Source organism: Kogia breviceps, chromosome 16 (assembly GCF_026419965.1).
Source record: "Kogia breviceps isolate mKogBre1 chromosome 16, mKogBre1 haplotype 1, whole genome shotgun sequence".
Lineage (NCBI taxonomy): Eukaryota > Metazoa > Chordata > Mammalia > Artiodactyla > Physeteridae > Kogia > Kogia breviceps.
In genome coordinates this window covers 59,765,929-59,838,017 of record NC_081325.1, presented here as the reverse complement: position 1 = coordinate 59,838,017, position 72,089 = coordinate 59,765,929, and positions in this window count along the sequence as shown.

Genomic DNA, 72,089 nt, shown 5'->3' with positions numbered 1-72,089 from the left:
AATATAGGGGTAGTGAGTTCATTGACACAGCAGAGCAGTATTATTTGGCCATGGAATTAGAAAATATATAAAATGAGAAAATGGGAGACATTTCATTTAATGTGTATAAATTGTGGACTCTGTAAATACTGGGGGTGGGGTTTCTTTTTAATACATGTAAACAATCCCAAATTTCTCTATTTTATAAAAGCAATAACAGCAAAAAAAAAAAAAAAAAAAAAAAATCCCTTCAACCTGAGTCCCAATCTCTCTTTGTCATTATACTCAAGGTCCTCAAAAACAGTAGTTGCAAAATCTATCTGCACATGCTTCATGCTTCTTAATCCCTCCCCAACCTCCTGCAGTCTGATTTCTATTCTCTACTCCACCAAAACTTCTCTGGCAAGGGTAACTGACAATCTTCTAATTGGTAAACTGCAATGGATTGAGTATCATCTTACTCCTCCCAAGTTTGTTATTTGGTATGCTTGGCCAATTCCTTATTCCTTGTTTCAAGTCCCTGCTGCGACAATGGATGTGATTCTTTTTCATAATTTATTGTCTCTTCTTCCACTTCTATTTATGGGCTAAAATCTGGTTCTACCTGAGCCCCTTTGCTTCTCAGGTTATTCATTGTTGATATGTCACTTAATCTATTTATATGGAATGTATTAGTCTCTCTATACATCTTCCAAATCTGTATTTCCAAACTAGCTAGCTCTTTTTTTTTTTTTTTTTTGGTACGCGGGTCTCTCCCGTTGCGGAGCACAGGCTCCAGACACGCAGGCTCAGCGGCCATGGCTCACGGGCCCCACCGCTCCGCGGCATGTGGGATCCTCCCGGACCGGGGCACGAACCCGTGGTCCCCTGCATCGGCAGGCGGACTCTCAACCACTGCGCCACCAGGGAAGCCCTAGCTGGCTCTTTTGAGCTGAGCATTTACATGTTTATGGAACCACACACTCTGAAAGCAAAACAATTCAACATTGAATTCCTCTTCTCCCAAACCTGCCACGTCTCTCTAAGCTACAGCAGTAGTTATAACTCTACCATCCTCCCAGTCTTTAAAGCCAGACACTGGTTTTCCCTCATTCTGAAAGCAAGTCCAACTTACTTTATTGTCCCCTCAGCCGACCACATCCATCTCCCTTTCTCCAGCTGCACTGCACCAGACTCAGCACTGCTGACTTCAATGATTGCGATAGCATCGAATATTTTTTTCTGCTTTGGACTCAAACTCAAATTGCTCTTTTTTTTTCTAAAATACAATTATTTGTATACATGTTCCTTTAAAAATTATTTGGTAGCAAAACTTGAATATAGAATCATGTCCAAACTTCTCTGTGGCACAAAATTCATGTCATGACTTTACTTTTACCTACCTCCCTTACTTGGCTTCTCACCGTACCATTTTTTTTCTCACTCTAGTCATACAGAATTACTTGCAGTTTCCCAATACTGTATCTCTTTTTTTAACATACAATACCTCATTTAGTTCTTTAACATCTGTATTGGAGTATAATTGCTTTACCAAGGTGTGTTAGTTTCTGCTGTATCACAAAGTGAATCAGCTATATGTATACATATATCCCCATATCTCTTCCCTCTTGTATCTCCCATCCACCCTCCCTATCCCACCCCTCTAGGTGGTCACAAAGCACCGAACTGATCACCCTGTGCTATGTGGCTGCTTCCCACTAGCTACCAATTTTACATTTGGTAGTGTATATATGTCAATGTCACTCTCTCACTTCGTCCCAGCTTACCCTTCCCCCCTACCCCATGTCCTCCAGTTTATTCTCTATGTCTGCGTCTTTATTCCTGTCAAACACATGAAAGGATGCTCAACATCACTAATCACTAGAGAAATGCAAATCAAAACCACAATGAGGTATCACCTCACACCGGTCAGAACGTGTATTGTGTCTTAACTCTGCTTAGCTACATCTTTTCTTGGCATACAGGACCACATCATCTCATAGTTGTAAATTCCTCTATGTTACTTTGCAAGGAATATGAATTAGAAAATTTTGATAGATCCAGGCACTGTGTTTGTTTTACTCACTATGCTTAGTGACAGCTCACTGCCAAACTCATAAGTAATGATGGGATTAATAAGTACATGAATCAAATGCCCTGTTTAAGCCCTAGCACCATAGCTTAGTCCACCACTGGGGAAATTATTTAAATCTAATTCTGATATCTATACCTTCTTTATTTCTATCTCCATCTCTATGTATCTATAAATTTTAAAAAAGATATCTGGCATTTTCATTACCAGCTAACTTTAGGAAAGTTGACCTAAAACTTCATAAATGTAAGTCAATTACTAAGAACGCACAGCAACTCATCATCCATGTATCAATATAATCATGAATTTACACTGCAGTGGGAGCTAAAGGAAGTCACAAATACTAAACAAAGAACATCTTGCTAGAACATGTATGACTAGATTAATTTTTCATTCATTAGGATATCCAGTCACTTCGATACTTTTTTTTCTAATTTTTTCAACATCTTTATTAGAGTATAATTGCTTTACAATGTTGTGTTAGTTTCTGCTGTATCACAAAGTAAATCAGCTATACATATACATGTATCCCCATATCTCCTCCCTCTTGCGTCTCCCTCCAACCCTCCCTATCCCACCCCTCTAGGTGGTCACAAAACACCGAGCTGATCTCCCTGTGCTATGCAGTTGCTTCCCACTAGCTATATTTTTTACATTGGGTAGTGTATATATGTCCATGTCACTCTCTCACTTCGTCCCAACTTACCCTTCCCCGTCCCCATGTCCTCAAGTCCATTCTCTAGTAGGTCTGCATCTTTATTCCCGTCCTGCCCCAAGGTTCTTTTTTTTTTTTTTTAGATTCCATATATAATCCACCTCACTACAAATAACTCAATATTGTTTCTTTTTATGGTTGAGTAATATTCCATTGTATATATGTGCCAGATCTTTATCCATTCATCTGTCGATGGACACTTCGGTTGCTTCCATGTCCTGGCCATTGTAAACAGAGCTGCAATGAACATTGTGGTACATGACTCTTTTTGAATTATGTTGTTTTCTCAGGGTATAGGCCCAGTAATGTTTTCTGGGTCCTATGGTGGTTCTATTTGTAGTTTTTTAAGGAACCTCCATACTGTTCTCCATAGTGGCTGTATCAATTCACATCCCCACCAACAGTGCAAGATGGCTCCCTTTTCTCCACACCCTCTCCAGCATTTGTTGTTTATAGAACTTTGGCACTCTTAAATCCTAATTGATAAATAGCACCATAACTAGAGAGAAACAGTAACATTTAGAAGCCACATTTTAGACAGAAATGATCATAACTGAATATTTATAAGCAGGTGAGAATCAAAAACTGAAACAGAACCAAAAGTTCACCTCACTATGAATGTTTATTCAGGAAAAGTCAGAAAAGTTTTCTTTAGCTCTTCATACCTATAAGTAAGAAGCTTATGCAATAATTGCAAGTATGGAATAATCTGTACATGAACTCTCATTTGGTAAGAAAACACTGAAAACTCAATAACTTAAATGTTGTTGTTTAATTATTTTAAAGTAATTTCATTTATTTTGCCACAAAGGAAGTAAAAATAAGTGAAATAGAAAAAAGGGATAAGACACTTTTTAAAGTTTTTAAAAGTTTCCCATGTATTAACTATTTTAGCCAGTGTATATATCATACATGTATCATATGTCTATACCATATACAACATTAAAGACATATTCTAATTCACAAAATGTGGGAGCATATTTTACTTTTTTTTTCTAACAACACTTCATTTCTGAAAAGTATTTTCAGCTACTTAAAATATACATAAGAGGAGTATTTCAGAATACATTATCAAGGCAGCTGGAAAAATGTGAAGATACACACACACACACACACACACACACTAAAGTCTCAGTTGCTACCACTACAAAAGATATATGTTGAGATATTAAACTCTTGATAGGAAACAGCCACATTTTTGGCTCTGAGGTTTTCCTTATTGTTTTTATTTTTATTTCTAATCAGTCACAAAAAGAATGTAATAGTTTAAAATAGCTTACATAAATTAAAGTGCATATAAGATAAAAACAAATTAATTACCAAAGCCCTGTAATTTCTTCTACTGAGACATGAGTTGTTTTCTTCCTGAGTTCACTTGAAAAAACTTTTTTTTCTCATAGTAATAATAAGAGTAAGTGTTATAGACCGTTAAGTATGATTAACAGCTGGGAGCCCACTGAGAGCCAGCGTCATAATGTCTAACAAGGAAAATGTTGTTAGGACAAGTCCATGTGTAACTGTAAACAATAAGCCTGGATTCCTTTTTTCATTTTCACCAACAAAAGAAATGTCATATAAGTGAATTATTTAAATATGTTAAAAAGTCATACATATGCTAGGAGAAAACAGACATTTACAAATGATGCAATCATTGCTTTACAAAGTATACAAATTTAGTATGATATAATTTAAAAATACAATAAAAACAAAAAGCCATAGATATACAAAACCAAAACTACAGATGCAAAAAAACTGTATTTGTAACAAACACATAATATCATACTGCATAACAGTTCATCTAATATTTACAAATCAGCAAAGATATAATAATTAAATAAATGATTGTAGGACATGACATAAGAGACAAGGTTTATAAGCACAAGGCAAATGCTCAATTTCATAAATAACAAACATCAGTGTAATGTTTATCATATTAGCAGTTTCCAACGAGGTTGAGAGAATAAATGTGAGCAACATCTTAGATGGGGTTTTTATACTATCTTTTAAAATGCAATATGAATATAGGTTTGAAATTTAAAAAAAAATCCAATCTCAGTGAAATTAAACCAGATAATAGATATTGTCATACTGAGTGAAGTCAGACAGAGAAAGACAAATATCATAGGATATCACTTATATGTGGAATCTAAAAAAAATGGTACAAATGAACATATTTGTTTGTTCATTCAGAAACAGAGTCAGATGTAGAAAACAAACGTATGGTTACCAAGGGGGAAGGGGAGGAGGGATAAATTGGGAGATTGGGATTGACACATACACACTACTATATATAAAACAGATAACTAATAAGGACCTACTGTACAGCACAGGGAACTCTACTCAATACTCTGTAATGACCTATATGGGAAAAGAATCTAAAAAAGAGTGGATATATGTACATATATAACTGATTCACTTTGCTGTACAGCAGAAACTAACACAACATTGTAAATCAACTACTCTCCAATAAAAATTACTTATAAATAAACCCCTGATGAAATACATGGATTTTTATATTCTGTTTTACTTATTTGGCAGTTCTATTTCAGTGTTGCATGCCATTTTATTTTCATTTTGAAATGTCTTATTTTTGCTTTGACCTCCAGTAATATGTGAAGTTATGGAGGCAGGATTATTGACTGCATGGGGGGAGGGGCGGATGGCCTTCTACTGGAGTAATTCTCTTTTGTTTTTGTTGGACTCTTAATTTCTACTGTTTGCTTTGTTAATTCTTTTCACCAGCACACTTTCAGAGAATGTCAGTGCCATGTTACTTCTTTTCCTAGAAATGTGGTGCCTTTCCAAGACTGCCAACCCTTGTCCTTCAAAGTTTGGAGGTGCTACATTTTTGTTCATATAGTAACTAGTGCTGATTTACCTTGTCTTTGACCTGTTTTCAGTATTTCCCCACACAACGGAAATTCATTTTCTGTAGGCTATTTTATCTGTGTTCTGCAACCACTAGTTTCCTACTAAAAATTATTATAATATCTCTGCTCTTCCAAAGATGGCTTCCCTGGTGGCGCAGTGGTTGAGAGTCCGCCTGCCGATGCGGGGGACACGGGTTCGTGCCCCGGTCCGGGAAGATCCCACATGCCGCGGAGCGGCAGGGCCCGTGAGCCATGGCCGCTGAGCCTGCGCGTCTGGAGCCTGTGCTCCGCAATGGGAGAGGCCCGCGTACCGCAAAAAAAAAAAAAAAAAGAAAAAGAAAAAAAACTAGAAAATAAAAAGACATTCCTCATTGTAGGGGGAAAAAAAAAAGCAAAACTCTTACAACCCAATACTTAAAAGAAAAATAAACCCCAAATGGATAATAAGTGGAATAGTACTGCACAAAACAAGATATACAAATGGGTAAATCAGCATTCCTTCTTGGAGGGTAAATAGCACAACCCCTTTGGAAAACAGTCTGTAGTTTTCTTATAAAGTTGAACTATCATATACTTTATGACCCACTAATTCTATTCCTAGGTATTTACCCAAGAAAAATGAGAACATATTTGCACAAAACCTCACACATAAATGTTCATACAGTTTTATCCGTCATAGCCTAAAACTGAAAACAAGCCAAATGTCCATTAACAGAGGAATTAATTTTTTTTAAATGTTGTTATCTTCAACACGATTCAAAATAAAGGAAAGAACTGGTGACTCAAAGGTGACATGCTGTGCCTAAGCAAGTAAACAGAGAGAGCTCAGCACGTGCTATCTTGCTGCTGATTTTAAGAGTGCTCTTTTCTCCATATTTATTAGTAAGGACTGAGGAGCAGTTTGCCTTTACCTGGCAGGGACAGAATCAGAGTTCAGTGTCTCGTATCAGGGCTATGTCAACTCTTTAGCTCTCTGTCAAGTCTAGGTAAGGAATTCGGCTTGTCCACTCTGTTGACAAAACCATTCTGATTGGACTTGCTGAACTGGTGTTAGCAAATGGAATAGATCCCTTGGAATACTTGGAAGAAATGTTTGCCAGAGTCTCCGAAATATATAATTATTAAGGAACATTTGAAGACTATGGGTTCAGTGGTATGAGGAATATTAATGTATCATCTTTAAGATGAACACCTTATTTATATAGTCACAGAAAAGACACATACCTAGTGAGCCTCTGAATTTTAGCAGCAACCCAGTACTTTATTTGGACTTACTACTCTTGACTCATTTGTCAATAAACTGTAAGCCTGGAACAGGTCTAAGCTTCCATGTGAGTGACTCTGCTCTAGCTCTGTATGACCAACACATCCAACTGTGTTGAATTTTCTGTGGCAAATAGGTATTTTGGAACAAAGCCGTATTCTCTTCTGCAGATAGCTACCTACCTACTACTGACAGAAAAAGCCTGGTGCCGGGCCCTTGCAGGGATTGAATACTTGTCCATAACCCTTAAGGCATCGTGGCACTTAGATGAACACTTAATTCATCCTGCCATGAACTGATGATGTTATCTGACACATCCAACCATGAATTTGGGTGTGTGCAGCCCTACTCCACAATCAAGTTCAAGTGGTTTGTATAGAGGGACTTGAGCAGAGGCAATTGCAGCCACATGTGAGATTCACGGAAAATTCTCACCGAGTGCTTGTTTACCACATATTTCACAGCAGCACTCTGCAACAGTTCGTGTGAACTTTTTCAGAGATTCTGGAGAACTGCAGCAGTTTCTGGGTGTGATTTTGAGAAACCACTTCCTTTTCTGTTAGGTACTCAATATCTACTGCTGTCTTTCCAGCTGCAGCTCTCCTGACATTGGTGGCGCTTTCCCTTTTTTCTCCTGAGCATTCTGGTATTCTGTAAACCATAATGCCTATAGTAAGATGTTGTTTTTCTTCCCAGAATTCCTGCATTGACTCTAGTTTTGTGACTGAACCCAGACTGCTGAAAACAGACCACTGCATCACCTGATAAAGTCACTATGAGATGATGCATATCAAGTATGTGTTCTAGTATAAAGCATGCAGTAAGGCTGCATAAATCTTTGCTGATCTTCTTCACTACTTGGTTATATTACACTATTGCACTGTAGTCTATGGAAAATTGTAACAGGCATCTTGAAATTAATAGACAGCAAAGCATGATCTTGAAACTTACTAGAGTCAGCTTTTTTGTTTTGTTCTTAGAAAATATATGTCCAATAACATTTTGGATATATTTTTAACAGACTGGAAAGTGGATGGATAGCCATGTTTACAGTTAGGAGAAATCAAGTCTAGGTAAGTTTCTTTTCCTAATTATGTCAAGGATTTACTTATAAATACATTTATCATATGATTACAATCCAGTAATGTCAAACAATCTAACAAAAGATTTTTTTTTTTTTTTTTTTTGGCCACATCATGCGCCATGCGAGATCTTCCCCTACCAGGGATAGAACTCATGCCCTCTGCACTGGAAGCACAGAGTCTTAACCACTGGACCTCCAGGGAAGTCCCCAAAAGATGCTACTTTTAATGAATAGCTAACGTTTAGTTGATTTTGTTAATTTTTTTCCCTTTTCCTCTTATATTGCACAAGAGTTATGTTGGTTTTCTGGGTGACATTCCATTTTATAAATCCTTCCTTCTGAGTATTTAATGTTTCTAATTTACTAAATTCTTGTTAATCTACAATCCCTTCCCTTTACTTTTTCATAGGTATGCTGTTTCTGAATCTTAAATATTTACTTTAGTCCTGGGAGTCTTTAACTATGGATAGGAGCTTTGTAGATACAAAGAGAATCTGATTAAGATTATAAACACAATACTCAGAATATTGTATGTATTTCCTTCAAAGCAAGTTTTTGCATAACATTTCAGATATTTTACAAGCTTTATGAAATTTTTTCATGAAGTACTGATGGGTTTGGGTATACTATATTATGAAACTCTATAATATACCTACTTGTATAAGAAAAACTAGGTTTTAGCCTGGATATCTATGGCAAAAGATAACTGATTACAATGAATGTTCATAATTCTCTGTACACACAGTACATGACTCTCTATAACATATCTCTATGCTTAATAATACATATTCAGTGTTTCAGGTCTGGAAATTAAGTATTAAAGTCATCTCTGATTATTGGTACAGAATATTCTAGCCTTTTCTTTTGATTTGGAAACAATATATTTTAGCTCTAAAGTCCTTAATGCAACTGATCAGTTCAAACTGAGTTTTTACTGGTATATCTATTTTTTTAAATTTTATTTCATTTATTTTTTATACAGCAGGTTCTTATTAGTTTTCCATTTTATACATATCAGTGTATATATGTCAATCCCAATCTCCCAATTCATCCCAATACCACCACCACCTCCCACCACTTTCCCTGCCTGGTGTCCATATATTTGTTCCTTACATCTGTGTCTCTATTTCTGCCCTGCAAACCAGTTCATCTGTACCATTTTTCTAGGTTCCACATATATGCATTAATATACAATATTTGGTTTTCTCTTTCTGACTTACTTTACTCTGTATGACAGTCTCTAGATCCATCCACGTCTCTAGAATTGACACAATTTCATTTCCTTTTATGGCTGAGTAATATTCCATTGTAAGTATGTACCACATTATATCCATTAGTCTGTTGATGGGCATTTAGGTTGCTTCCATGTCCTGGCTATTGTAAATAGTGCTACGATGAACACTGGGGTGCCTGTGTCTTTTTGAATTATGGTTTTCTCTGGGTATACACCCAATAGTGGGATTACTGGGTCATATTGTAATGTTATTTTTAGTTTTTTAAGGAACCTCCATACTGTTCTCCATAGTGGCTGTATCAATTTACATTACCACTAGCAGTTCAAGAGGGTTTCCTTTTCTACACACTCTGTCCAGCACTTGTTTGTAGATTTTCTGATGATGCCCATTCTAACTGGTGTGAGGCGATACCTCATTATAGTTTTGACTTGCAGTTCTCTAATAATTAGTGATGTTGAGCAGCTTTTCGTGTGCTTCTTGGCCATCAGTATGTCTTTAGAGAAATGTCCACTTAGGTCTTCTGTCCGTTGTTTGATCGGGTTGTGTATTTTTTTAAGATTGAGCTGCATGAGCTGTTTATATATTTTGGAGATTAAACCTCTGTCCGTTTATTCGTTTGCAAATATTTTCTCCCATTCTGAGGATTGTCTTTTCATCTTGTTTGTAGTTTCCTGAGCTGTGCAAAAGCCTTTAGGTTTCATTAGGTCCCATTTGTTTATTTTTGTTTTTATTTCCATTACTCTAGGAGGTGGATCAAAAAAGATCTTGTTGTGATTTATATCAAACAGTGTTCTTCCAATGTTTACCTCTAAGAGTTTTATAGTGTCCAGTCTTACATTTAGGTGTCTAATCCATTTTGAGCTTATTTTTGTGTATGGTGTTAGGAAGTGTTCTTATTTCATTCTTTTACACATGTAGCTGTCCAGTTTTCCCAGCACCACTTATTGAAGAGACTGTCATTTCTCCATTGTATAGTCTTGCCTCCTTTGTCACAGATTAGTTGACCATTGGTGCATGGGTTTATCTCTGGGCTTTCTATACTGTTCCATTGATCTATATTTCTGTTTTTGTGCCAGTACCATATTGTCTTGATTACTGTAGCTTTGTAGTATAGTCTGAAGTCAGGGAGTCTAATTCCTCCAGCTCCGTTTTTGTCCCTCAAGACTGCTTTGGCTATTTGGGGTCTTTTGTGTCTCCATACAAATTTTAAGATTTTTTGTTCTGGTTCTGTAAAAAAATGCCACTGGTAATTTGATAGGGATTGCATTGAATCTGTAGATTGCTTAGGGTAGTATAGTCATTTTCACAATCTTGATTCTTCCAACCAAGAACATGGTATATCTCTCCATCTGTTTGTGTCATCTTTGATTTCTTTCATCAGTCTTACAGTTTTCTGAGTACAGGTCTTTTACCTCCTTAGGTAGGTTTATTCCCACGTATTTTATTCTTTTTATTCCAATGGTGAATGGCATTGTTTCCTTAATTTCTCTTTCTGATCTTTTGTTGTGAGTGTATAGGAATGCAAGAGATTTCTGTGCACTAATTTTGTATCCTGCAACGTTACCAAATTCACTGATTAGCTCTAGTAGTTTTCTGATGGCATCTTTAGGATTCTCTATGTGTAGTATCATATCATCTGCAAACAGTGACAGTTTTACTACTTTTTTCCAATTTGTATTATTTTATTTCTATTTCTTCTCTCATTGCCAAGGCTAGGACTTCCAAAACTATGTTGAATAATACTGGTGAGGGTGGACATCCTTGTCTTGTTCCTTATCTTAGAGGAAATGCTTTCACTTTTATACCATTGAGAATGATGTTTGCTGTGGGTTTGTCATATATGGCCTTTATTATGTTGAGGTAGGTTCCCTCTATGCCCACTTTCTGGAGAGTTTTTATCATAAATTGGTGTTGAAGTTTGTCAAAAGTTTTTTCTGCATCTATTGTGATGATAATATGGTTTTATTCTTCAATTTGTTAATAGAGTATATCACTTTGATTGATTTGTGTATATTGAAGAATCCTTGCATCCCTGGGATAAATCCCACTTGATCATGGTGTATGATCCTTTTAATGTGTTTTTGGATTCTGTTTGCTAGTATTTTGTTGAGGATTTTTGTGTCTATATTCAAATATATATGCACCCAACAGAGGAGCACCTCAATACATAAGGTAACTGCTAACAGCTATAAAAGAGGAAATCGACAGTAACACAGTAATAGTGGGGGACTTTAACACCTCACTTACACCAATGGACAGATCATCCAGACAGAAAATTAATAAGGAAACACAAGCTCTAAATGACACAATAGACCAGATAGATTTAATTGATATTTATAGGACACTCCACCCCAAAACAGCAGATTACATTTTCTTCTCAAGTGCACATGGAACATTCTCCAAGGTAGATCACATCTTGGGTCACAAATCAAGCCTTGGTAAATTTAAGAAAACTGAAATCATATCAAGCATCTTTTCTAACTGCAACACTATGAGATTAGAAATCAATGACAGGGAAAAAACATAAAAAACACAAACACATGGAGGCTAAACAATACATTACTAAATAACCAAGAGATCACTGAGGACATCAAAGAAGAAATAAAAAAATACCTAGAGACAAATGACAATGAAAATACGACGATCCAAAACCTATGCAATGTATCAAAAGCAGTTTTAAGAGGGAAGTTTATAGCAATACAATCCTACTTCACGAAACAAGAAAAATCTCAAATAAACAATCTAACTTTACACCTAATGGAACTAGAGAAAGAAGAACAAACAAAACCCAAAGTTAGTAGAAGGAAGAAATCATAAAGATCAGAGCAGAAACAAATGAAATAGAAACAAACAAAGAAAGCAATAACATAGATGAATAAAACTAAAAGCTAGTTCTTTGAGAAGATAAAGAAAATTGATAAACCTTTGGCAAGATTCATCAAGGAAAAGAGGGAGAGGACTCAAATCAATAAAATGAAAAATGAAAAAGGAGAAGTCACAACAGACACCACAGAAATAGAAAGCATCATAAAAACTACTACAAGCAACTCTATGCCAATAAAATGGACAACCTGGAAGAAATGGACCAATTCTTAGAAAGGTATAACCTTCCAAGATTGAACCAGGAAGAAATAGAAAATATGAACAGACCAATCACAAGTAATGAAATTGAAACTGTGATTAAAAATCTTCCAACAAACAAAAGTCCAGGACCAGATGGCTTCACAGGTGAATTCTATCAAACATTTAAAGAAGAGCTAACACTCATCTTTCTCAAACTCTTCCAAAAACTGCAGAGGAAGGAACACTCCCAAACTCATTCTATGAGTCCACCATCACACTGACACCAAAACCAGACAAAGATACTACAAAAAGTTAACGATCAATATCGATGATAAATATAGATGTAAAAATCCTCAACATAATACTAGCAAACAGAATCCAACAACACATTACTGGTATATCTTGTTTAAATATGTCTCTAAGATGAATCAGACTTCCCCATGAATTTCTCTCAAGGCTACTGCTAATTGTAGTTAAGCTAATTTGTAAGTTGAGCAAGGTTTTATAAAAGATCAACATGTATGTATTTCTGTGTACAAGTAGTGTAATTCTACTATAATTGCAGATGTAAGAAATATTAGCATTGAGCAGAAGTCTCTAAACAAATACTAAATCCACTTCAGATGCTTCTCAGAAGTCACGCTGGGAGGCTCCACAGGGATTCAAGGAAACAGGCATTTTTACAGGAATGAATTTTATAATCAGATTAACAGTGGGGGACTGCTGGTATCTTTATTTATAAGAACAAATAACTGTTGCATCTGTCTAACTGGAGTTGTGACAGATAAGGGATCTTGCTGACACATTTTCTCTCCCACTGCTCCAGCATGAGAATTCTGAAAATGTGGCTTCTCCATTGTCACCAGTAGCTTCTATCACAGTGGCAGTAGCAACAAAGGGGGAAAAAATTCCTTTTTCTGACATTGTTCCAATTTGTGCAGGTAAAAAAGCTCTCTGATTGAATCATTCTTACAAGACAGGGAAGATGACGCATATACTCAAATCTAGAAAATCTAGTTTTAGCTACTATAGGTTAACAACACGAAAAGTAAGCTCTTTTGGAAAATGCGTAAATGGTGTTTAAGGTGTTTTATAGTAATTGATACCAAAATCATACAAACATATGACGGATGATAAATTATCTCCCTGTATATCCCAATAGAGGAATGAAGCTACTTCCTATGGCTATTTCACATAATTAAAAATCATACAGAAACATTCCTGTTGCTTGAAGAGTTTGACCAAATTGTTCTCATAAGTGCATATAAATTCATTGTGTGAGAGTAGCTTAGGACTACTGTGACTCAGTTAGTACTAGGGAATGAGGTATTTTATGTTGTTATGTAAGTCCACAGGTGCCTCTTGCAATGACATCCATGTTAACTAATTAAGAATGTTTTTGAGGATTTTTATGTACCTAAATGATTCTGTTACTTACATGTGCAAGCAAAATCTACTAACTGTCATTCACATCCATCACTTTCAGTTTTTAAATTAAATTTTATTTTAGAAAGTTTATAGAGTATAAAATAGTATATCTATTAGGAGACAAACCATGTATATATCTTTATACTATTATTGGTAGTAAATGTTAATTCAATTAATGAATGTTTCCTTGGCGCCAGGCATTGTGTTTAGCACTGAGAATACAGACACAAATGATAAAAGCATGATTCCTGCACTCAAGGAGCTTACTTTAAAATGGAAAAGAGAAAAAATACATCCTTAATACATGCATGTAAATTACTGAAGATTATGACAAATCCTATGAAGGGAATGATTAGGCATGAGTGAGAGAAAGTATGGAGAGTATTTATTATATAGGTCAGAAATGTCCTTTCTGAAGAAGTGAGGTCTCTGTTAAGATCTGAAGAGCAGGTAATGCAATGGACTGAATGTGTCCCCCCCCCCCAAATTCATATGTAATTCCCAACGTATGTCCCCCCCCAATTCATATGTAATCCCCAATGTGATGGTATTAGGAGGTAGGGACTTTGAAAGGTAATTAAGTCATGAAGGTGGAACCCTGGATAGGATTAATGCCTTATTAAGGGGACCCCAGAGAGCCCTCTTACTCTTTTCTGCCATGTGTGATTCACAAGAAGGATAGCAATTCTAAAGGTACATGTACCAAAAAAAACAGAACTGCAAAATGTGTGAATGAAAAACCATATAACAAAAGAGAAATGGTCTAATCCACAATTATGGTTGAAAACATTAACTCCTCTCCCTCAACAATTGAGAGAACAACTACCAAGAAAATCAGAAATTATACAGGAAACGATCAACAATATCAGCCAACACGATCTAACTGACATTTATAGAATATTCTACGCAACAAGAGCAAAATACACTTTTGTTTTCAATATTCAAGTAACATTCACCAAGATGGGCCAAATAGTGGGCCATGAATAAAACTCCAGAAATTCATAAAATTTGAAATCATATGGAATGTGTTCTCCAGCCACAATAAAATCAAACTAGAAATAAATAACAGAAACATAACAGGAAAATCTCCAAACACTTGGAAACAAAACAACACATTTCTAATCTAGGGAAAAAAAGGAAGTTTCAAGAGAAAGTTTTAAAAATATATTGAATTGAATGAAAATGGCATACATACTTCAAAATTTGTGGGACACAGGTAATGCAGTGCTGACAGAGAAACTTATAACACTAATACATGCTTAAGGAAAAGTCTCAAATTAATAATCTAAATTTCCACCTCAAAAACCTAGAAAAATAAGTACAAAATAAAAGCATTGTAGATACAAGACTTTTGTCATACATGTTACCTTTAAATATATATTTCCCAGTTCACTTAGTGTACTATTTTAAAGAGTTTTTAATTTTGATAATCTCTATTAGCAATGAATGTAAAATTCTGGCACTAATCTCATTTACCAAAAAAAAAAAAAAAAAAAAAAAAAAAAGATGCTGGAATTCCACCCTAGGTGGAATTTACAGGAGCAGTGAATGATCCAAGAAGAAGAGTATCAATTCATTCATTTCAGTGCCACCAGTACACATTGAGATGAAGTCAAAAGAAGAAAAATGAAAGCAATCAATAGTCTTTCTGATGATTAAGATTGAATCGAAAAGGTCTGCTTATGAGTGAGCTTCTCATGGCATACAGACTGACATCTAATAGACTGTCACCTGTAAGCTCATTACCATTTAGAAAGCTAAGACAGTTTGGGACTTGGGGAGCAAAATGGAAGTAAATATGATGCATTCCTAGTAATTAATCGGACTGCTATGAAAAATGATCACAGATACAATGCTATGTTGTTATTCAGCTCAATGTAGTGTTTGTTTTTTGCTACCTATACCTTCAGTGCACAAGAGGTTTCAAATGTCTGTAGTATTAACTTGTGTTTAGAGTAGAACTGGTTTGCAAAAACTCTTCTATCTGCTCTCCCTTCAGCTTTAGGTCTTCTCTTTGCATGACTGTCAGTGAACATCTCTCCCACACTTTGGTATGACTCACAGCTGCTTCCACTCTGATGGGTGTTAGTTAATTCTCTAATTAAGCTTCAGTCTTAGGCTCACAGTTTTCCCTAGAATTTAGAATGTGACCTCTCAGTGCTCTTGAGGATCCTCCAATTGTAATTCTGGGCTCACATGGTGATCTGCCCCTTCCTCAGGAATAGAGGGTGTTTTTCCAGCTCCCTTTCCCAGGTATGATGTGTTAAACTTATGACATTGTAAGGGTTAAAAATCTCATCTTCTTAGTGCCCAAAGTAATTAAATATTTTAAACACTATACTTTATGTCCATTAACAGCTGACATTTTATTATAACACTCCTTCTCTCTATATTTAGTCCTAAAGTTGTACTTTATTATAAAAACACATTTTTACACCCAGTTTATATTTTCAAGTTTTGTTGTATTTAATGTTTTAGAGGACTTTTATTTATTTTTTTTTAAATTGGCATGTAGTATAATAATCATGAGGTTATTGTTAGAATAAAAATCTCATAATTGTTCTACATAAGATTACTAATGTTATATTCTTGAGAAACCATCTATCCTAAAAAATAAATGAATCTGACATTTTTGTGTTTGTTGGACAGGGTCCAATGAGATTCTTAAATAGACAAAGATACAAAATTAACAGGGAAATGCTTAACTTACATACATGATGTAGAAGTAAACAACTGCCGAAGAGAAATATTCAAATGGGCAAAACTGTAGCATATATATATATATATATATATATATATATATATTTTCTCATTCAAAAATTCTTTGGAAAAATTAATCAATTTACCATTAAGAATTTACCCCTTTTTTATAATGAAATATTGCTATTTGCAGCAACATGGATGGACCTAGAGATTATCATACAAGGTAAAGTAGGTCAGACAAAGACATATACAATATGATATCACTTATATGTGGAATCTGAAAATATAATACAAATGAACTTATTTACAAAGCAGAAACGGATTTACAGACAAAGAAAACAAACTTATGGTTACCATTAGGGAAAGGGGGGAGGGATAAATTAGCAGTATGGGATTAACAGATACACACTACTGTATATAAAATAAACAAGGATTTACTGTACAGCACAGGGAACTATATACCATATCTTGTAATAACCTATAATGGAAAAGAATCTGAAAAATAATATATAAATACATATAGTTGAATCACTTTGCTGTACACATGAAACTAACACAATATTGAAAATCAACTATACTTCAATTAAAAAAAAAAAAGGAGAACATTTATATGCAGCCCCAGAGCCTAACACAGCACATGCTAAGAATTCAATGAAAGCTGTGAAACTGAAAAAAAAAATAAAAGAATTTATACTTTTTTGAGATGGATCACTTAAAATCCTAAATAGAAATAAAGAAAAGATACACATTTTTCCTGAGGTATGAATATATTTGTAATCATTACAGTATTACAGTGAATGAAATTGCTAATGGATAATATCTCAATTTCCAACAACTTACGTTTATCACAAATAGCCTTTTCTAGCCTTTTCATCTCCAGAGTGTGTTTACACACACACACACACACACACACACACACACACACACACACAGAGTGTGGGGGAGGAGAGAGAGAGGAGAGAGAGATGGGGTGTGGGAGGAAGAGAGAGAAAAATAATTTAATTAACAGGGTAATTGAGTAATTAGCTCATTTTTAATTTAAGATCTCTTAAAGTATTGGAGGCTTTGTGATTTCAAACTTTTGCTTTAAGCCAAGCACTATATTCTTAAGGGAAAAATTAGGATGAACTATTACGTGGATAACTGTATAATATCATTAACAGCCATCATTATCACATGATATATGAATCAAAAGTATAATACTCTTTATGGGGCCGCTAATAGTTGCCTTTGGAAAAATGATGATCATATTTATAAGAATGCATCACATTTACCTATTTCTGTTTTGCTCACCAAATCCCAAACTGTCTCAGCTTCCTACATGGTAATGTGCTGCATTAGACAGTCTGTTAGAGGTCAGTCTACATGCCATCATAGCTCACTCTTTGGCTGGCTTTGTAGATTCAATCTATAATGATCAGGATGAGCTTTTTACCATCTTCATTTTCCTTACATTTTTAAAAATTTCTTTTTTCCCCCATATCCTTTGTGTGTACTGGTTGCACGGAAAGGAACTGGTTAAGCTTCTTCTTGCATCACTGCTCATTCTGTAAATTCTACCTGGTGTGGAAGTCCAGAACATTTTCTGTAAATGGAACTGCTTTCAGGATTTTGCATTAGATGAATAGGACTTGACATACTGTGCTCTAAGAAGGAATACTACCAAGTATTTTTAAATTTTTACAAGACATATTTAACACTATTAATTGTTGGGAGTTACAATCTCATGAAAAAAATGCAATTCTTGATTTTATTAACACTTATTTTTATATTAGGGTGATGCTGTGTGTGTTTCTGCGTGTATGTATCTGTAACTTCTTATTTTTTTCCTGAAATGAATGTGAGGAGAACAATTTAATAGCAGCAATATGAATGTAACCTCTAGGTTTGTAGAGGAACTAATTTAGAAGAAAAGTTTAACATATTATTGGCATTTTCTCCAGTAGCATATTGGTATTAGGATACATTTCAGATTCTTTATCAGGGCATTCAACTGTAGCTATTCAAGTGATGTTCTCTTGCATCTCCTTAGAACATACTCTCCCTTCTGCCTAAAGAAAGCACTTATGTCTATCTCTACGTGGCATGGTATAATGCAGAGTTCCTCACCTTTGGCTTTATTGGCATTTTGGTATGGATAATTCTTTGCTGTGGGGACTGGCCTGTCCATTGTAGAATGTTTAGTAGCATTCCTGGCCACTATTCACTAGATGCCGGTAGCATCTGTTTCCCAGTTGTGACAACCAAATGTTTCCAGACATTGCCAAATGTACTCTGAGGGATAAAATCAACCAGTTAAGAATCCCTAGTGTAATGAAAAGAAGTCAGCCCTTGGTGTAAGTTAAAAGTAGATTTAAATCTCTATTTTGCTATGGATGCATCTTGGGAAAATTACTTAACTTCTCCAGGCATCAGTTAACAAATATGTCACATATTTGCTGCAAGGGTTAAAGGACAACATACAATAGACACATATTAGCTTGTCCACTGCCTGCAACATAGTGGCACTCCCTAATCCTTTCAACAGTTGGCTGTCGGCCACTTTTCTTAAGGGATCAATTCAAGGACACTTATGTTTAGTAGCCTTATTTTTACTCCAGACCTTTTAGCATAGTATGTCACATTCTTTATATATTCTTCAGTTGTTCTTTGTCTGGGCTGCCACAGTTCCTAAGTCCTAATCTATCATATCATTTCCCTCACTGACTACATGTGAATTGTTGGTTTACTTTCCTGTATATGGATCTACGGGATGACTTCCTCAATGGTAGTAAAAATTCTTATTCATTTCTATTTCTGCTTTCTGGCTCAGAGCTTGATTGGCAATACATGAAAGTGTATTACATGAAGAGAGGGAAGCAGTATTCTCAGGATGTGTTTCACAGAAGCCCGCTGAGCAACCTCTGTGAGGGCTGGTATTCACCAGCACCTCGACATCAGACATTCTGCTGTTATTTTTTGTATTTACACTTTCAGAAAACAATAGGTTCCAAAGCAAAATAAAATAAGAGCAATGGCAACAGAAACAAGATCAGACGCGTATTTTTGTTTACAAGTGTGTTGAAGCTACACTTTTGTCACTTACACTCCATGATTATGTTTAGAAGTCTTGCTTTTTCTGAATTGTTTAATCCCAGCCATACTCTTTGAAACAATTCCATCACTATTAACAGTTACACTATGTTTGTTTATTGCTTTGTTTTGAATTTATATCAGTGTTGCCAGGATTGTTAGAATTTCTAAGTATTGAAATGAATGTGATGGAAAGTGTGGAGAAAAAAAACCTAAGTCAGAAAATGGTGAAAGGCACAGAAAGTATTGAGAGAAACAAGTCAAAGATGAAAAAGAACTGAAAAAGTAAGTATCCATTGTTCCAGCACCATTTGTTGAAAATACTTTCTTTCTGCCATCGAATTTCTATTTTGTCTTTTTCTCCAATCAATTTTTCATATGTGTGGATCTATTTCTGAATTCTCCAATTTGTTTTATTTTATCCATATCTATCCTAACTCCATTACCATATTGCCCTATTACATTGTTAAAGTATACATCAAAATCAGTTAGTGTATGTCCTCCAAATATGCATTTTATTTGCAAAATTGTTTTGGCTACTCTGGGTCCTTTGTATTTCCATTAAACTTGTAAAAATGCTTGTTAATTCTAGGAAAAAAATCCTTTTGTGATTATAATTCATATTATATTGAATTAATAAATTATAGTGGACCCTTGAACAACATGGATTTGAACTTTGTAGATCCACTTATATGCAGATTTTTTTCAATCAACATGTACTACACGATCTAAGGTTGGTTGAATTTGTGAACGTGGAACCACGAATACAAAGAGCTGACTGTAAAATTATATGCAGATTTTTTACCATGGGGGGGCTGGCGTCCCAAACCTCCACGTTGTTCACAAGTCAACTATAACTTATGAGAAATAATATTTTAAATTAATAAGTCTTCCAATCCATGAGCACAGTTGATCTCTCCACTTATTTAAATTTTGCTTAAATTTTGGTTCTGGATCTAGATGGTGGAGTAGAAGGATCCTGATCTCACCTCCCAGGGACACACCAAAACTACAACTATACATAGGACAACCATTTTTGAGAATGACCTGAAGACTAACAGATTTTCTATAACTAAGGAATAAAGAAAGGCCACGTTGAGATGGGTAGGAGGGGCACAGATGTGGTCTCGACAGAACCCACATCTCTGGTGCGACAAACAACAAGTGGTAAGAAAATCCCAACCTGTGGGGCTTACAAACCAGGAGAGCTGAGAGCTGTGGGAAACCAAGACTCTGCTCTTAAAGGGTTCATGCACAAACTCACTCATGAGCTACCATGTAACTTGGCATATTTCAGGTACACTATGATTGATTTTTCAAATATATGAAGGGTTGTGTTCATACATACCAAGGTCTCTACAAGATAGGGAAGCAGACCGGTGAGGTCTAATATGGAAAACTAGGCAGAAATACAGAATGATTCTTAAAGTGGACATAGAGCTCATCTCTGTTGCAACTAAGGATGGATCTTTGAATATCCCAGCACTGGACCACTGTAAACCAGGTCCAAAAGAACTTAATGTTTAGACTGATTTAGTAAGTTAAAGCAAGAGCAGGCACATTATATTAATTTATTCTTTTGCTTTTTTTTTTTTTTTTTTTAAAGAATTGACATTCTGGTGCAGTGTAAGGGACATAGAGTGAGGGAGGTTAAGCAATTTCATGGGATTGGTTAAAAAAAAAAGGCATTCTCAGTTAATTTAATATCACTAACTCCCATTTCTTTTACAGTAAAACTCCTTTTAATTTTGCATCAACTAGCTAAAATGCAAATGTATTTGCCACTATTACCCAGTTGACTTCAGCATTTTATACATTTTTTTTATGACTATAAAGATATTTCAGGATTTTAGCTTTGCTTAGCTTTTTGAACGGAACTCTTCCCAGTCCCCTAGGGACAGTGCAGCTTTTAAGCGCACAATTTATCTCCTCCTCTTAAGGCAGCATATGCTTGTTAAGCTTTCTCCCACTTACTTATTATGTTTTCAGTGTAGTCTGGTTTCTGTGCTCCTTCATTCTATATTTTACCATAGCATTTTACAAGGTAATCACCCAGAAAATAATGGAGAACATTTTTCTATCTGCCACTCAATATGAGTCCTTGAAATGGTGGACTCTACTTTCATTTTTGTGTGCAGTAGAATGCCAGTTATCACAATCAACCATGCATATACACGCATACACATACAAAAAGAAAATGAATGAATACATGAATCTAGGATGGTATTTTTTCTTTAATTTTTAAGGTTCTCGATATTTTTGGAAAATCCTGCTACGTTACTATTAAGAATGTACACCAATATTTATTTTTAAAATACAAAGTAAGATTATAGTGGAGAGAAAAGTAATTAATCAAGCTCAAAACTTATTCATATGATGCTTCTTCAGAAATGTATGCTTCATTAGACCAAACACCATATTGAATTCACTTCTTTATCTTTTCACTAATAAAAAATTAAAAGTAATTGTGATAGCAATTTGGTTACAAAGAGAAATAATTTGAAACAAAGTAGTAAAAAAATAAAATTGACCTCATTTAATTACTTCAGTTATAATTTATAATTATAATACAAGACTAATGCTCTCCACTTAAATGGAAAAAAATCCTGCTTTTTCCACGTTACTACTGATTGGAATTCATCAACACTACAATTCTATAACAACAAATTTTTTCAATTGTCTCAGCTTTGAAGCTTATTATTTGTAAGTCAAGAAAACGTAACCATTTACATACCTACATATACTAGATATATAAATCAAATATAAATTAAATATATATACATGCTATCTCATAACTACACCTATTATTTTTATATAACCTATTATAATAATAACAACCTATGACTTAAAAATGAGTAATTAGGCTTATTTAACATATTTCTGTGGTTGATAAAATTTTAGACTGATTTTCAATATTTTCAATAATTTAATGTAAGTTGTTAAAAAATTTAGGAAAGGCTTTTAAAATAGTATTTAACAATGACTTAGGTATTCAACTTAATTATGATAAGCACAATGATACAACTACGAAAAACACAGTTGTATTCATTTTTAGTTAGAGGGCCCATTGAAAGCAAAGTGTGTATTTTCTCCCTCCATTGGTTAGAACCATTCAGAATACCTAAGGGGATATTCAGCCCTTTAATTAAATTTCAAAGTTTCCTGGTGTGCAGAAGTGCTTTGAAGCCAGTTTTTTCACGTGAAAATATCCACGCTTTATCACAATTTTCTGCTATTTTCTGCCTCAATCAGAATCTAAATACCTAGTTGAATAAATTATTGATATGAAAAATGAGTATGGCCTTTCTTATATTTAAGAAAAATATATAGATGCTTTCAGACATATCCTTTTTGACTTAAATTTTCAACTAAAGACCACGAGGATATTAGCAATACTCTCAATAATAATGGGTCTTAAAAATGGAAATACTTTAAAAAAAATGGAAATACTTTCAATATTTTGTTTGTTATGTTTCTTTTTAAAATAGTACAGCAGGCTTCCCCAGAAAACATTCAAAATATATTTATATGATTGCTTTGTTTCACTGAATATGAACATTTTCTCCAACTGAGAAAGGTTTAGACAAGATGTTCTAACATTATCAAATTGGTGCTCATGAACACAATGAAAGGATGACTGGTTCAAGAAAAAAATCTGTGCCATATGGAAGATCTTTATTATCCAAACCTATAACAAAAAATACAAATAAAATTTCACACATCTTGGCTTTCCATAAATGAAGTGGTTTGATTTTGCTTATGTTTCCCAGCTTCAGGTAAGATACAGTAATTAGAAATCAAGGTTAAAAATAACAACAACAACCAGGCTTGTATCCCCAAAACCTGACGTCCGGTACATTAGAAGATGGTACTTTCTATGATGAAAAATAAGGTAGGAAAAAGGATAGGAAATATTGAAGTGTCACTAAGATATTTAGAGTACAGAAACTATCACTGAGAAGCTGACACTGCAGCAAAAATTGAAAGTATAAGAGGGAGTAAACCATGAAGAAATTGGAAAAAAAAAAAAAAAAGTATTCCAGGCAGAGGGAAGAAACAGTGCAAATTCCCTGAGTGGGGAGTTTACTAGGAATTTTTAAGGAGAAATTGCAAGGAACAAAGGATGGCTAGAACTAAATACTAGGTAGGTTCAAGGAGTTATGGGAAGCCAAATAGTGTAACATCTTATAGTCCTTTACAAGAAGAAATTAGATGGGAAGTTATGGCAGGATTTGATAAGAAAGAGTAACATGATCTGGATTAAAGTATTAATATAAGAACACTCAGGATGTTGTGTTAAAAAGAGAAAGAAATGAGGTCACGGTAGAGGCAGAGAGATCAACAATAACAATTTACATTTATATGTTTTCCTTAAATTTAGACAGTATATTGGAAAATATGATGACAGTTGACCTTTAATTTTAACTTTGTTAATTTTCATTTGATTACTAGAAATGCATCAGACCTACATGTGTAATGGTTGTATGCAACATATTTCTTGCTTTCATAGTCCTAAAATTTAAATTCACACAACTATTAAAAGGAGATGAGAATCTATGGAATTGATTCAAAATTAAGACAAAACTTCAAAGGATGGCAGAAGAAGCCTGTCGACCATCAAACTACACTTAATAATGTCTGTATATATGGATATACCAAAAATAAATAAATAAATAAATAACAAGAAGAAAATTACAAGCCTGTGCATCTAAACTTGATACCAGTGTATGTTAAAGGCTCAAACCCTTTTCAAATTTAGTAGAGTTATACAAAGTAACTGTTAAATGTTAACCTGTATCGGAATTGTAGAGCTGAAAGGGCCTTACTTAAAATATAAGGGACAAAGTATGATAATAATTTTAACTTGGAAAAAGTTCAGTGAATGTCAATATTTAACTGAAAAGATAGGAGCAAATATTGTTTAATTGAATGGTTATCTGATATTAAAGAAAGCTAACCCTTACAATCAACCTGGTCTCACGAAACAACTGATAAATGGATCTGCACCCTAAAATCAAACATGACATGATGGATGCTAATTGAGAACACAATGAAACCACAAAGATTTATTAAGGCCTCTGTCAGTGATATCTGTCTACTCATAATGAATTATGAAAACATGATCTGTGTGTAGGAGGATGTGCATGGTGTGTGTGAGTGATTAATAAATTTGGGGAAAATAGGTGTTCCCAATAATTTGTGGAATTGATAATCAAACATTTTATTCAGTGCTTAAAAATCTCAGGCCTGAATTGCATATGTGAAGGAAGCAAGACTCAAATATGCTAAATAACTTATCAAATGCCAAATGATTAATAACAAATAGGGTTTAGCATCTCAGTAAATATTAATAGGTATTATGTTCATTCCAGTTCACTAGGCTATTGTTCCTGGATAAAGATGATTTAGGGTAAGTTTAATTAAATAGTTGTTTACAATAAGCTGAGTAAAAATGCATAATTGATATAATAATTAAGAGATAATTTCTTATCAATTATTTAAGAACAAAGACATGGCTCAAAACTTGATCTTCATTTGAAGAAAAAATGATACCTCGGTTTTGGATTAAGCCATTCATTGCTAAATAGGAAACTCAAGTGTTTAATATGCACATCCAGCAATTATATACATTCTTTTTTGATAACCTACATATGAAGTAATGTCAAAGACAATATTTTACTTTTTCAACATCAATTTTATTTAAAACTGCGTCTTAATTCCTAAGCTGTTCAAGACAGTAAAGAGTTTCTGGCTGAGCATTAATTATCATCTCATTTCTAATACTGCCGTCCTTCTTGGCAATCTCATCATTTTCTGTGTTCCCTTATCTATTGAAAAAATTCATTTACTTGATAAAGCACCTATTCATTTAAGATAAGTAAAATTATAGTTCACACACAAAAACAACAAAAATTAATTATTTGCATTGTTTTTTTTTAATCCATCTGATTATAAACAGGTTCCTACTGAAAAAATAATATCAAACTTTCAGAACAAAAGCACAACCAGGAAAAAGGTCAGAACAACTTTTTTTTATTACCACCTCATTATGCTGACTTTGGCCAGAGTCCCATACACCTAGTTTAATGAAGGGATAATCATAGCTCATCCTTTCCCATTTTTTACCCAGTCAACTCAGTATTGTTCAAAAATGCCTCTAACTCTCTTTTGGAAATTCACATTGCAAAGAGCTCCTTTTTTACACACAGCATGCAATTTACTGCGATTTTGTTAACTATATGACTTCAGCATGTTACAAAACACCCTTAGTATGGTAAGACTGATAACAGTACCTTCTTAATAAAGTTGCTATGAATTTTAAATTAATTAAAGCATGCAAAACATGTGTCTGGCACATTGTAGAGCTCAATAAATCTCCTTTATTTGCTTTATTAATGCTAATAATGACAGTTCTTAGAATACTGGTTTAAATGATTTATAGGTTAACATGTTTGATATTAGAGTGGATAAGGAGATGAATTAGAATGGGTTCCCACCCGAAAGAAGTTTATATTCTAAGAGTAAATATTCCCATACAAATAAATGACTTAGACCTGAAAAAAATCAGTCAAGTTATTTTGAGGGATTTTTTGGTCCATTTAGTAAAATGTGTCACTATTTCAATTAGTGTATCCACAGTGCTCTGAATATGTTGATTCAGCTTCCTTAAGACTATTCCATGTAACAACTCTATTTAACCCTTTTAGTGTCAGTAATGTGTTACATAAAAATAATAGCCTCATTTGCCAAGGAAAATACCCCATATGCTTTTTTACATGTTCATGTTTCTGTTTCTTTTCTTACCTGTGCCCTTCATTCATGAGGTTATTTGCAAGTGTGAACCCCAATAAATGCCAAGCTACATAGAAATAAGATTTTTAGTGAACTTCCAATAATACATAAAACACAAAGAAATCATTAAAGACATAGGAATAAAAGTCAAGTCATAAATTATAGATGATGGGAATAGATGAATGAGTTAGGCAGGATATATTACAATAATGCACAGTCAAATAAAAATAGAAAGAGAGATATAGATAACCGATCACCGTGATTGTGCAGCGTTGGTCTGCAAATGCCAAATGAGTCAGGCCAGGCCAGGCCAGGAATACTCAGACTTGCTAATAAAGATGTTGACACTAGCTCCAAATTTAAACCCCAGAATCTATTACCATAACCTACATAAATCATATCGCAATGAAAAGACCTGAAGGTAGGAGAAATGAGGCATTAGTAAACATAAAAACAAAACATGTACAAACACAATAAATGAAGAATGACTTTTAAAAATTATTTTCAGTCAAACAGCATTTCGATGTGTTTGTCAAGATGAAAAACCATAAAATGTTACCTTGTTATCATGAAAGGAATTAATCTGATGGATAGGCTGGTTTAGTATTATCCATCTGGATACAAAATAGACTCTGCCAATATCAACAATTCTGATTTTAACATTGTTATTGAGCTGTTCATTTTGACAGTAACTGGCCAACATGCTCCACTGTTTCTAAAAACCACCCTTATTATGAGACAAAGACCACGTCATTGTGACTGAGAGCTTGCTAATTCTTTGGCTTACTGTAGAAACAGGACATATTTCAATTTATCTAAAAAAATATGTATAAATTGAAATGAAAAGTGTTTAGGGAACACTCATGTTTTCCTCCATTCATTTGCTCTGTCAAATTCCCATAACTTCCAAATTATTTTTTGTTGTTTATTTACATTGTATCCAATTCCTTTGTTTACAAACGTAATGCTCATAATATATGAATAACCCATAAAGGTGCAGATCTTCTGAGTTCTTTCTTCTTCCCCACTCTTCCTGCTCATTCCACTTTCCCTCTTCTCCTTCCTCTTCTGTACTTTCTCTCTCCTCTTTCTCCCCGTCTTTCTTTTATTCTCTCTCTTTCTCTCTCTCTCTCTCTCTCTCTCTCTCTCTGGAGCAAGAAATCATGTATGGTATTTTTTAGGCAATAATAAGAATTTAAAAATTATTTTTGCAATAGGTAACATATTAGTTTATTAGCAGTGGTTATAGGACTTGATGTATTGTTTCAAAGATAATTCAAACAGATGAGTAGAGAAAGGACTATGAGAAGTGCAAGAAGAGGGGCAGAGAGACCAATTTAAAGGCTTTAGCAAGTAGTCCAGGCCAAAAACCATGGGATGTATGGATGAGTTTGCAAAGTCTAATTTTTTTAGAAAAGTAATACTGTCAAGTTCCTCCCAGCAAATGAAGACATCTGACTTCTATAACAATCCTGTTTCTAAGAAAGAAAATTTTGATTCCTTCTAAATTTTATCCAACAACTAGATCTGCCATCTGTAGCAGTACAAAATAAATCCCCATCATCTTCTATCTATTTGACAATGACATTTCCCCACATTCTTCACCTTTTAATCTTATTTTCAAATAATACTTCAATCATATTTAAGAAGATGTAAAACATGAGTGCCTTATCAAAGAGAGCACCCCTTGGGAGTTCCCTGGTGGTCTAGTGATTAGGATTCTGGGCTTTCACTGCTGTGGCCCTGATTCAATCCCTGATTAGAGAACTGAGATCCCGCAAGCCGCGTGGCATGGCCAAAAAAACAAAAAAAATAGTACCACTTTAGAAACTCCCAGTGTAACCTTTTCCATCAAGACATACTTTTGTCCTCCCAAGTTTACTACCATCCTGACATTAGTGATAATTATATCTTTGCTTTTCTTTTTAGAGCTTGACATCATATCCATTACATGCATGCCTAATCAATATATCAATATAGTGTTCACTTTGGCCGGTTTTTAAAACTTACATAGAATCATATTGTGCCTTGGATATTTAACTTAAGATTTTATTTCTAAGAATCGTGCATCTGATTGCATATGGTTGTACTTCATCTATTTCCACTACTTTGTAGTAATCCACTGCATGTTGCTACCACAATTCAGTTTTATATTTATCATTTAGTCTTTATGAATAATGCTGTTCTAAACATTTTTGAATGCATCTGGTGCATAATTTAAGATACATTCCACAGAGTAGAATTGCTGGAGTTTAGGGGATTAGCATCTTGAAATTTATGACGGCAAACTGTTAACCAAAATGATTACACCATTAACAATTCATAGCAGTACAGGAATAATCCCATTGCATAGTATGTGTGCCATAATTTGGTCATGTTAGATTTTATAATTTTTGGTAAATCTGGAGGGAATAAAATTATAATTTATTTGTCTTCAACTTGAATTTCTGCCATTATTTTATAAAAATTGAAAATTTGGATAAATATTAGAAAAATTCCTCTTCAAAAAAGGCTGCCAATTCGTATTCAACCAGACTACATATGACAGCACCAATTTGTCAGCCTTCAAATACAAACATATTGATTGTATATTTTGGTAATATGAAAGGATAAAAATTATATCTGATTCTTGCTTTCCTATGCATTAACATGACAGTAAAGGTGACAATTTTTTTATGTCTAATGAACATTAATGTATATTATACAAAATGTTTTATTTTTACCAACATCTATGGTATTATTTATTTTTCATTAATCTGGAGTACTAAGTAGATATTAATTCCATCAGGGTTTTTTTTGTTTGTTTTTTGAAGGTCTTTATCAAATATTTTTCTCAAATTATTGCTTATCTTTGGACTTTTGGTAGAGTGGCTAGACAGAAGGGACAATTTTAACTTAGAGGTAATAAAAAGATCCAGTACCTATTAAATGTAGATTATAATATTTTGGATTGGTTTTAAAAACATAAAGATATTTTATTAACAAACATTCTTCTATGTTTTCTTTGGATACTTTTATGACCCTAAAACATTGAGAAGATAAAGCTACAACTGTATTTTTCCATTTCCTTGTGAACTGTAAATGGAGCTCCATCACCAAAAATATGCAGATGGCATTTTCATTTTTATTAAATATTTTTTCCTACCAGTTTTATTAAGATATAATTGCTACATAGCACTGCATAAGTTTAAGGTTTCCAGCATAATGATCTTACATTTATCATGAAATGATGACCACAATAAGTTTAGTGACCATCTCTCATCTCAAACAGACACAAAATAAAAGAAAAAGAAAAATTTTTTTTCCTTGTGAGGAGAACTCTTAGGATTTACTATCTTAACAGCTTTCATATATAAAATACAGCAGTGTTAATCATAATTATGTTGTACATTACATCCCTAGTACTTATTTATCTTATAACAGGAAGTTTGTGTCTCTTAACTATCTTCATTCAATTCCTCCTACCACAACCCCTACCTCCGGTAATCACAAATCTGATCTAGGAGTTTGTTTGTTTTTGAAGTAGAATTGACCTACAACACTGCATTAGTTCCTGGCATACAACATTGTGATTCAATATTTCTATACCTTTCTAATGATCACCATGATAAGTCTAGTTACCATCTGTCATCATACAAAGATATTACATTATTATTGACTATATTCCTCCAGTGACTCACTAATTTTGTAACTAGAAGTTTGTACCTTTGAATATTTCTCACTTGTTTCTTTCCTCTCCCCACCACACTCTCCTCTGGCATTTGTTTGATCTCTTTATCTGTAAATCTGTTTCTGTTTTGTTATGTTTGCTCATTGTTTTGTTTTCTAGATTCCACATATAATTGAAATTATACAGTATTTGTCTTTCTCTGACTTATTTCACTTAGCATAATACCTTCTAGGTCCATCCATGTTGCTCTGAATGACATTTCATTCTTTGTTATGACTGAGTAGTATTCCATTGTGTGTCTGTATTTATATCTATATCTATATCCATATCTATATCTATATACCATCTTCTTTATCCATTCATGGGCACTTAGGTTGCGTCCGTATCTTGGCTACTGTGAATAATGCTTCAGTGAACACAGAGGTACATATATCTTTTTGAATTAGTGGTTTTGTTTTCTTCAGGTAAATACTCAGGAGTGGATTTGCTGGACTGTATGGAACTTCTCTTTATAATTTTTTCAGGAACATACATACGGTTTTTCATTGTGGTTGCACCAATTTACACTCCTACCAACAGTGCACACAGGTTCCATTTTCTCCACCTCCTCGCAAGCACTTGTTATTTATTGTCTTTTTGATAACAACCATTCTGATAGGTGTGAGGTGATATCTCACTGCAGTTTTGATTTGCATTACCCTGATGATTAGTGATGTTGAGCATCTTTTCATGTGCCTGTTGGCTAGCTGTATGTCTTCTTTGGAAAAATGTCTATTTGGTTCCCCTGCTCATTTTAAATTATGTTGTTCGATGTTGAGTTGTATGAGTTCTTTGTATGTTTTGGATATTAACCCCTTATCAGGTATATGGCTTGCAAACATCTTCTCCCATTCAGTTAGCTAAATGTTCATATTGTTGATGGTTTCCATCACTATGCAAAACTTTTTAGTTTGATGTAGTTCCATTCATTTCTTTTACTTTTGTTGCCTTTGCTTGAGGAGACATATCCAAAAAAATATTGCTAAGACCAATGTCAAGGAGCTTACTGCTTATGTTTTCTTCTGGGAGTTTTATGGTTTTGAGTCTTACATTTAACTTTTTAATACACTTTGAATTTGTTTTTTACATGGTATAAGAAAATGGTCCAGTTTGATTCTTTTGCATGTAGTGGTCCAGTTTTCCCAACATCACTTACTGAAGAGGTTTTCTTTTAACCACTGTATATCCTTGCCTCCTTTGTCATAGATTAATTGCTCATATAAGCATGCGTTCATTTCAGGGCTCTCTATTCTGTTCCATTGATTTATGTGTCTGTTTTTGTGCCAACATCATACTGTTTTGATGACTGTAGCTTGGTAGTATAGTTTGAAATCAGAGAGCTTGATACCTCCAGCTTTGTTCTTCTTTCTTAAGACTTGTTTTGGCTACTGGGGGTCTTCTGTGTTTCTATACAAATTTTAGAATGATTTGTTCCAGTTCAATGAAGACTACCATTGATATAATTGACTCTGTAGATTGCCTTGGGTAGTATGGTCATTTTAACATATTAATTTTTCCAGTCCATAAATACAGTATATCTTTCCATTTGTTAGTGTCATCTTCAATTTTTTTCATCAGTGTCTCATAGTTTTTTGAGTACAGGCCTTTCATTTCCTTAGTTAGATTTATTCATAAGTATTTTATTCTTTTTGATGCAGTTGTAAATGGGACTGTTTTCTTAATTATCCTTTCTGATAGTTTGTTGTTAGTGTATAGAAATGCAACAGATTTCTGTATACTTATTTGGTATCCTGCAAATTTACTGAATTCATTGATGAATTCTAATTGTCTTTTGGTGGTATCCTAAGGATTTTCTATATATAGTATCATGCCATCTGTAAAAAGAAGTTTTACTCTTTCCTTTTCAACTTGGGATCTCTTTATTTCTTTTTCTTGTACAATTGCTGTGGCCAGGATTTCCAATACCTATGTTGAATAAAACTGAAGAGAGTTGGAATCCTTGTCTTGTTCCTAGTCTTAGAGGAAATGCTTTCAGCTGTCACTGCTGAGTATGATGTTAGCTGTGGGCTTGTCATATATGGCCTTTATAATGTTGAGATATGTTACCCCATATCCATTTTGTTTAGTTTTTATTTTAAATGGATCTGAATTTTGCCAAACGCTTTTTCTGCATCTATTAAGATAATCATATAATATTTATTTTTAATTTGTTAATGTGATGGATCATATTGATTGATTTGTGAATACTGAACCACCATTGCATTCCTGGGATAAATCCCACTTGATGGTGTATGATACTTTTAAAGTATTCTTGAATTTGGCTTGCTAATATTTTTTGAGAATGTTTGCATATATGTTGATCAACAATACTGGCCTGCAATTTTCTATTTTTGTGGTGTCTTTGGTTTATTACCAGGGTAATGCTGGCCTTGTAGAATGAGTTTGGAAGCTTTCCTTTCCCTGCAATTTTTGAAATAGTTTGAGAAGGATAGGTAGTAGGTGTTAACTCTTCTTTAAATGTTTGGTAGAATTCACCTGTAAACCATCTGATCCTGAACTTCTGTTTGCTGGGAGCTTTTTGATTACTGATTCAATTTTATTACTGGTAATTTGTCTGTTCACATTTTTTATTTCTTCCTTATTCAGTCTTGGGAGATTCTACATTTCTAGCAATTTTTCCATTTCTTCTAGGTTGTCCATTTCATTTATTTTTAAAATTTTTAAAATTCATTTATTTTTTATTTATTTATTTTTGGCTGCATTGGGTCCTCATTGCTGTGCACAGGCTTTCTCTAGTTGTGGCAAGCAGGGGCTACTCTTCATTGAGGTGTGCAGGCTTCTCATTTTGGTGGCTTCTCTTGTTGCAGAGCATGGGCTCTAAGCATGCGGGCTTCAGTAGTTGTGGCAGGTGGACTCATTAGTTGTGGTGCACAGGCTTAGTTGCTCCGCAGCATGTGAAATCTTCCTGGACCAGGACTCAAAACCATGTCTCCTGCATTGGCAGGCAGATTCTTAACCACTGTGCTACCAGGGAAGCCCTAGGCTATCCATTTTTTTTTTTTTTTTTTTTTTTTTTTTTTTTTTTTTGCGGTACGCAGGCCTCTCACTGTTGTGGCCTCTCCCGCTGCAGAGCACAGGCTCCGGACGCGCAGGCCCAGCGGCCATGGCTCACGGGCCTAGTTGCTCCGCGGCATGTGGGATCTTCCCGGACCGGGGCACGAACCCGTGTCCCCTGCATCGGCAGGCGGACTCCCAACCACTGCGCCACCAGGGAAGCCCAAGGCTATCCATTTTAATAGTGTAATCTCTTATGATTCTTTGCATTTATGGTGGTAACCTCTCTTTTATTTTTCATTTTATTTTGGGCCTTCTCTCTCTTTTTTTGATGAGTCTGGCTAAAGGTTTATCATTTTTTTATCTTTTCAAAGAACCATCTTTTAGTTTCATTGCTCTTTTTCATTTTTTTTTTAAAGTCTCTGTTTCATTTATTTTTGGGCTTATCTTTTTTTTTTTCCTTCTACTAATTTGGGATTTTGTTTGTTATTCCTTCTCTAGTTATTTAAGGTATAAGGTTAGGTTGTTTATTTTTATTAGGATAACGTACTTGAACATTAAGGGAGTTTTTATATTTACATTATTTATTTTGTAATTTCTGTGCTTCAAAATCTTAAAATACATATACACACCTAAATATACATGTATATAAATGTATAATCAGTATGCACATATAAATACACATATAAGTGGAAGTACATGTTGTGGTGACATACACACCTCCTGGAAAGGCTATACTTAAAAAGTCTGATAGCAATGTTCTCTTTCACCCTAGGATGTAGAAAGCTACAAGAAATATAATTCCCATTCTAGGAATGAGGTAAAAAACACAATCTAGAAAATCATAACTTTTCTTTAGCTCAACAGAGAGTTGAGTTGCATGGCAAACAGCTGAACAGAATTCCAAAGTCAATTCCAAATTGACTATTAATAATCAATTCTCTATGTGTCTCTCACAGTTTTTTATGTTTAGGCATTAAGCCAATTTGCTCAGATGATAAAGACTTCTCTGTTCCCACACCAGAGACCATTTGCTCACTTTCCAGAGTAAAAAAAGAAGGTCCTTCTGCAGAAAGGAAGAATGGGAAGACTTGCCAGCAGCTCACTTGTAAGTTTGGAGGTTTCTTAAACTCACTGGTCCTCAAATGCCACACAAATCCACTGTATGCACAGCATCCACCTGGTCTAGCTCTAAATCACTACCAATGAACTTAGGGAGGGGAGTCAGGGGAACCAACACAAACTTGAAGCTCATACTGCCTGCTATGTCACAAGTAATAAAACCTATTTCTCTGACCCAAATATCTTATGTCTTCTGTAAGCATCTATAAAAACATGGAAGGCTAACTAGGTGGCTTTCAAGCATGATACAATCTCAGACCATTCTAAGTTCTTGACAGTGACAAGCTCCTCTGAAGAGAAAAGGGAAACATGGTACAGTTTAACTTTCGGCACAGAACAAGTGTAAAAGGTGGCTGGAACAATAGAAAAAGAAGCAGGTAAGAAACAAAGAATGGGTAAACAAACAAAAGGTACCCCAGCAGATCACAGCTCACCTCTGCAAATTTCTTCTCTATAGTAACTTATCCACTCTAGTCCTTGATACTTTAGCTATTGGATGCCTTTAATCACATGACATTGATATTTTGTCTCACTTTTCCATTTCCTATAGGGAATGTTGTTCTGCCACAACCTTCTCCATCCTACTCGACATCACACATCTGTAGGAATTAGCTTATAGTAAATTAGTAATAAAAGTGAAATTCCTTAACCTTATAAAAACATGAATTCAAATCCAAATATACATTACCCTAAATGTTAAATAAAGGGCAAAAAGAATTCAGATTCCTTCTGAAAAGGAAGACCATAGAGAAGAGAGATTATCACATCAGATATAAGGTTTTATCATAAAGATGTAGTAATTAAGACAGGATAGTGCTTATAAAGCATTAATATATTGACCGGGCTTCCCTGGTGGCGCAGTGGTTGAGAATCCACCTGCTGATGCAGGGGACACGGGTTCGTGCCCTGGTCCGGGAAGATCCCACATGCCGCGGAGCGGCTGGGCCCATGAGCCACAGGTGCTGAGCCTGTGCATCCAGAGCCTGTGCTCTGCAATGGGAGAGGCCACAACAGTGAGAGGCCCGTGTACCACAAAAAATATATATATATATATTGACCAATGAACAGAAAGAAGCCCTGAGAAAACCTAGATATATACGGAAAATTAAAGCTGCAAAGGTAACTTACAGATCAATTGAAGAAAGAGGTATTCTTACATAATTAGAGTCTGAAATAAAAAAATACTCATATAAGAAAAATGCAATTAAATCCATAAATCACTAATAAACCCAAAATATAGTTTACACGTGTTTTGATTTTTAACATAAAACAAAATATTTAAATATTTTGTTAAGAAATATTAATCAGACCTTGTGGTATTCAAGTGTTCAAGTGTTCCTTCAAAAAACGAAAAGCTATTTTAAAAATTGTCCAAATTTGACTTTATAAAAATTACGACCTAGTTCTTTTGGTATTGGTTTGTATTAACAATATATGAAGAACGTCTACAAACAAATAAGAAAGTCATAATCACCCAATATAAAAAGAGGTAAGAACATGAACAGGATTTCAAAGAGGAAGAAAAACATTTAGTGAACAATATTATGAAAAGATACGAAGCTTTATTACTAATGTGGGAAATACTAATCAAGACCAATGTTTTCAGCACTAAATATATAAATTCATTTAATTTTCACAATAACCCTACCAAACAGTGGTAGTATAATCAAAAACATAGGCAAAGGAGAGCACTATTCAAGGTCAGAGAGCTAACAAGTGACAAATGACATACTATTTCAGACATTTCCTTTGTCAAAAATGAAAAAATTTGACAATACTAAGTTTTGTAAAGAAAGTGAATTTAGTGAAGTTTTAATATAAAAATAATATTTTCTTGTTTATGTATTTATTTTCTATATCTCTCCATTGCAAAAACACATCATGAAATTATAGATTTTTCTTATCTTGTTCAATACTGTATTTTCAAATACTTACAGGCTTTGTCACATGGATATGAATTCAATAAATATTTACTGAATGAACAGCTATGAAGTAACTGTTGAGTCCTATATATGAAAGATGATGAAATAGACATATTTCCATTTCCACTTCTTTATTTTTGATAGTTTTAACCCTTCTGCATGATAAAGATTTATCATTTTAACATTTTTCTGTGAGGATAGTATCTACAGTTGTCTTCATTTAGTTCAGTATTCAATTAACTTTGATGTATATCCCATAGTCCTTTGCTACTATGCTTTTTCTGTCCTATGGATACTAGTTTGATTAATTTGAAAGGCTGTATTTTGTGCTCATAAAATTCAATTTCTTTTTTTTTTTAACTTTTTTTGGGTTTTTTGGCTGTGTTGGGACTTTGTTGCTGTGTGTGGGCTTTCTCTGGTTGCGGCGAGTGGGGACTACTCTTCATTGCGATGCGTGGGTTTCTCATTGCGGTGGCTTCTCTTGTTGCAGAGCATGGGCTCTAGGCATGCGGGCTTCAGTAGTTGTGGCTCACAGGCTCTAGAGCACAGGCTCAGTAGTTGTGGCACACGGGCTTAGCTGCTCTGTGGCATGTGGGATCTTCCCAGACCAGGGCTCGAACCTGTGTCCCCTGCATTGGCTGGAGGATTCTTAACCACTGCACCACCAAGGAAGCCCCTCATTTTACTTTTTAAAGAAGAGTTCATAAGTTCCATATTTCCCAAGCTCTATTTTTTCCTCTGGTATCTTCATCTGAAGCATATGTGGCAGTGTCCATCTGGCTATGATATATGTAATGAAGTATAAATATCACATATAATTTTACCATGTTCCAGACAATGTTTTAAGCACTGAAATATATTAATTCATTGAATTTTTACACCAACCATATCAAGTAGTACTATTATAATCAGAAAATGCAGGCACAATGAGAACAAGTAACTTGCTCAAGGTCAGAAAGCTAACAAGTGGTAAACTCAGTATTTCATTCAAGTGTGACTTCAGATTCCATGGTCTTACCTCTTAACTGTATTGCTTCTCTATTGTTCTATTTTATGTTTCTTACTCTTTTTTTTCCCTCTGAACTCTACCAGCTTATACATTAACTCAAATGTTACCCATTTCACCTTTTTGATCTGCTGTACCAAAGCCTTGAGCTTTTATTTGAAGGAAACATAGTAGTCTTACATGATTTGAACACATGAAGATACATTTATTGGACATTTTACATTACGGCAAAATTCTTCTGTCATATATCCACAACTATCTTTTCTTATTTGTGCTTTTCCTTCTTATTATTTTTTGAAACGTCATGATTCTTGCAATAGTCCTTTTTTGATTTATCATTCATTTCTGAATGGTACTAATCACTGTTCTGTTGTGGAGTAGAGTGTGGGCTGTGGCAGCAGAAGAAAGTAAACTGGGGAAACGACAGTCTCTAGTCTGGGCTGCTTTCATATCAAATCTGCTGAGTCCTCTACTATAGGCATCCCCTTGGTGTTGAACAAGAAGAGCTAACTGCTCAGCTACAAGGTAGATGTCCCAACTATAGAGGCAATCATCTAACTGCAAAGAAGATGCAGCCATAGTTTTCCTATTTACCCCATTGCTTGCTGCTACAATGTATTGACTTGGATCCACGAATGTGCTAACGAACTGCTTATGATTCCAGGCTTCACTATTAGGATTATTACAACAATGTCATAATTGTGACTTTAAAAAGTAACTTTTCCGTAGCTTTGGTATTACATTTACAGATTTCATTGTGTTGGCAGCTATTTGAATTACTTGTTTTGCCATGTGAGATGCCTCCAAATGTGATATAACAATTTTTTCTTTTTATTAAAATTTTTTTTCATTATTCCTACCTAAAGATAGAAAAGCATAGGAGTACAAATTATTTTTCCAAATTCAGTCAGAATTCCTCTGAATTACAATTTTTCAATAGATAATGGGAAATATGTTTAGGTTTTCCATATATTATATTGTATTTTTTCCCAGCAAAAATTAGAATTATTTGATTTCTAATTTTGCTTGTTTTTTGTTTGTTTTTTAATATCTGGCATTTATTTGTTGGAATAATTTGTCCTAAGCAACCAGAGAGAACCAGAAAGCACAACCTTTTTTTTTTTTTTTTTTTTTTTCCAAGAAGCCTTACTAACTGAATTTCTTGCAGGATAATGAATCAGATTAGACAGTCCATGTCTAGTTGCCATAAAGGCAAAACAGATGTGTACAACAGTGGATCTGTATCCTGTATGAAGCAGTAACGTTCATAGCATAACCACTAATTTCTACCTGTGTTTGACTTTTGAAATTTGAAAAGTGAAAAAGAATATAAGCATTAGAAGATGTGATACATACATACAATGGAATATGACTCAGCCATAAAAAGGAATGAAACTGGGTCATTTGTAGAGACGTGGATAGATCTAGAGACTGTCATACAGAGTTAGGTAAGTCAGAAGAGAAAAACAAATATTGTATATTAACGCATATATGTGGAATGTAGAAAATGGTACAGATGGACCGGTTTGCAGGACAGAAATAGAGACACAGATGTAGAGAACAAACGTATGGACACCAAGGGGGGAAAGTGGGGGTGGTGGTGGTGGGATGAATGGGAGATTGGGATTGACATGTATACACTAATATGTATAAAACAGATAACTAATAAGAACCTGCTGTATAAAAAATAATAAAATTCTGAAATTCAAAAAAAAGACTATAAGAATTTTGAAAGTAATAAAGTGATGCCAGGTTGAGTTGGAATATTCTCCATTTATCCCAAATCCTCTCTCTATCCTATTCTTCTCCACAGTATACTCTGCTCCAAGATCTTTAGGGATTACATAAAGAGTCTCCCTTGCTCTCTGATTTTCAATTAGGTTCAGCCATAAAGCCAAAATTGGGTATTTACCAACAGAAGCTGAGAGTGAAGCAATATGGCCTTCATTAGGAGTATATTCATTCACAGCCCTCAACTTCCTCTTTATTCTGAGCTATGGGGTGGTGATGATCATATTCCTCCAACAGCAAACACAGCACACTAGGCAGATTAACTGCAAATCATTCCAGGTTCTGGTAATGCTCCCTTCAGGTCTAGGGATAGTACTAACTTTCCTGTAGAAGACTCATCCTGGGAGATATTCCTTGTTGGTTTATCTTAACCCAGCCCACTATTATGTAAAAAGCCTCTTCATTAAATTCTCCTTAGTAATTCCATTTGAGTATGCCATTTATTTCCTGCCAGGATCATGTCTCCACAAATTACCCTCAAAGTTGATTATATTTATGCTTATATCACAGAAAGAGCTGAGTTTTAATATTATTGTTGGTTTATAATCAATTATTTTCCTTCAAATATTGGACATATTTGGAAGAAAGTAATCAGTGTTTCTTAATCATAACATGTCACATTAAATTATTTACTTATAAAATTAGACTTTCTATTTTTTGATAAATTCAGCCACTTCAAAGGTATGCAAGTACATTATTTTTTATTCTACATAAAATTTATGCAGTGCTTTAAAAATATTATAATAGTATATATAGCAGGTAATATATACGATATATGATTATGTTTTCATTGTGGGAAAACATGGTTCATATAATCCAGATTCAACTTACTGCAACTTCACATACTATAACTTTAAAAGGGCCTATATTCCTTATTCATTAAAAGTCTATTCTCACCTTTATCAATCTGGGAATCTTAACACTGGCAATGGTCTTGAATAATTACAGAAATAAAAACATTTCCGTCAGCACAACAAAATTAAAACTTTAAAATTACATCGTTGCGAGAAAAAGAACATTTACTTTTGAAGCACTTTCTTTTAGTTTTCCAACTATTCTTTGTTATAATTTGGATATGTATGGACCCTGAGCGGCCTCTTAAAGATATAAAGTATAAAATATGCATCTATCCACAAACATAGATTTGAGTTCTTGGGGGATCAGTAATGGGTTGTTCATATTGTTTTGTTGGAGCATTTTTGAGGTATTGGGAAGGAAAGTGTTAATTAAATTCCCTGAGCTTCATAAGTAATGTTCTTCATTCAAATATAATCATGATGGTTTTAGCTCTAAATTTTCATCTACTCTAAGATTGTGTCCAAATTGTTTAATAAAACCAACAAAATGTAGCATAAGACAAAGTACCTTTTATTCTTCCTTCATGGAATTATGCAACCAAAGAGCAGATGATAGATAGATAGATGTTAATATTATATATATATATGTATAATATATATAGGTTAAATGCATATTATATGGATATGGATATATTCCTGGTGAGGCTGTTTTAAAAGGCATTTTTAATGTTTTCATAATTAAAAATACATTAATGAGATTGGTTCTGTGTGCCAGGTATTTCTTTATAGTCTTGAATAATTTTTGAAAAGCAGATGGCTGATTAAGACTAGACGTCACCTATGAACATGTGAAGTTTATATTTACTAACTACAACTGCCACATCCTATAAAAGAGAGACAGTGGAATTTCAGGCATTGTGAAATATGATGCATACTTGATTTGATGGAATTTTAAATTATTTCCTTTCATATTGGATGTTTAATTATAGTATATCAAAATGAGGTTTCTACTTAAAATATAATTTTAGAATTTTCTATCTTTAATTTTAAGTGGGATTTAACATGATGTACTAGAATTTGTTTATTTAGCAGATTTACATAATTTAATGAAAACACATTTTACAGTCTACATTAACTTTTTTCAGTATATTTACATATGCTAAATTTTGCAAGTACTAAAATATTTACAGTTAGTGAGAATATATGTTATTGATTAAAGAAGACAGTTGGGTTTTTAAGGAAATGCCCTTGTATTTTGTAAACTGGGAAATTTGCATTTTTATTTTTTTCAGAATGTTTTAAAATGATGTTGAATTTTTAAATTGGGCCTTTCAAGTTCTCAAAATTGTACAGTTCATGACTTATCCTTTCAGGTCAAATTCAAAGAAGTTAATTCTATTTAGCCCTCTGGAATAATACTACATTAATTAGCAGTGTCCTAATTAAGGCTGCTGCTGTGAAGGGCAAGATAATTAAGTTACAGCAGCTGCTCTCTTTTTACCATAAGTGAAGATATATCATTTAGATCTGCCCTGGTTTAGATGTGAAATAAAACAGTGATAATGCTTCATATATTCTTTCAACTATTTTTACTTTGACTTTAGCTTTCTTATTTTATATTACAACTAGATATGGAAAAAATGAACATGCTCAAAAAGAATAAAAGAGCAAAAAATGGGATTAACTTTCTAATAAATTCAGTAGCACTCAAAATGGAACCATTTTCTATTTTTTTTCTGATTTAAGGTACACATGTATATATACACTTGGTGAATTTGCACTATAAACATTATGATAATGTTTATAAACTACCTAGTTTCAGAAGACAAACTTTCATATCGTTTCAGGAAAATTTAAGTTTCTTCCTCAGAAAGTTCTTACTGTTTGGTGAACTATTTTTAACATGTTAAAGTTTGATTTAAGTTTACCTCAAGTTGTACGCAGTAAATCCCCAAGACTTGTAAACTATTTTCCTTTTTGCAATACCACCATTTGTTTTCACGCAAATCTCTTGTCAACTTATATTAGCTTCCTGTCCCTGCCAATAAGCTTTCAAAGCTATGCGGTTTTCTTATGGTTCCTGAAAAATCCTGCCTGCCTATCATAAAATTTCCAAATGCATATTTTTGGGGGGATGAAACTATTTTTTAAAATCTAGAACTCTGCAAACTAAGGTCACATTCATAAACAAACAACAAATAAACAAACATAAAAATTAATTCAAAGGAGAAATATTGAAAACTAGAGAGGCAGATCATAGGTTAGCTGTTCTACTGTGAAATAATAATTTATTTCTTCTTGGTAATTGAACATTATCATTGCTCTGGGACAGATAAATCAGAATTTTCCCCTTAAAACAATTTTGGATATGCTTTAATACAGGGGTCCCCAATCCCCAGGCCTCGGAATGGTATGGGTCCACGGCCTGTAATGAACCGGGCCACCCAGCAGGAGGTGAGCGGCGGGCGACCTAGCGAAGCTTCATCTGCCGCTCCTCACTGCTCCCCATCGCTCGCACTACTGCCTGAAACATCCCTGCCTCCCACCTGTGGAAAAACTGTCTTCCACGAAACTGGTGCCTAGTGCCAAAAAGGTCGGGGACTACTGCTTTAATATTCAAGCAGATCATTGCAGTACAAGTATTAGCTTGATATCTATATATTTGAAAAGGTTAGATAAACCTAAGTAACATAACCAGGTAAAGTAAGATTGAAAGCTACATATATTCATAAAGTACCTGCCAAAGTGAATTAGCCAAAAATACAGCAATGATAAATTATACATGTGTTCTCCATTTCTTGTAATATGACAGGCAAGCTGTCAGGATAGCATATAAAAGTGCTGAGAAAATGTGATAAAACGTATTTCTAAAAGCCTGAAAAATTGTATGAACAAATTCTAACTGAAGATGTAAACACAATTGATAAAATAAGTAATAAAGTAATAAAGCTTCTGCTTGAGAATGATTGGTTACCTTGGTAATGTTTTGTGTGATAAAATTAAATTACTATAAATTATTTCAAAACAACTAGAATTATAAAGATCTACACTTTCAGAAAATATGAATGAAATAGTGATAAAAGGGGAAGAGAAGGCTTAATACACTTTGAATCAATAATTCTGATAGAGGGGGAAAGGAGAAAGATAAATCTAAAGAAAAAGAGGTAAAAATTTTTACAAAAGATAAAATGCACTAATCACAGGGGAAAAAGCAAACAAAGTTTAAAAGCCACACCTAAACATAATTTAAAATTAAAGAATATAGTACGAAGAGAAAATATTAGCGTCAGGGTAAAAAAAAATTTAAGTATCACAAGAGCATATCAAATGTAATATAGGAAGATATATATTTAATGTAGTGAGAATAAAACCCATTGATACTTTATCATAAGTTAATGTATCTGGTATTCCTACCTGATGGTGGGTATACAGATTGATATGACTTTGAGAAAAACATACATATACCTTTTTACTACATCAAACAGATTATATGTAAATTTTGAGAGCCATTAAAGAATATATAAATAAATAGAAAGTATACCATGTTATCAGATTGAAATAAGCAATAATGTAATAATTTCAGTGATTTACTAATCCATTTTTAGATTCCACTAACACCAGCTAAAATCCCCAATCCTTGTGCATTGTGAAACATGACAAACTGTTTTTTAGGATATACAACAAAACTGTAATTTGTTGATTGTGATATTTGAATAAAGATAAATATATATACACATATATATACCACATGATCCAACATAATCACTTTGCTGTCTTATTTGCAATAGAATTTTTGCCTAATCCTAAATAACAAAATTGTATCTTATGTTTTCTTGTGGAAGTTTGGTTTCACATTTATGTCCATGGTCTACTTTGATTTAATTTTGTGTATAGCTCACAGTATGAAACAGGTGCACTTCTTTTTTATTTATTATTTTTTTAAAATTTATTTATTCTTTCTTTCTTTATATTTTTTGGCTGCATTGGGTCTTCGTTTCTGTGCGAGGGCTTCCTCTAGTTGTGGCGAGTGGGGGCCACTCTTCATCGCAGTGCGCGGTCCTCTTACTATTGCGGCCTCTCTTGTTGCAGAGCACAGGCTCCAGACGCGCAGGCCCAGGAGTTGTGGCTCATGGGCCTAGTTGCTCCGCGGCATGTGGGATCTTCCCAGACCAGGGCTCGAATCCGTGTCCCCTGCATTGGCAGGCAGATTCTCAACCACTGTGTCACCAGGGAAGCCCCACTTCTTTGATATAGATGTTCAACAGTTCCAGCATTGTACTGAAATTTAATCTTTCTCCATTAAATTCCTTTCACTTGCTGGAAATCAATTAACTATATCTGCGCCAATCTATTGATTGGTCTTTTCTTCTGTACCATCGATCTATTTATCACCATTGATGCCACTACTCTCACTCCCTTGATTACGATAGCTTTATAAAACATTTCGAAAGTAAGTCACTTGTTACTTTTTGTTAGTGCTATTTTGTTTCTGTTTCTTTGAATTGTCCCAAATTTCAGCACGATCTCGTCAAATTCTACAAAAAAATCCTGTGAAAATTTGGCTAGTTAATTCTTTGACTCTTAAAAAAAGATTGAAGAGAATTTTATTTTTTAACAGTATGGAGTCTTTCAGTCCATGAAGAGAAAATATCTTTTCATTTATTTGGTTCTTTAAAATTTTAACCACAATGCTTTATAAGGTTTCAGTCTGCTTGCATATATTTTGTCATATTCATCCCTAAATATTTCATATTTACATCTATTTAAAATGGCATTTTTACAATTTCATTTTACTGTATAGTTTTAGTATATAGCAATATATTTGATATTTACATATTGATCAAAACATAGAAAAATTGGACTTTCAACAAAATTGAAATTTCTGTCCTTCAAAGGCACTATCAAGAAACTGAAAAGACAACCTACAGAATGAGACAAAATATTTGCAAATCATATATCTGACAAAGGAATTGTATACGTACTATATAAAGGCATCCTATGACTGAATCATAAAAAGACAAATAACCTAACTAAAAGTAGCAATATGTGAATAGATTTTTCTCTGAAAATCTATATATAGAAGATATACAAATGGCCAACAAGCTCATGTCAAGAAGTTCAACATCATTAGTCATCAGGGTAACACAATTCAAAGGCACAATGAGGTACAACTTCACACCTATTACGATGGTCATCATAAAAAAGTGTCACTGAAGATGTGGAAAAATCAGAATCTTCATACACTGATGGTGGGAATATAAAATGCAACAGTAACTTTTGGAACAGAGGCTGGCAGTTCCTCAAAATGTCAAACATAGAGTTAACTTTTGACCCAGCAATTCCACTCCTGGGAACATACTCAAGAGAAATAAAAACATTATTTCCACGCAAAAACTTGTACACAAATGATCACAGCTGCATAATTCATAATATTCAAAAGCTGGAAACAACCTAAATGCCCATTAACTGATAAATGGATGAACAAAGTTTAGTATATCTATACACTAGAATATTATTCATCCATAAAAATGAAGGAAGTACTGATACATGCTAAGACATGGATGAGCCTTCATAACATTATGCTAAGGGAAAGAAAACAAAAGACCAGATATTATATAATCGTATTCAAAGGAAATGTACAGGATAGGCAAATCTATAGAGACAGAAAGTAGACTGGTGATTATTTACGTCTGGGGTGGGAACTGTGGTTAAGTGGTGATAGCTAAAGGGTCCAGGGTTTCTTTTTGAGGTGATGAAAGCATTTTCAATCAACTGTGGTGATGGCTGCACCAATCTGTAAGTATACTAAAAAACTTGTATTGTAGACTTTAAATGGGAGAATTGTACAACATGTGAACTGTATTTCAACAAAGCAGTTACCAAAAAAAAAAAAAAAAAAAAAAAAATCACATCTTAAGAAAAGCCAGAAAATACTCTCCTTTACTTTCCATTATTTTGTTATGTACAGACATATTTTTTTCAGGAATGTGCCTTTAAAAGTTTTGCAAAATAATCTTCTTTCAAATTCTTAGAGCAAGGCATATGAATCACTTACTCTTTCAAAGTTATTTGTTACAGGGTTTTTTTTAGGTTAAATATCACGTATAATGCTTAAACAAGGTATTTCAAAGTTCTTTTTATAACAAGAGGCTCTTAATTAAACACTGCACATACTACTGTCAATAAAAGTACATATGCAAAATATTTTTTGTTTTTCTTACAATACAAAGAAAGAAGACAGCTATTGTTTTAGGCTAAGTAAACCCTAACCAGTAATTTTTTTAAAAATTTTTGATTAAAATAAATCAAAGATATTTAAATTGTAGATATGTTCACCAATGTAAATGAATTTTTTAAAAATATTAAAATGTGCTATAAATCAATGTTTATGTTTCCAGGCTTTGAATTCAGTCAAATGTTGATTTGTAATATGGCACTGCCAGGTACCAGCAATGTGATTTCATCACTTAGGTGCTCCATCTTCCAGTTTCTTCAGGGAAAATGGACTAACAATATCTCCTCATTACAGAAACACATTTAGGATAATCCATATTACATACTGGATCCTCAACTTCATTTTCTATTGTTATTATTATTAAGTATGCATTAAAACACAGAGTATGACTGCCTCCAAATCTGTACATTTTGATAAAAACTTAGCCTTCCTGAGGGTTAATGCCACTTTTGGAAATCAAACAACTAAAATTCATTCATTAATATTTTTGTTCCCTATAGAGGTTCCTTTTCAAAAGACTTAATCTCAGCTAATCTGGACTTAATCTGGGTAATTATTAGTTTGAATAATAACATATGAAATAACTTATTTATAAATATAATTTAAGAAATATATTTTACATTTCCACTTGGTGCTTTTAATTATAAGTGACTTTCAAAATGTACAAGTGTCACAAAGCACTTGACATGTTTGGTTCCTTAATATGTTTGTGTTGTAGGGCCAGTCAGCATCAAGAGAGAATTGACAGTTAATATATCACAGGACTTCTCTCTCCAAATACTCCTTGGGAAAACACTTTGCTATGCATATACTGAAGAGAAACAATTATTCACACACTCTGCTTCATTATTTTTCTTCCTGGAGGCTGAAAGCTCTGTGTTTGTGCCTTTTTTGGTGGTACAATAATTTCCTTGTTATTAAAACACTTCATCCTCATTAGTATTTTCGCCTTGAAGGAGAAAATACCTGTTCAAACCAGGTAATTTCGCTTTAATGTTGAATAGAGTTTTGATGGAGGGAGAGCTCCAACTATTTCCTAAAATTAGATTTGGAGTCGGATGTGTTTAGTTTTTGCAATGTTTTCCCTTAGACCCAGTGCAACAAGTAATACTTGGCTGGACAGACATTACAAGTAACAAGAAGTCAATTCATTGATTTTAATGATGATACTCCGCAGTGTCTTATGCTGCACAACAGTCTCTACACCAGCAAAACATATAGTCATATTTATAATTGAGCTGAAACCTAAGTGTACAGGCAGGATTTTACAGTGCCAAACTCAGTATCAGACCTCAATGGGGCTGGTCAGAATGAAGGACAAGCTACAATTACAGTGAAAAGTTTGTATGTTTATAAAGTGGAGCACTAGGTAGATATATGATAGATAGATAGATAGATAGATAGATAGATAGATAGACAGACACTAATTAATAAGCTGTCTTATACATTTTCACTTTCAAGAACATCACAGGCAGAGGAATTTAACTCAGGAAGGAAACCAATTATCTGGCTGGAAACTTGTCCAAACAGGAATATCCAAGGGTGACAAGAATGACTACATTACTTGTGATATCACTACTGTATCAGATAAATAACAATTATAACCATTCAAGAATATGATGATCTAATCTTCCACATGTGAATATCCTTAATCCCTGAGAGATAATAAAAGTAAATAATACTTAAAAATAACCAAAATAAATCTATACAATATTAGCTATAGATGGAGAAGTGCGAAAAAGTATATATTTATATATAGTACACATATATCACATGTATCAGTACCCCCAGGGGGGTTTGTTACAGGACCCATGCAGATACCAAAATCCACAGATGCTCAAGTCCCTTATATAAAATGGCATACTATTTGCATACAACCTATGCACATCCTCCCATATACTTTAAATCATCTCTAGATTACTTACAATACCTAATGCAATGTTAATACTTGCAAATAGTTGTAAATAAATGAAAATACTATGTAAATAGTTGCTAGAGTGCAGCAAATTCAAGTTTTGCTTTTTGGAACTTTCTGGAATTAAAAATTTTTCTTTTTCCATTACAGCTTGCTTGAATCTAAAGATGCAGAACCTATGGATACAGAGCTAACTGTATATATATTTTGCTAATAACAAGAAGGAACAAAACAAACACTTTTGAGTAGCTAAGAGAAAGATATGCTAATTTTACTAAAAGAAAAAACAAAAAGCATAGGCATATTAAGTGATTTATATTGTATTATTAATAAATCCAAAGATATAAATGCATAGTCAAAATCTGGCTTCAAGTTCTGCCAGGCTTTGTGATGGAAACATACTGATATTGGTACAAGTGTAAGTGTAAAGGTATTGGCCAGAGAATGGTTAAGAATTGAGGAGGATGACATATAGGCAGCCCTATAGACTTGAATTTTCAATGTATAAGAGTAATTAACTATAGTAATTCAGGGCACAAATCCTAAATCATGCTGAGTCATTTTGGATTTCAGCTCTGCCCCTTATTAACATGGTAACAAGTGATTTAATTTTCTGTCTCAGTTTCCTCAAGTTCAAAGTGGCCCTAGTAAAAATAGCACCTACCTCATGGTGGCGTTTGAGAATTAAGTAAGTTAGTATTGTAAAGCACTTAGAAAGATGGCCAAGATGTATGAACACCAGCTAGGACCTAAGAAAACCTTAGAACAATGGCTAGAACCTACAGTATGTGCTTGTTGTGTGTGGTTGTTATTGTTAAGAGAACTTGCAGGAATGATCTGAAGGATAGAAAGCTGTGGTCAAAGAGTGGGATGACTGAAAAAGTGATCTCAGAAATAAAGCAATTACTTGTTGCTGACAAGACACTTGAAAAGGTTCTTGAAATAATGTAGAAAATGATCTTGCTGTTAAGGTAATTAAAGCATTAACGTTTGAGATTTTTGGCTATATCTTATCAATATTTTTATATTAATGACATGAAATAGTGTTAGAAAATAACACTTTTAGTTGGTTATTAAAGCTCTTAATGGAAGCAGTTTCTACATAATAACATATATGTATAAGTGGGTGATTAAGTGGGATAACATGTGACCCAAAAGAATAATGGTTTTATATGAAGGTGGAAGAGTAATGATATAGAAGTGCAGTGGGAGGAGACCATCCCAAACTCATGCCATCAAGAGAAAAGAACTCTAGATACTAAGAAGACTACAGACCAAGGGGCACTTCAAGAGTAGAAAAGAGGGACTTCCCTGGTGGTCCAGGGGTTAGGACTCTGTGCTTCCACTGCAGGGGGCACGGGTTCCATCCCTGGTCAGGGAACTACGATCCTGCCGTGTAGTGCAGCCAAAAAGAAAAAAAAAAAAAAGTAGAAAAGAGTTTCAGTTAATATGTGAATGAAAATGTGGATGCAATTGAGTTTGTTAACATTGTAGAAGAATTTTCAAATGTCAGATAGAAATATTGGGGAGGACATGGAATAGAACCACAGAGGAACTCAGGGTAATAAGAACACAGCATACTCTGAAAAGTAATTATAATTGGATTGAACTGGTTTGTGTGGTGGTGTAATTTTAGTTCACCAAATTGATGCAAGTCTTGCAAGTCCTCAGATGGAAGAGAGTTTTTAACATTTGAATGTTGCCTCAATAGTTACACTACCTAGAGAGTGTTTTTCTTTATTTTTGGAAACCAGGGGGCGATTCCTGTGTATCCTGAATTGGAAGGCTCATAAGAGATTTCAGAACTAGATTATACCAGATTGGTAGAAAATGTTGGTGTGATAAACTGAATGGCTAGAAATGTGACCAAAGGCAATAATATTCTCATAGGAAAGAAATTTTATCATGAGTTAAATGGGTCCTTATTCCTGAACATTTGCTTATATTCCCTTAATCACATTTTTCTAAGTAATCCTAAATAGCCAGGTAAGCATGTAATTATTTATGCTTGTATACATTTTCATCAGTGTCCCCTTCCTTGGATAGGTTTGAAGGAGAAAATAATGGTTATTATTACTAACACTTGCTATCATAAATAGTTAGAATCATATTTTTCTTGTACAAGTGTGCTCATTAGTTCTGGATAGGTGACTATAGTAACATACCTTAAAATGTATCACAACACATCAGAAAATTTTACTGATAAAATATTGTTGAGTTATTAACAAATCCTTATATAGGAAAAGTGCATCACTAAACCAATACAAGTAAATTGAAGAGTCAGGATATAAACATTAAATTACAAATTCCTATTGTTTTCCAATGACTTTATTGTTATGCATCTTTTTTGCTGCTGTTAATTAAGTTTTAGGAGGAAAGGCCATTCTTCCAAAAGCTTCCATGTAGAAATTATTTCAAGTGTTTTCTTCTATGACATTACTTAGAATATTACAGGCAATATTAGTGACATTCAAACGTTAAGTTTGTCTCCAATAGAAACATTAAAATCATTGTATTTTTCTTATAAAGTCAACTTTGATTCAGTCACTTTAATGACAAATCTAAACCATGGCCACTATGTTCTGGGAACACATTGTAATCTGATTTTGAAAAAGAACTATCTTGTTATATGTAGAAAATAAATTAAATAAACCTGGGTACCTACTTCCATTTTAGGAAGAAGATCTCCATTAAAAACATAACAGAAATATAATTGAGAGAGCTGTTCTTTGTGATAGATACTTTTAATGCCCAAATCCTTATTAATGATAGTACTTAACTATGATACTCTGCATTGAAGACAATACAAAAGTTGAATGTTTACTTGAGAGACCAATACCTACTAATGACATGAGTTGCCAATAATATGTAATATCACCTTAGATAAAAACATACTGTATTTCCTCTGGAGAATAAAAGAATTGTGTGCTTCATGTTAAAGAGCTACATGGTAGTTTAAAAATATATAATAGTACTGCTGCTGTTATTTTTTCCCCCCAGGCAAGATCATTTATTTTTGATTATTTCAAGAAAGCTTCCCGGACCCCAGGCTGGCAGCTCAGGTGCGCCCAGCCCCCAGACTCCTCCCAGGACACATTCCAATGCCGCCCTCCCCAGGCACACGTGCCCACTCGGTACTGTTTCTTTAGTGTTCAAATTACTGGTACTAGTATTGTAAATTAGCTTCAGAGTCTCTAAGTAAATAACAGAGGACTTCCTCTGTTTTTGTGCATTTTTTTCTAGAAAAGTATATGGAAAGTCACAGGGAAAAATGACATAAATAAAATTTTCCAAACAAAACAGAAAAAAATAAACACCACAGCTATTCCCCAACAACGGAATAATTCCAATTTAAATAAATTTCAGGCAAAACTAGGCACTTCTAATAAGCAATGAAAACACGTGAGTCAGTCCAAATATAAACAATAAATGGAAAATAAATGGAAATAAAATTAAAAATAAACAAATGGGACCTAATGAAACTTAAAAGCTTTTGCACAGCAAAGGAAAGCATAAACAAGATGAAAAGACAACCCTCAGAATGGAAGAATATATTTGCAAATTAAGCAACTGACACAGGATTAATCTCCAAAATATATAAAAATCAAAGAGAGGAAGTCCTCTGCTGCTTACTGAGAGACTCTGAAGCTAATTTACTGTACTAGTATCAATAATCTGAACATTAAAAAAACAACAGTAGCGAGTGGGCACGTGTGCCTGGGGAGGACGGTAGTGGTATGTGTCCTGGGAGGAGCCCTGGGGGCTGGATGCACCGAGCTGCCAGCCTGGGGTCCGGGAAGCTTTCTTGATATAATCAATAATATTTAGGAGTAAAACAAAAGCAGGTATGAATGCCAATGTAGACCAAGAAGTTGAGAAGTTTCCTACTGGATCATTTAAATCACCTTAGTCATCTGATGAATATGGGGAAAAAAAGGGGGGGGTGGTAGATTTGTAGTTATCTATAGTGGAGAGACATTCTAATACCTGATGGAGTAAATGTGAGAAGAGAATAAATAGAGAAACATCAAGATTTTAAGACAGTTTTGAGGAACCAGTTAAAACTGAACACTGTAATTGTGTAGTGGCACCACTCTGAGTTATTTTCTCTAACTGTACTGGAGAGGTCTCAGCATAGGACAAAAGTAAGCAAATAACTGCAGTTATCCTGTGTTGGGATTTTTAAAATATATATATAACACTTAAGCATATTTGCAAAAAAAGAAAATAGTTGAAAATCATAGAAAATAGTCTAACTATGGAAAAGAATAAAGACAGAGAAAAGGGACTGAATTGAGATTAATGAATGAAGCCAAGGAACCAGAGGTTGAACATTGTAAGTACCAAAATTAGACTACTAGAGTAATCAAATCAGAAATGAAAGCCTAAGGATGAAGAGTTTGAAGCTACTGTTTCAGAGTGGAGCTTTTCAGAATAATGCCAAGGTACAGGTTACAGTTATGAAAGTGAGTTTCTGAGGTACATTGACACTGAATACCCCTAAGTGTTGAAAATATCAAGCCAATGACAGATCAGGGGTTGAATGGTTTATCCACTTGATTGTTGAAACCAATGTAAATGATGAGTTGTCTCTTGAGTAGAAAGAATGAGACTGAATCAAGTGCAAAATTCCATAGTAAACAATGAACAAGAGCAAGAAGCTAGAAGAGGGCTGCATTATGGCTTTCATGAGTCCGGGGCATTATTATCTTCATGATCCTCTTCCTCCACGAAAAATAAATAAATAAAAATTATACTTTACAGCTTCTTTTGTTTAATGACAAATATATTAACATTACATACTGATACATTTTTTCAATCTAAAACTTCATTCATTGTTTTCCTTCTGATTTTAACAGAAATTACAACATTTCTGTGGGCCTCTAAAACTACTGTAGGTGCTAGGCACTGTGCCTACTCCATAAGTTGGTGCTGAACACATCAGGAGAAATACAAATCAATCAAACCCAACCCCAACTTAAATTACCAGACAAGGCTGTTAAAACACTTACGATGACTATATCTTCTATGCCAAAATGTTTAGTAGAAACATAGAAGAAATACAAAAGACCTGAATCAAACATCTAGTGTTGAAATAGATACTGTATGTGATAAATATACACTGAATGTGTAGATGAGTGACACTTCCAGAATGGTAGCGTATCTTTTCCCTAAAAAGCAACAGGTAGAAAAACATTCAAAAAACCAACCATTCCCAAAAACTAGAAATTTAACAAAACCAAACATCACACAACAAATTGAGTGGTATTTATCCAAGGAATACTGCTAAAGGCTTCCAGTTTCCTGTTCCTCTTGTAAAGATCTTTGAGGTCACTACTCCATCCCCAAAACAACTGAAAAACCAGAGACTAAAAATTGACAACTCTTCTTTAATCTGTAAGGGAGGAAACAGAAAAAACGCTGCCCCCCAAGATGGAGAGACAGACAGGCAAGCACAGGGAGTCACAGCTTACCAGAGCTGAGACTCACCTCGGGAATCAGTGCTGGGTAGGGAAACCAGAACTGTCACTGATGAACTGCTAGAGGCTCAGCATGGACAAGTCTTAGAATTAAAAACTCCAGAGGGACCTAGTCCCTCCTCCCCCCAGTACTGTGAGATTTACCTTCAGGAACACGACCAAGGTCCCACAGACTATGGGAGAAAAATTATTTCATATTTCAGGCAAAGTGAGGGGAAAAGGAATACTAAACCTGGTTAGAACAGTTGCATCCCATGATATTTTAGCCATGGTCTGCTGCTAGTCCTCCACTGAACATAATGGAAGAGTAGTTAAACCAGGGCTGTACAGGCCAAGAGTACCTGCAGTTCTGCTGCTTGAAGGGCTGGCCAGATTGAGAGATTAGGAAAATCACCAGGCCCAGGGGAACTGCCAAAACGATGGTGACCCCAAGGCAATCAATCAGGGAAGGCCAACATCCCAGCTGCCTCAAGATGTGATACCCATCAAGTCAAGCATTTGTAAGTGTAAAAACACACACTCAGACAAGCCAAAAATGTAACAGGGAAATCTGAATAAGGAGACAGACGCAGTGGGCCTTGATAAGCTCCGAGATACCCCTAGCACTCTGGAAGTCTGAATACATGTACAAGACAGCGCACGCACGCTTAGGAGAGACTGGAGGGGGCTCCAACTACCTGTAAGTCTGGATGAACATGAAGCTTTGCAGGAGCAGAACATAAAAGTTCAGGCAGCCTACTAAACTGCCTGAAATGTAAATGTGTTCCCCAAACCACACACAGAGACATCACAAAGAATGGTAGTCTTACTGGCTCAATGTTCTTAAGCACAACCTCTGACCAATCTGCAGCCAGTCACTAAGTTATGCTTCCAAGGAGTGGCACATAGGAAGCCAGACTTAAAAATAAAAACAATAATTAAAAACAAACAAACAAAAAGAACAAGCAGTATCATCATTGGCCTCACACTGCAGGAGAGAGAGATGATATTGAATTTGTCCATGCAAGCCAAATTAACACAGACAAGCAAATTCTAACAACAAGCCCCAGTAGCATCATAATTCAGAACTGATCAACATATTACCTAAAACGTCCTGTTTTCACCACCACCACCAATAGCAAAATTGTAAGACAAAACAAAACAAGAAAGTAACCCAAAAAGAGGGGACAACAAAAACCAGCACAACTGTCTCTGTGAGGGCCCACATGTTGAATTCAGCAAGCAAAGCTATTATAAATATGTTCGTAGGGTTAAAGAAATTAAAATACGGCAACAAAGACTCAACAACTACAGAATGCCAATAAGTTTAAAAAGCACCAAATACAAATTATGATATTAAAATTACAATACAAAAATGAAAGACAATCACTAAAGGAGGTCAACAGAAGATCTGAACTTGCAGAAGAGATAATCTGCTAACTTGAATGTATATTAATAGAAATATCCAATGTAAAGAACAGAAAGAAAAGAAAGATTGATGAAAAATGAGCAGAGCTTCAGAGATGTGTGGGGGCAGCAGAAAGAGAGAAAGAGAAAGAAGTAGAAGAATAATTGAAAATAATTGCTGAAAAATCCCCATATTTATTATTTTTTAAAGAAGTGATGGCTGTTTTTGTATGACCCACTTCCTCATCCTCTTGTTGTCACCAAACATATAACTAGAGTCAATTCCAGTGTGATCCAGGGAAATAAGGTCAAATTTCTGAACCAGCAGAGAGAGCTTGTGCTGCAAATAACTGGAGAATTTAGTTAATTCATATCAGCAGAAACCTGGGGGATATTTCATGAATGAATTCTACGAATGCTAGTCACAAAATAATGTAATGTAACATTAGAATAGGTTGAATTTATTGTTTGGGGTATACTTAATGATTTTGGATTTAAATGACTACCTTTGCATAGTTGGAGGTGACTCAAACAGTTTGAAAAATTGACTGAAACTTGATCTTGAATTGTACTGGCTTAGATTCAGTTAGGTTGAGATACTAAAAATACCGTAGAATAAATGAAGAGAAAAAAAGCCCAAAGGTTTAGAGAGATAGGAATGCTGTAGTGTATTTATCATGTGCTACTGGCCAAACCATCTGCCTGATATATCCTCCAGCAGGTCAAGAGTATGTTCACTTCACTAAGGCTTAAGCTGCATTAATGAGGTCTCCGACATCATCCTCATAAACTCCATTGTAGCTGGTATGTAGACCATAAACGATGATGAGAAACAGCATCACTGAGATGGGTGAAATGATTTCCAGGAGTATAATTACATCCAGAGCAACAAACACCAACTAATAGTACTTAATCATCAGAGATAAAATAATCATAAATACTGTAATAGGCAGCAAGAATTAAGTTGAAATCAAAATACTTTGACATAATCTTTGTAGTAGTCAAGTAATGATGGATTATTAGCAATAAAATATGAGGTCAATATACTAAAATATTACTTGATGTATACTACAGAAAAAAATCTTCACATTAAGAGAAGATTCATTTGTATTGTCGCAATGGAAAGTGATAAACTTTTAAGAAATTTCTGGACTTTATTCAAAGTTCTGTAATCCCTTGATTCAGAGAGGCTAGATTTCACTATGGAAAGACTTTACAACATTGACAAATACAAATGTAATTATGATTCCAAGGCTATCTCTAAAGGAATTGGGATCATGTCTAAAGGTGACAGAATACCAGCAAATGAGAATTATTCAGAACTTTTGAGAATATATAGACTTTAAACTTTAATATAATGCAATTTTCTGAGGACCAAAACAATACCCTGCCTATGGCTGTCAGAGCATAAAAGGATTTTTGACATAAGGTCAGCTCACAGTGAGATAGTGAGCTTGCAGACCCACTTATAAATTATTTTATTTTGTCAGTTTTTAAATGCATAATTGAAATAAGCATAATCTATATCAGGGGCTTAAGAAATGACCTCAATTTTGGCAGGTATACCTCTTATTTTCTTTTCCGTATTCATAATAGGCATAATCAGAATCCCAACATTGGCTCCTGGACCAATGGATTGAGAGGCACTTTTATTTACCATAAATTATGGCCAAACTGTGTTAACACCTACTGTCCAGATGTAATTATTGCACATCTTTCACTCAGAAAAGCATCCAGTTGTACACAATAAATTAAAATGTTCATCTAATCTATTATAGTATGTACAATGCTGTAAATTACACTTATCAGGATAATTAACAGGGGATTGCAGAAATTAGTAAAGACTTGGAAGATGTAGAGATAAAGATTCCTATAACATCCCCACTTACTTGGCTGTATTTCTTACATAAAAGGCAGATGAACCTTAGTGATAAATTGTGGCTTACAATAATCTTAATTAGATGGCAGATTCAACTGCAAATGCTCTCCAGGTATGTTATCTCACCTGGAACAAATTTTACCCAGCACTTCGTTTGCAGCTATTGATCTGGCAAATGCCTCTTCTCTATACGAATTTATATGCATCACCATAAGTTGTTTAATATCAACTGACTGAAATAGCAGTGCAATTTCAAGGTCTTGTCTCAGGACCATGCCAGCTCTCCTATTCTTGTCCATAATCTCTCCAGTGCTATTTGATGTCTAATCTGTGGATTTATGCCAGTCTCTAATAACCTAAGTAAAAGCTTAATTTCAATTTCTATACTTATTGTGGGGCAGTAACAAAGAGTTTTCAAATCAGCATTAGACAATGGACCTTACTTTGAGTACCACTGATTAAGTTCACCAAGAACTTAATTGTAACCCATGGAAAATCACGGTGGTCAATTAAATTCATGTGTCATGCTGACTGGACCTAATAAGAAAAAAACTAGCAAGTCTATAAGATGCATGTGTCTTACCAGTGGCGTGCATCTCAGATAATGGGAGAGTAACTCATTGTTAATAAGGGTCATGAATCCAAGACCCTGTGGTGAAATTTCTGTCTAGAGGTCTTGACCTATACAGGATAGACCCAAAATAAAAGACAATTTGTTATATCTTGCACTGACTATGACTAAAAAAGAGAAGAACAATTCTTAAAGGGGCTTTTCAATTTTAGAGGCAATAAAAATCATATACAAGTGTGTGTTCATGGCTCATTAATGAGGTAACCATAACATTGATATTCTGAGTAGGGCTCAGAGCAAGAGAAGGCTCTGCAGCAATTTCAGGCTGCTATGAAAGCTATTCTATTATTTTTCCCTCATGACAAAACAGATCCAAATATAATCTATGTATCCTTGACAAACAGAATGTTCTATAGAGCCACTGTAAAAGCCTTTATAAGAGAATCGCTAAACAGACTTCAAGAGTTCTGAAGAAAGACTGTGCTCTTTTTCCTCTAGTTTTGAGAAACAGGTCTTATCTTATTATTGGAATCTAATAGAAAATAAATGTTGATCATACAATCAAGTAAACTTCTGATTATAATTTGTGTTCTGTCTGATCCAACTTGTTATAAAATCATTCATGCACAAGTGTAACCCATCTTCAATTAGAAACAGGTTATTACATGATCAGGCTTGAATAGTTTTTCATGATAAAAGTAAATTCCAGATGCATATGGCTCAGTTTCCTTTGCATCTGATCTTGTTACATTTCTCCTTTATTTCATTCCATAGCAATGTATACACGGACAGTTTCTCAACACCAGTGGATTTAGGAAGAAAAAAAAAAAAAATGTTTGGGGCTTCCCTGGTGGCGCAGTGGTTGAGAGTCCGCCTGCCGATGCAGGGGATGCGGGTTCATGCCCGGGTCCGGGAAGATCCCACATGCCGCAGAGTGGCTGGGCCCGTGAGCCATGGCCGCTGAGCCTGCGCGTCCGGAGCCTGTGCTCCGCAACGGGAGAGGCCACACAGTGAGAGGCCCACGTACCGCAAAAAAAAAAAAAAAAAGAAGCTTGGTTACAGATGGTGTTGCTTAATATGCAGTCATTAATGGAAACATTTAGTGCAGCACTAACATTCTAATTGATAGTCTTCCTGACACACATTATGCCTAAGTTCTCCTTAGGCAGACTTTGACTATTGCATCTGATCGTCCTGTTTTGACTGAAAATATTGCAAAATCACAACGATGCAAGGGCAGTGTTCAAAACTTTGACCAGATGTTAGGATCTTTGAAAGATCAAGATTGGAAGATTATTAACTTGGAAATCCAAAAAGGAGGTATGTGGCTGGACTTCTCAAAAGGGGTATAGTGAGAAGATACTTGTGTTATATTTGAATGTCTACCCAAGAATATCCACTGCAGAGTCAACCCCTAATAATCAGAAGAAAAAGATTACATGATCTATGGATACCAGTCATTCTCTTTAATTCGCTGTGTGCACCATGTGCCCCTGTTCAAAGTGGCCATGACACTAGTCACTTGGAGGCCAAGCACGAACTCAGCAATGTGAATTTTCCTTGCTAAGGCTCATCTTACTACAATTGCTGATGAGTAAACCTGCCAAAACTGAGACTATTTCTTGAGCCCCTGGTATATTCAATAGTATCCTCCCTCTAAGTAGAGCAACGAGTCACCTGATAGCAAAATGACATTGGACCCCTTTCTTGAGTAGGCAATCATTTACCTGTAATATTCCCTTTAATTCTGGATATGGATTTGCCTTCTTACCTTAAATGATTCTGTTAACACCCTTATCTGTAGACTATAGAATGCCTTATCTGGAGTCATGGTACCTAACCCAACATTGTTCTTAAAGAAATGTATTTCACAACAAAAGTTACACAGCGATGTGCTCACACCCATAGATTAGTGGTCTCCCTGCACAGTGCATCTAGAGGCAACTGGTCCAACAGTATGGTAGCAAATTCTCTGTAAGAGTAAAGAGCTGTTTACAGGAGGGATGTTTCTGATATTTTATGATGCAACAAAAATGCTTGGATTCAAGGAAGAAGTGGTGGAACTGAGTGCAGCCTTTGTCACAGGCTATAATCTCCCTGCAACATTTTTGCTTCCTGTCTCTGCAGCTCTGGGTTGGTTTAGAAGTCTTAATTCTTAATGGTAAGAATGTTTCTATCAAGCGATACCAAAATAATTACATTGAATTAGAAGTTGATATAGCCACCTGGGTGTTTTGTTCTCATTTCTGTGAACCAGTAGGCAAAGAAGGAGCTAACAGTTACTGCTGAAGTTATTAAATTATCAAAGACAGACTGTGTTCCATTTCCACAATTGAGACAGAATATTTCTGACCTAGGGTTTTTTTGTGAGGTCACTCTTAAACATAAATGAAATATTACAGGGCACAAGAGGAAGGAGCCCTGAGGACATAGACCCTTCAGGACTGAAAGTTTGGATCATCCTTCCACGTTACTGACCACTGACCAGCTGAGCTGGTGGCTGAGATCAACAAGAATATGAAACTGGCAATGAAAGAAACTACCGAAACCACTGAACCTAAATATAAAAATGAAGATTACAGTAACTATGCATATTTTCTTCCCTGCTTGTTATATTTCTAGTAATTAATTGATATTAACAAATTTTTATTTGTCTACCTTTTTTCCTCTTTCCCTTTAGTATCTCCAGATAATATTTATTTTTTGTGGATAACTCTATATTTTAGTCTTTAAACTACAAGGATATTCACAAAGGAGTGTGACTAAACTAAAAGATAAGATGGCCCAAATATTCTTTCATGACTAGTGCCCCGAGATGGATCCCAAGATACCTCTTGGATGAAAGGATGAGAGTGTCTTTGTTCATGTGAAAGATATGTGGATCTTATTGAGGAAAAGTATGTTACTGTTCCATAGAAGATCAGTATGTTTAACAAGATACGTGTGGATGCGGAGTGGGCAACTTCTTTAGCTCTTGTCCCTCAGGGGTCCTCGGCCTGTTAGGAACCGGGCCGCACGGCAGGAGGTGAGTGCCCGGCGAGCGAGCGAAGCTTCATCCGCTGCTCCCCATCGCTCACATTACTACCTGGACCATCCCCCCTACCCCTGTCGTCCGGTCCTTGGAAACACTGTCTTCCATGAAACTGGTCCCTGGTGCCAAAAAGGTTGGGGACCACTGCCTTAGCTCCAAAATTCCTTTGGAATCTATTTGGACAGGCTCAAGCTAGGATTCTACAACCTTCATTTCCCTTACTTCTTTGTCAGGGGCTTCCCATTAGATTCTGGCAGTAGGATAAACTAAAGGAAAATTCGGAAGCAAGGTTAGAGGAGAAGCGTCTTGTGTTTCCATCTCTGCTTGCTGTTCCTTTCAGCATTGCCCACATAGCCACAGAGTACCCCAGCAGAACCAGTTTACCACTGTAACAACAGCTGGTTCTAGCCCCTAGTTTGTTCTGGCCTCTGGAATCAACATCAATGCACTCTTCAAACGTATCCCTCCTTTAAGACTTGGATCTCCAGGAGACTCCTCTGAGCTTCTAGGATGCTTCTCATTTTCCCAACCATAGACATGGTAACAATTTCCTGCAGTTACTAACTTGGGGTTACCTCATTTCTTTGTTTGCTCCTTCAGCTTCCATATACCTGTGTAACCGATTTCCTATACTAAATCCTTTATATTACCTCATGCAATTTCCATTTTACTTAGTTGACCCTGACTGATACACTTAAAATGCATTTTTCAACCTTACTAAGGAATATACATAATTATATAACCTTAGCTGCATCTTGCAAAGCTCAGGGACAAAGCATAGCAGGTTCCAGCTAAAAATCTGACCTAGCTCTGGCGGCTACTTTTCTCTCATTTTATTTTCTCTTTCTTCTATTGGAGGTAAATTCAGTTCCAAGGGTATTCTGCATTTTTTATTGGCTCCCCAAAGTTTTATAGTCTACACTTTGAAATATTTATGTGGTTGCCATCCACTGTATCTTCTTTCTCAACTCCAAGTTATATATACATATGTGTGTGTATGTGTATTCATTACCAGAATAAACAACTTCTTAAGACTGCTTTCATGTAGAATGCTATTTCAGAATTGTTTCTCAGAATTCCAGGACTGAAACTTAAACTACTGGTCACCTAAGTGACCTCATGATATAATTTTTGGTCTTGCCGTTCTGCTAATATTAACAATAAGTAACAATGTATAACATAATAGTTCAAGAATTTCCCATTATTATTTGAATGTTCACTCATCTTGTGTCTTGTATGGACAGGGATATATTGCTGGCAGTGGGGGAAAAAAAAAACTTAAAATAACTCATCATGGCATTTTTATTACTGCCTAATCAACTTCTGTTAAATAATTGTGCCTAGAATCATGGAAACATTTCTGAAATTTATGTTGGAATGAGTGAGGCACACCAAGTTATAAATGACAGTTATTTTCCTCTATTTTCAGATGTGTAAAATAGTAGGTAGGGTGAGTGGTGCTCACATTTTTCCTCTCCACTGAGCTGTATCTAGAAGATACTCCTTTCCATCAGTGACAGTATTTCTTTACCAAGGTGATTCTTAATTATTGTTATGTGGTGTCTATGGGGAGAAGGACCTATATCTCTATAGGAGACATCTAAAAATGCAGTTATCACTAAAACTGTATCTTCAACCAAATGTAGCAAGGAATAAAAAGAAATGTAATGGTAACCCAGTTAAGAGAGATTTAAGAAACGTAATGGACTTCATTTGAATTCCAAATCTAACAAAATGTAAAGTAAAATGTGAACACTGACTAGATATATGATAATATAAAGGATTATATTAATAGCATGTTAATAATGTTTTAAATTGGTATTTGATACAAAATAATAGTGATGGACAGCAAGGGGGCCTGCTTAATGAAATAGAATAGACATTTGTTGAAGCTGAGATCTGGATGGATCAGAGTCATGATATTTTTCCTTCTACTTTTTAATATCTTTGATACTTTCCATAATGAAAAGTTTTAAAAGGTAAAGAATTAAATTTCTTCGTTGCCCAACCTTCTTAAACCAGAAATTACCAATCTGAGTTTCAGACTGTCCAAGGAAAAATATTTTCTAACATCTTTGTACAACCTAAGACACCAGTTACATTAGTTTGAGATTTATCAGAGGAATTTTTTTCTTTAAGATTTTTGTCTCACTACTTAAGTTCAGACATGTTTAAAACCAACTCTAATAAAATACGGCAGAAAAAGAAACAAAATGTAAGAAAGTACTAACAGTAATTCTGTCTGGACAGAAACAGAACAAAAACCAGAACACTTCCTGGTGACCCTTGAGGGCTCTGCTATCAGATACTCTTAAGTAATAGTCATTCCATAGAAAGGGCCCACTCCTTTATTGTTTAACCAAATTATATTGCGTGTTTATAGATTGTATCAGAATTACTGTAAAGGGTTATGAGTGGATTTTCCAGAATGGCACTTTAAACACAGCATGATTGATTCTTTGGTTCATTCTCCCAAACATTTTTATTGTTGACAAAGCTTCTCGGAATATTCTAAATGTTACAGGTCAACTGTGACAGAAAACATGTATTTATGTGTTTGTAATTTGCTTCATGTACTGCATACAAAAACTTTATGAACCTGAGTGGAGTTATTGCAATGTTCTTTTTAAAATAATTACTATACTTCTTAGTAATATCCTCCAAAAGGAGAAATGGAAATATTCATTAACTCATAATTTTGCTCTGTAACTACTTCCCTGATATCATTTTTAAGATGTCTTTCTTAATTGATTTACTATAAAAAAAGAAAAGTTTGGAAAATTGTTTTCCCTATGTCTTTATAAAAATTAGACTATTCACCTTGTGCTTTCTCTTTACTTGAATATATTTCTCAATATGGAAAAGACATGGAGCTTCTTTTTTTTTTTTTCTTCTTTAGTGGTTTCTATACCTCAGTGTGCCTTTGAAATTGAGACTGGTAAACCTTCAGCAGCAACTGCTTATATAAGCTGTGCCTCTTTTTCAAATTAACTTATACCGATTTTCTGTTTATGCCTTTGTTCTAATAATAATGAGCAATATTCTTAAGGCTATCCAGATTTAGCTGGTTAAAACAAACTCAGGAGAGCCATCCATGAATTTGTGGGTGTGATAATTTGACTCAATTTTGATGAGATCCCAGCTATGTGAAGGGCCTGTTAATTTGTTTGTTGTTGTTGTTTTTAGGAAAATTATTTCATTCTTTTCTGAATCATAAAATAAGTAAATAAAAAAAACACCTGTCTTGAATCTTCAAATATGTTTTTATTTCTTTCCCAATTCTTGTTTGTATCTAGTTATACCTTTGATAATTCAACAGCAGGTTTAAAGAAATATGACTGTGTCAGTAAAAAACAATAAACTACTGAGTTCTGTTAAACAAACCATCAGCATATTATCAAAATAATTTTAAGTAACTAAATCAAACTATGTAGTAAAAATGATTACTCGGGTGGGTTCTTGTCCATTTAACCTACATATGAAACCCATTCTGCATCCATACAGTGACTTTTTCCTTAGCAAATATTGCTTCATCTGCTGGGACTCTCACTTGAAGTTTAATTAGATTCTTTTGAACTGTGATTCAACATTCCCTTTTTAACATTCTGACATCAGCTGAAATGCTAAGTATCATTGAAAGTCAAAACATTTAACATATCACAAGAAGCTGATTTCTGAGTACTTTATTTAAAATGGAGTTCCCAGCATTTGTTGAAAATAAACCTATTTAAAATTGAGTTCCCAGCGTTTGTTGAAAATAAACCATGAAGGTTCTGACCCCAGTGAAAGACAATAGATAAATGGTGCACGACCTTTATGAAAATTTTTCCCTGCAGTGGTCTATGATTTGATTTGCATTTGAAGTCATGTCAGTTATTATTTCTCAGTGGAGTTATCCTATGCTTAAATGTTTTTTTTACTTAAAAAGCAAAATATTAAATTAAATAAAAAGATATACTCAATAAAATCAAATTCAGTTAACTCTCAGATCTTACAACAAATAAGTATCATTCTTCAGAATATAAGGTCAAATGTGCTATTCTGCCCTGAAAAGCTACAAGATTACATCAAATGTGTTTTTGTATCCCTCAACTCTTACCTAGAATAATCAAAATGTATGTGAATACCCACCTATCATAAAAAATGTTTTCATTACTTTTGTGCATTCTGTTTCAGCAAAGCACTTAGACCACATCAGGTTTTAGAGTATTATCTCTTTGAGAAACTCTTTAAAACATAACTTTTTGTAGTGTAATTTAAAGACCTGTCAATATTATGAAGTTCATTAGTACTAAAATAATAATATATTTTAAAATTCATGAACAAAGATATGCAAAGTAAAATATAATAGGATTTTTTAAATATATAGGGAGTACTTTATATGCAGAATGTTTCCATGAAGTCCCTTTGGAGCAGGTACTTTCTTAATAGGAAAGAATATTTTTTTGTGAATTAAAAGGTCTTTTCTTTAACATTATAAGCAACTTTTTTTTACTGGGTCATAAGTTGAATGACAACATAAGGTTTGAAATTTCTTGAGTGTTACTAGATAGGGGAGAACAATAAAACCAGTTCTGGGATGCTAGCTGGACAGCCAGGCTGAGTAATCAGCCAAATCTGGCTACTCACCACCTTTGAAGGTTCAGGATTTAAATTCGTGACCCAGAGTAATTACAGGTCACTTTGTATCACAGACTTTCAAATTACTTGTAAAAGTTTTAATTAAGAACAACAAACTTTGAAATGCCACTTTAAATAAAACTTACCAAAAATTCAGCAAAAGCAATTACTGTACTTTTCGACTATGCTTTTTTTTAATGGGTTAAGTACAAGTTGCCTGATCCCTTTTATTGTTTAGAGTGCCTTTAACAAATATAAAATAAATAAAGCAAAACCTCTCAATGGCTTGACATAATAGAACTTTATTTCTCATGCATTCAAACTGAAGTGGCTGTTGCTGTTTGGGAGGAGGTGATGTAGGGTCACAGGATTCTTCTATCTCAGAGCTCTACAGATGGGAAAGTACAGGGAGAACTGAGTCCTAGACTCAGGCTATGAAGCGCATATCACTTCCACCCATATCCCATTACCCAATCTCATGGCCACACTTAACTGCAGGGAAGCTGGGGGCTATCATCCAGCACTGTAACCAGAAACAAGAACAAATGTACTTAATTATCATCCAGCAGTTGCTACCACTCCACCGAAGAAGAACTTTCTATTTTTTATGAAAAAAGGCTTGGCAGGACATGTGCAGACTTGGAAAAACAATTATATCTAACAGAAGTTTGAGTTCAAATATTGTTTTCTCCTATATAGAGATGAAGTCTCTATATGGGAGATGCACATACTAATTGTGCCCTGATTGGATTTGTATGCCTATGAAATCAAATAACAATAAAATATAATTAAAAACTTGACATTTTAACATTTTCAAATGAATGATTCTAAATCAATAACATCTGCTCTTCTGGAATATATTTCCATCTTGTTTTCCTGTCACATGTTAGAATCTCAAAGATAGGAATGTATAACAAAATTAGTTAGTGAGAAGAGTGTAGATAATAAGCACATTATGAAGGATAAGATGATTTACCCCTTAGTCTTTTTTACATAAATTAAAGGTTGCAACTGTGCTTACAGCAGGGTATATACTGTGCTTATCAAGGGTATATACTGCCTGTATCACCATTGTTATCATAGAAGAAAACCTGTATGTTTGATCATTGCTTATTGTAATTCCAGTTCAGGGCTACTAAAGTTCTAGCTTAAATAATCATTTCATCCTGTTTAGTCTTACATGATAAAATTACACTCAGAGAAAAGATAACAAAATTGGAAAAGGTGACTATTTCTGAATCAGTGTAAACTAAGGCTATAAATCTAATCATAAGACTCAGTTAAGAACAATGTCTTATAAAGCTAAGAAACTAATAGCACTGCAGAATACATATCACCAATTCAAGTTACTTTTTAAAGCAAAGATTTCTCTTTTTTTCCTTTAGGGTGGATGCTAATATCCCATTGGATTCAGCATATTTATATTTCCAGCTAAGTACAACCTAGATTTTTCAAAAAGTTACTAAAACAAATTGTAAGAATTCATGCTGCAGTATGGATATCTTGCTGAGCTAGGTAGGGCCTCTGAAGAGGAGTTTAGCTTAATGCTGCTTCTCATGGCATATTGGCCTATTTGCAAAGCAGTGAAAGAGCAGAGCTTGGGATGAGTAGTTAATAAGTTCCCACTAAAGTTACAGATCATTATTAGCTCAGTAATTTAATTATTAATGCTTCAGGCAAATTTGGGTAAGAAAAACAGAAAGCAGTCTAGGTATTTTAATCACAGAGAATGGGAACAGCAAATCCATGGCAACATCATCAGAAAAATCTGTAGGGCAGCAAGAGACTGGGCTCCTAGAGAAACAGACAGGAAGAAGGGAAACCCAGAAATCAGAAGACCTAATGCCCCAGGGCTGGCATATATGAGTCAACACCTACTCTGCAGTGGAAGAGGATGCTGCAGTTAATTCTCCACCTGCCTAAAAGGGGCAACTCCATCAAAGCCTAGAACCACTGAAATTGGGCTGCTCTGCCCTGGTCACTGGGGACCAAGATAAACACACCACTTCCACCTAGACAGAAAGCAACAATGGTAGGAACCAGGGCCAGAAAGATTTTCTTTTTCCCCCTCCTCCCATTGTGCTACTCCAGTTCCATTTCCCTTACTCTTTTGTTGACCTAGTCTTTCTAGTAACTTGGTAACCAGTTTCCTATATGGACTACTCTCCTTTTGAAATAAGGAGTATAAAGTCTGTTTTTCTTTGCATCAGTAGAGAGGTTCTCCTCTAGGTAGGCATGGGCAGCTAAGATACTTGCTATTCATACATCCAGCTCACCAGGTCTAATCTGCCTGCCAGCGAGGTAGTGGACCACTATGATGTTCTACATGATGTGGAAACAATTAAGTTCCATGAGCAATAATTATAGGAGAGACAGTATGAACAGAGCTTTGACTTAAGACAGTGAAGTTGGACAGGTGGTCTGCAATTTGAAGGGACCTCCTTCTGATGGTCCTGGGTAATCAACAGATAGGAAAAAAAGCAAGAGGGGAGTATTTTCCAGCTCTCCACATTAGTAGCTGAATATTAAATGCCTTTCTCTGTTAATTGTTCCAATAAAGAGATCACAGCTTGAAGAGCAGCTACAAATGCAGTCACTAACAAATTATCTAGATCCTGCTTTGTAATGGACTCTTGTGGTGAGTACTAATTTTAGATACAGGTATCCTTACACTCCATACCATTACTTAAGGTTCATCTATATTTATCTTTCTCAACTTCCTTTTAAATAATCTTCCAATCTTTTTCTGACTATCCTATCACACAGTTTGGTTCTATGTTACTGGTTATGAATCAGTTATCAACTTAGTCCTCTGGCTACATCCCCATCAAAGAACAAGGCACAGTGGATAACCATATACGCTCCTTGACCTTTTGCCTAGTGGGATGGAGCTCTACGAGGGGACTGTGATGCTTCAGCATGTACTTCTGTTTGGTGGGAACATAATGCAAATAACTATCTGAAAAAGCAGTCATTTTTTTTTTCTTTTCTCATTTGGTGAACTGGTCCTAGTCAATGAGACAATATATATGGATGGAGGTAGATGGAGCAAAACACTTGAAGTGTGTGTCTTGGGATTCTGAGCCACATACTCTCCTAACTTACTCAAGAATTTAGGATCTGATTGAGCCAAATCTTGCATATCATACTTCCAAATGATGGTGGTATATTGTGTACAAGCCCATCTTTATAACTTTGTGAACCCCTACTTGATAACTGACAACTGAGGTCACAATTAACTTGGGGTCTTATCACCGGTTATTTAATCCTTAGCAGGGCCAAGAAGCAAGTCACAATATATTTTTTTTTTTCTTCAAACAGAGAATCATTTTCTGCAGAAAGCTGGATTTGCACCAGAACCTTAGGGTCTGACCTATAATTCTCCAACTAGGATTACTAACTGAAAGCCAGCTACTAAAGGTGCCCGGAAATGTAGGTTTTAGAACCCCCATGCTAGTATTCAATTATACAAAGTAAACTCTGGGACTGAGGGATACCAGTTAAATTACGAGCACAATTAATAATATTAAGATATTTTTATGTACTTGTGAAAGCTGTTTTTTTTTTTCATTATCACAATAGAAATGTTTAATAATGAGGTATTTTTAAAGGTGTATTTCAATAAGACTGTCTCTGCATATTAAAACAAATAAAAAGCAATTCAATGGGAAGAAATTATCAGTCGCACCAATTTGACCATGTTAATTGAGTTGAGCCAAATTTATTCATCTTATTCTTAATTATTTGTTATACAGTACTTAAATACTTAAGGAACTACGTACATACGGATTCCCAGTTAATGCCGTTTGGTTACAGGCTTTTAATAACTGATGTTTGGACTTTTGAACTATTTGCATTAAGTGGATGATGATCAGAATCTGGGCAACTATTTTAGATGTGTACAACTTTAAAAAGATGATTGTTGTATGTATGAAAACATAGGTATGTATAAGTATTTTCCTTTAGTCTCTACCACTTTTAGTATACTCATTTATTTTGGGATCCTTATGCTATTAAAATTGACATTGAATCATCATTTATTCAAAAATAAATTATACAGAGACAATTTAGTCACATGTTATTCTTACAACTTAAAAATTCATCTATGGTCATTTCTAGCACTACTGAAACAAGATCCCAGAACGAACATGTACAACAAGAACTTATTCAAGAGTAATTACAATGGTAGTGAAGTTAAGATATCTACCAATATGTTGTACCTAACAATTTTTTTGCCATGAATTGCAGTGGAGCCTAGTAGGTCTTATCTGCTTTTAAATTTTGATCTTTTTGGATAAACATATAAATTTCTTGAGAAAGATCCTTAAGAATCTTAACCAATAACTTTTTTCTTGGAACATATATGTAGAAAAATGTGAAATTAAAAAAAATAAATATATATAAATATGCATTTAAAATATCTACTTCTAGATGGATTATTATAAATTCAGTTTTAAAAAAGTAGTTTGTGAGGATAAGTAGAAGGGTATATTGAAAAAGTAAATTTAAAAACATCCTTTCAAATATATTCACTTAAATGGTTACATTAAAAAAAAAATGGTCAGTAGTTTTCCAACTAATTTAGTGAGTGGAAGAAAAGAGTTACCACGAATTCTGTTGCCTTTTCTCATGTAAGTTCTTGGCTCAGGTAAGCATGAAAATGTGACTTTAAGTAGAATCCTCCTTGCAACACTAGATCAAGAAATGTATATTTGATTACACTGCTAGATCTAAGAGAAACGATTACTTGGTCATATTCCCCATGTACCAGAACAAACAACTCCACTTCTTGTTGAGATTGTTCATTGACTAATGATCCATCAGGATTAATCTGATATAACTACACCATATAATGGGAAGTATACCCTTGAGGGGCTTATGTAATTAGTAAGTTATCAAACTAGATGAGATCATGAATGCTTCCCTGAAGTGAGGTGTTGACAAAGATTCTTCGTTTGATCAATCTGCTAACCCTTCTAGGCCCATCTGTGTACTTCCTTGAAAAATCTAGTTTTAGCAAGAACTTCTAAAACAGTTTAACCAGACCCCTCCCACCCTCTGTATCTGATCACTCTCAACATCTGATCAGGTTTCTCATCCCCCATCCCCCAGGTGATGTCTGATCCCTGTCCCTGGCCTGTCTTCAGCAAGAATTCTGTGAAGCTGATTTAGCCCTAATCCCCCTTACTCCTGATGTTTCCTCTTAATACTTTTCCATTCACTGACGCCCTAACTCACATCTTTGCTTATAAATTCCCACTTGCCCATGCTGTGGGCATTCAGGGTTGACCTCAATCTCTCTCCCCAACTGTAAAATTCCACTGCAGTGGTCCCTATACCTATTACAATGGTCCTGAATAAAGTCTACCTTACCGTTTTAACCAATGTCATGGAACATATTTTTCCTGAACAGTGGTCTGCATCCACTCAGTCTCATCGCTTGTGAACACCCACATTCCCAGTGCAAAGAAACTGAGATTGCAATCTGTGGCCATGGATCACATGATCTCTACTATATTCTTGATGTTCATGCTTCAAGGTAGCAGCATTGGGTGAAGACTATCTTGTCTCATAAGTTTGATTTTGAATCTAAACCCAAGACCACTGCTACTGGTTAAGCAGAGAGTTATAAACCATTAAACATTAACGTACTGAATATTTCCCAAGTGACCTGACACAGGACCAGGCACTATAAAAACATACGCAAATTAAGAAAAAAGACTTTTGCTTCAAATAAATATAAGAAAGACACTTTATAATTTAATGTGGTGATAAGTGTTGTATTAGAATTGGAAAGAGATGTGGCTGGGAAAATGAAAAGGAAGAGCATTATGAAAAGATTCCTGGTACAGGAACACTAACAGTGGTGAGCAAAAATATAAGTGGTCCTTGCCTTCACAGAGCATAAGGCAAATATGTCTGAATATAGGATAGATACGTGGGAAACTTTCAGCTTCTTAAGCTACAACTACATCCAAGTGGAATTTCTGGAACTACCTCATTTATCATGCCAAGGAATGCAAATTTTATTCATTTTAAAATTTTTGTTTAACTATCGAAGTGTCACTTAACCAACTGTCCATACACTCATCTGTCTAGAATCCCTAGTGAGTATCCCAATATCTGAATATTTTCTGAAATATTTTCCTGAATTATAAGTAGTAACACTAATATATAAATTTATAATCCTTAAGCTTTAAAACTCAGAATATGATAAGATGGTTTCTCAAAATCCATCACATCATAAATGATGTGATTTCTATATGGCAAAGACTGTGCTAAGTAAGTATCAGGAAAATAAAAATAGAGAGAGAAGCTTCTCTTAAACTGTTCAGCCAGGAATTCAGATGAGAGGAAATGGAAACCATGTCTCTACTATTCTCTAATTATTATATTATTTTATCCTTAAAATTTACAGTGATTTTCCCCTTCATGGATGGTACAATATTACACTGCCCAAGCCTCAGCCTCAGGAATATCTAAAGCACTTAAAATATCAAATCCATTAAAAAGATAAGGCAGTTCCTAAATAGACATTTCTCCAAAGAAGATACATAGATTGCCAACAAACACATGAAAGAATGCTCAACATCATTAATCATTAGAGAAATGCAAATCAAAACTACAATGAGATATCATCTCACACCAGTCAGAATGGCCATCATCAAAAAATCTAGAAACAATAAATGCTGGAGAGGGTGTGGAGAAAAGGGAACACTCTTGCACTGCTGGTGGGAATGTAAATGGATACAGCCACTATGGAGAACGGTATGGAGGTTCCTTAAAAAACTACAAATACAACTACCATATGACCCAGCAATCCCACTACTGGGCATATACCCTGAGAAAACCATAATTCAAAAAGAGTCACATACCAAAATGTTCATTGCAACTCTATTTACAATTGACAGGACATGGAAGCAACCTAAGTGTCCATCATCAGATGAATGGATAAAGAAGATGTGGCACATATATACAAAGGAATACTACTCAGCCATAAAAAGAAATGAAATTGAGTTATTTGTAGTGAGGTGGATGGACCTAGAGTCTGTCATACAGAGTGAAGTAAGTCAGAAAGAGAAAAACAAATACCGTATGCTAACACATATATATGGAATCTAAGAAAAAAAAAAAAAAGGTCATGAAGAACCTAGGGGTAAGACGGGAATAAAGACACAGACCTACTAGAGAATGGACTACTAAACGTAGGGCGGATAGCTAGTGGGAAGCAGCTATATAGCACAGGGAGAGCATAGCACAGGGAGATCAGCTCTGTGCTTTGTGACCACCTAGAGGGGTGGGATAGGGAGGGTGGGAGGGAGGGAGATGCAAGA